General features: G+C 47.0%; 1 long non-coding RNA gene across 2 annotated transcripts; it reads left to right on the forward strand.

Moving 5' to 3' along the window:
• Positions 1–15,982: 15,982 nt before the first annotated feature.
• LOC116376483 (uncharacterized) lies at positions 15,983–36,480 on the forward strand. 2 transcript variants are annotated; one of them, XR_004211830.1, is made up of 4 exons: positions 15,983–16,386; positions 31,405–31,461; positions 31,569–31,784; positions 34,948–36,480. It is a non-coding gene; the product is annotated as an uncharacterized LOC116376483 (long non-coding RNA). The 2 variants fall into 2 exon arrangements; XR_004211829.1 differs by lacking the exon at positions 34,948–36,480 and having other exon boundaries at positions 31,569–32,146.
• Positions 36,481–72,089: the final 35,609 nt, after the last annotated feature.

Below are 72,089 nucleotides of genomic sequence, written 5' to 3' on the forward strand. Positions count from 1 at the left end.
TACACCGCTACATGGTAAAACAGTAGTGTGTAGTTCCAGTAGTTAGCTACACCGCTACATGGTAAAACAGTAGTGTGTAGTTCCAGTAGTTAGCTACACCTCTACATGGTTAAACAGTAGTGTGTAGTTCCAGTAGTTAGCTACACCGCTACATGGTAAAACAGTAGTGTGTAGTTCCAGTAGTTAGCTACACCTCTACATGGTAAAACAGTAGTGTGTAGTTCCAGTAGTTAGCTACATGGTAAAACAGTAGTGTGTAGTTCCAGTAGTTAGGTACATGGTAAAACAGTAGTGTGTAGTTCTAGTAGTTAACTACACCGCTACATGGTAAAACAGTAGTGTGTAGTTCCAGTAGTTAGCTACATGGTAAAACAGTAGTGTATAGTTCCAGTAGTTAGTTAGCTACACCGCTACATGGTAAAACAGTAGTGTATAGTTCCAGTAGTTAGCTACATGGTAAAACAGTAGTGTGTAGTTCCAGTAGTTAGCTACATGGTAAAACAGTAGTGTGTAGTTCCAGTAGTTAGCTACATGGTAAAACAGTAGTGTGTAGTTCCAGTAGTTAGTTAGCTACACCGATACATGGTAAAACAGTAGTGTGTAGTTCCAGTAGTTATTTACATGGTAAAACAGTAGTGTGTAGTTCCAGTAGTTAGCTACACCGCTACATGGTAAAACAGTAGTGTGTAGTTCCAGTAGTTAGCTACATGGTAAAACAGTAGTGTGTAGTTCCAGTAGTTAGCTACATGATAAAACAGTAGTGTATAGTTCCAGTAGTTAGTTAGCTACACCGCTACATGGTAAAACAGTAGTGTATAGTTCCAGTAGTTAGCTACATGGTAAAACAGTAGTGTGTAGTTCCAGTAGTTAGCTACATGGTAAAACAGTAGTGTGTAGTTCCAGTAGTTAGCTACATGGTAAAACAGTAGTGTGTAGTTCCAGTAGTTAGCTACATGGTAAAACAGTAGTGTGTAGTTCCAGTAGTTAGCTACACCGCTACATGGTAAAACAGTAGTGTGTAGTTCCAGTAGTTAGCTACATGGTAAAACAGTAGTGTGTAGTTCCAGTAGTTAGCTACATGATAAAACAGTAGTGTGTAGTTCCAGTAGTTAGCTACACCGCTACATGGTAAAACAGTAGTGTGTAGTTCCAGTAGTTAGCTACAACTCTACATGTTAAAACAGTAGTGTGTAGTTCCAGTAGTTAGCTACACCGCTACATGGTAAAACAGTAGTGTATAGTTCCAGTAGTTAGCTACATGGTAAAACAGTAGTGTGCAGTTCCAGTAGTTAGCTACATGGTAAAACAGTAGTGTGTAGTTCCAGTAGTTAGCTACATGGTAAAACAGTAGTGTGTAGTTCCAGTAGTTAGCTACACCGCTACATGGTAAAACAGTAGTGTGTAGTTCCAGTAGTTAGCTACACCTCTACATGGTAAAACAGTAGTGTGTAGTTCCAGTAGTTAGCTACATGGTAAAACAGTAGTGTGTAGTTCCAGTAGTTAGGTACATGGTAAAACAGTAGTGTGTAGTTCTAGTAGTTAACTACACCGCTACATGGTAAAAGAGTAGTGTGTAGTTCCAGTAGTTAGCTACACCGCTACATGGTAAAACAGTAGTGTGTAGTTCCAGTAGTTAGCTACACCGCTACATGGTAAAACAGTAGTGTGTAGTTCCAGTAGTTAGCTACACCTCTACATGGTTAAACAGTAGTGTGTAGTTCCAGTAGTTAGCTACACCGCTACATGGTAAAACAGTAGTGTGTAGTTCCAGTAGTTAGCTACACCTCTACATGGTAAAACAGTAGTGTGTAGTTCCAGTAGTTAGCTACACCGCTACATGGTAAAACAGTAGTGTATAGTTCCAGTAGTTAGCTACATGGTAAAACAGTAGTGTGTAGTTCCAGTAGTTAGCTACATGATAAAACAGTAGTGTATAGTTCCAGTAGTTAGTTAGCTACACCGCTACATGGTAAAACAGTAGTGTATAGTTCCAGTAGTTAGCTACATGGTAAAACAGTAGTGTGTAGTTCCAGTAGTTAGCTACACCGCTACATGGTAAAACAGTAGTGTGTAGTTCCAGTAGTTAGCTACACCTCTACATGGTAAAACAGTAGTGTGTAGTTCCAGTAGTTAGCTACATGGTAAAACAGTAGTGTGTAGTTCCAGTAGTTAGGTACATGGTAAAACAGTAGTGTGTAGTTCTAGTAGTTAACTACACCGCTACATGGTAAAAGAGTAGTGTGTAGTTCCGGTAGTTAGCTACACCGCTACATGGTAAAACTGTAGTGTGTAGTTCCAGTAGTTAGCTACACCGCTACATGGTAAAACAGTAGTGTGTAGTTCCAGTAGTTAGCTACACCGCTACATGGTAAAACAGTAGTGTGTAGTTCCAGTAGTTAGCTACACCTCTACATGGTTAAACAGTAGTGTGTAGTTCCAGTAGTTAGCTACACCGCTACATGGTAAAACAGTAGTGTGTAGTTCCAGTAGTTAGCTACACCTCTACATGGTAAAACAGTAGTGTGTAGTTCCAGTAGTTAGCTACATGGTAAAACAGTAGTGTGTAGTTCCAGTAGTTAGGTACATGGTAAAACAGTAGTGTATAGTTCCAGTAGTTAGTTAGCTACACCGCTACATGGTAAAACAGTAGTGTATAGTTCCAGTAGTTAGCTACATGGTAAAACAGTAGTGTATAGTTCCAGTAGTTAGTTAGCTACACCGCTACATGGTAAAACAGTAGTGTATAGTTCCAGTAGTTAGCTACATGGTAAAACAGTAGTGTGTAGTTCCAGTAGTTAGCTACATGGTAAAACAGTAGTGTATAGTTCCAGTAGTTAGTTAGCTACACCGCTACATGGTAAAACAGTAGTGTATAGTTCCAGTAGTTAGCTACATGGTAAAACAGTAGTGTGTAGTTCCAGTAGTTAGCTACATGGTAAAACAGTAGTGTGTAGTTCCAGTAGTTAGCTACATGGTAAAACAGTAGTGTGTAGTTCCAGTAGTTACTTAGCTACACCGATACATGGTAAAACAGTAGTGTGTAGTTCCAGTAGTTATTTACATGGTAAAACAGTAGTGTGTAGTTCCAGTAGTTAGCTACACCGCTACATGGTAAAACAGTAGTGTGTAGTTCCAGTAGTTAGCTACATGGTAAAACAGTAGTGTGTAGTTCCAGTAGTTAGCTACATGATAAAACAGTAGTGTGTAGTTCCAGTAGTTAGCTACACCGCTACATGGTAAAACAGTAGTGTGTAGTTCCAGTAGTTAGCTACACCTCTACATGGTAAAACAGTAGTGTGTAGTTCCAGTCGTTAGCTACACCGCTACATGGTAAAACAGTAGTGTATTGTTCCAGTAGTTAGCTACATGGTAAAACAGTAGTGTGTAGTTCCAGTAGTTAGCTACATGGTAAAACAGTAGTGTGTAGTTCCAGTAGTTAGCTACATGGTAAAACAGTAGTGTGTAGTTCCAGTAGTTACTTAGCTACACCGCTACATGGTAAAACAGTAGTGTGTAGTTCCAGTAGTTAGCTACATGATAAAACAGTAGTGTGTAGTTCCAGTAGTTAGCTACACCTCTACATGGTTAAACAGTAGTGTGTAGTTCCAGTAGTTAGCTACATGATAAAACAGTAGTGTGTAGTTCCAGTAGTTAGCTACACCTCTACATGGTTAAACAGTAGTGTGTAGTTCCAGTAGTTAGCTACACCTCTACATGGTTAAACAGTAGTGTGTAGTTCCAGTAGTTAGCTACACCGCTACATGGTTAAACAGTAGTGTGTAGTTCCAGTAGTTAGCTACACCGCTACATGGTTAAACAGTAGTGTGTAGTTCCAGTAGTTATCTACACCAGTACTACACAGCAAAAAAAAATAAACATCAGAACAGAATTACATTGGGTCTATAACAGGACAAACCTGTATGAGCTTTCTCTCTCTGACTGCCGCCCCAAGTGTGCAAACAAACACGCACACACACACACACATTCACACAGATATACACACACACACATTCACACAGATATACACACACAACACACACACACTCCGCAGGCCCATTCAGACCCTGTGGTCTGAGTCTGCTTCTTCCTAAGGGAGAGTAGGGAATGGTTTCCGCGGATTCTTCTGACCCAGCTTGTCCTGTCCAACACATATACACACACACACTTTTTCACACACGTTGCTTTTTCTGTCGTCTTTGCTGCCCTCTTGTGGACGTTTTTAGCCTGTGACTAAATCTGCTATGACATCCGCCATTTTGTTTACCTCAGTGCACAAAAACGATAGCAAAAAAAATATATATATACACTGTCTCCTAAAAAATCTCTTATTTCTAGTGACTAGGCAAAACGAACGTAGCACACTGTTGTGTTAGCTTGGCGGCTAACAGGCCTCAATGGTAGATCATAGTATCATTATCTTTGTTATTCCCTTTTGCTAGTAATCCTTCACAGAACTGTTCTATCTTTCTTCGTTTCTATAACAACAACCATCACTATATATTTTTTCTCTTACCAATCACATTTTTATTATTTTTTTATTTTGTATTTTATTAACAATACTGAAACGTACACATACAAACATCAACTACATCACACCTGTCCAGATACACCTGTCCAGACACACCTGTCCAGAGACACACCTGTCCAGAGATACACCTGTCCAGAGACACACCTGTCCAGAGACACACCTGTCCAGACACACCTGTCCAGATACACCTGTCCAGATACACCTGTCCAGACACACCTGTCCAGACACACCTGTCCAGACACACCTGTCCAGAGAAACACCTGTCCAGATACACCTGTCCAGATACACCTGTCCAGAGACACACCTGTCCAGATACACCTGTCCAGAGATACACCTGTCCAGATACACCTGTCCAGACACACCTGTCCAGACACACCTGTCCAGAGACACCTGTCCAGATACACCTGTCCAGACACACCTGTCCAGATACACCTGTCCAGATACACCTGTCCAGAGACACACCTGTCCAGATACACCTGTCCAGACACACCTGTCCAGACACACCTGTCCAGACACACCTGTCCAGAGATACACCTGTCCAGTCACACCTGTCCAGATACACCTGTCCAGATACACCTGTCCAGACACACCTGTCCAGATACACCTGTCCAGAGATACACCTGTCCAGATACACCTGTCCAGACACACCTGTCCAGACACACCTGTCCAGAGACACCTGTCCAGATACACCTGTCCAGACACACCTGTCCAGATACACCTGTCCAGATACACCTGTCCAGAGACACACCTGTCCAGATACACCTGTCCAGACACACCTGTCCAGACACACCTGTCCAGACACACCTGTCCAGAGATACACCTGTCCAGTCACACCTGTCCAGATACACCTGTCCAGATACACCTGTCCAGACACACCTGTCCAGATACACCTGTCCAGAGATACACCTGTCCAGACACACCTGTCCAGAGACACCTGTCCAGATACACCTGTCCAGACACACCTGTCCAGACACACCTGTCCAGAGACACACCTGTCCAGACACACCTGTCCAGAGACACCTGTCCAGATACACCTGTCCAGACACACCTGTCCAGATACACCTGTCCAGAGACACACCTGTCCAGATACACCTGTCCAGACACACCTGTCCAGACACACCTGTCCAGACACACCTGTCCTGACACACCTGTCCAGAGACACACCTGTCCAGTCACACCTGTCCAGAGACACACCTGTCCAGACACACCTGTCCAGAGACACACCTGTCCAGACACACCTGTCCAGAGATACACCTGTCCAGACATACCTGTCCAGAGACACACCTGTCCAGACACACCTGTCCAGACACACCTGTCCAGAGACACACCTGTCCAGACACACCTGTCCAGAGACACACCTGTCCAGACACACCTGTCCAGAGACACACCTGTCCAGACACACCTGTCCAGACACACCTGCTGAACACGCCCATCTCCAGCGCCTGCATCACTCTCCACCACATGGCCTCAAACGGCGCCATTTTGTTTCTCTCCGTCATCCAAGCACTTTCAACATTTAGATAATAAAGCATTTGACCTTTTTAACGACGGAGGATTGGTTGATTTCCACTTTTTAAGTTGTTTTTTAAAAGATGATTTATGAGGAGAATCACCTATCTGGCATCTCACTACACCCTCATATGTCTTGAAATATGCAAACAGATGAAAAGTTATAGACTCTCTGCTACCGCACGGCAAGCGGTACCGGAGCACCAAGTCTAGGACCAAAAGGCTCCTCAACAGCTTCTACCCCCAAGCCATTAGACTGCTGAACAATTCATAAAAATTGCCACCGGACAATTTACATTTTACCCCCCCCCCCCCCCCCCCCCGTTGTACACTGCTGCTACTCGCTGTTTGTTTGTTACCTAGTCACTTCACCCACACCTACATGTACAGATTACCTCAACTAGCCTGTACCCCTGCACATTGACTCTGTACCGGTGCCCCCTGTATATGGCCTCCACATTGACTCTGTACCGGTACCCCCTGTATATAGCCTCCACATTGACTCTGTACCGGTACCCCCTGTATATAGCCTCCACATTGACTCTGTACCGGTACCCCCTGTATATAGCCTCCACATTGATTCTGTACCGGTACCCCCTGTATATAGCCTCCACATTGACTCTGTACCGGTACCCCCTGTATATAGCCTCCACATTGACTCTGTACCGGTACCCCCTGTATATAGCCTCCACATTGATTCTGTACCGGTACCCCCTGTATATAGCCTCCACATTGACTCTGTACCGGTACCCCCTGTATATAGCCTCCACACTGACTCTGTACCGGTACCCCCTGTATATAGCCTCCACATTGACTCTGTACCAGTACCCCCTGTATATAGCCTCCACATTGACTCTGTACCGTAATACCCTGTATATAGCCTCCACATTGACTCTGTACCGTAATACCCTGTATATAGCCTCCACATTGACTCTGTACCGTAATACCCTGTATATAGCCTCCACATTTACTCTGTACCGTAATACCCTGTATATAGCCTCCACATTGACTCTGTACCGTAATACCCTGTATATAGCCTCCACATTGACTCTGTACCGTAATACCCTGTATATAGCCTCCACATTGACTCTGTACCGTAATACCCTGTATATAGCCTCCACATTTCATGATGCTCCCGACGAACAGTTCTTATTATATTATACTAACTCTGCACATAAGGCATGTAAGGATTATAGAGTCATTACTAGTTTTACACTTCAGGCATGGTACTACATTAGTATTATGGTACTACATTAGTCTTATGGTACTACATTAGTATTATGGTACTACATTAGTATTATGGTACTACATTAGTATTATGGTACTACATTAGTGTTATGGTACTACATTAGTCTTATGGTACTACATTAGTATTATGGTACTACATTAGTCTTATGGTACTACATTAGTATTATGGTACTACATTAGTCTTATGGTACTACATTAGTATTATGGTACTACATTAGTATTATGGTACTACATTAGTGTTATGGTACTACATTAGTATTATGGTACTACATTAGTCTTATGGTACTACATTAGTGTTATGGTACTACATTAGTATTATGTACTACATTAGTGTTATGGTACTACATTAGTGTTATGTACTACATTAGTATTATGGTACTACATTAGTATTATGTACTACATTAGTGTTATGGTACTACATTAGTATTATGGTACTACATTAGTATTATGGTACTACATTAGTATTATGGTACTACATTAGTATTATGTACTACATGAGTATTATATCTACTATTGTTGTCGCTGTTGTTTTGATATTTGTTATGTGTATCACTTGGCAACATTGTCCTTGCCCTTCATGCCACTACAGAATAATGAATTTGAGAGAGGAGAGGGAGGGGAGAGGGCGACTGGGGTGGTGTTTACTCCAACGCTGCAAGTGGCTTGCGGCTATCAAGAATGATGCTAGTTAAATAAATAAAATATGAAAATCCTATTCTGTCTGAAATAAGAGACCCTCCAGATTGCTCTAATGTCCTAATTATTTCAAATGGAAATGTTGTGATATATAAAACTACCCAAAATGGCTTTTTAATTCTGTCAAGGAAATAAATGTTTTTCCTATTACCAAGTCATTTCTGGTTTCTATACCTTTAGTTTTCCATGAATTCTTAAAAGCCATGATAGTTTGTTGGTGATGTGGACACCAAGGAACTTGAAACTCTCGACCCGCTCCACTACAGGCTCATCCATGTAATGGGGGCCTGTTCGGTCCTCCTTTTCCTGTCGTCCATGATCATCTCCTTTGTCTTGCCCACGTTGAAGTTGTTGTCCTGGCACCACACGGCCAGGTCTCTGACCTCCCCCCTATAGTCTGTCTTATCGTTGTCGTGATCAGGCCTACCACTGTATCGTCAACAAACTTAATGATGGTTTTGGAGTTGTACTTGGCCAAGCAGTTGTGGGTGAACAGGGAGTACAGGAGGGGACTAAGCACGCACCCCTGAGGGGCCCCTGTGTTGAGGATCAGCGTGGCAGGTGTGTTGTTACCTACCCTCACCACCTGGGGGCGACCTGTCAGGAAGTCCAGGATCCAGTTGCAGAGGGGTGTGTTTAGTCCCAGGATCCTTAGCTTAGCAATGAGCTTTGAGGGCACTATGGTGTTGAACGCTGAGCTGTAGTCATCCCGGCCGTGACCAGGAAACCCATGGGGCGGCGCACAATCGGTTGTCCCGGTTAGGGGAGGGTTTGGCCGGATGGGATGTCCTTGTCCAAACGCGCTCTAGAAACTCCTGTGGTGGGCCGGACGCTGACCCGGTTCGCCAGCAGGACAGTGTTTCCTCTCATTGGCTACCGGGTTAAGTGAGTGGTGTGTTAAGAAACGTGGCAGGGTCGTGTTTCGGAGGACGCGTGGTTCTCAACCTTCGCCTCTCCCAAGTCCGTACTGGAGTTGCAGCGATGGGACAAGACTATAACTACCAATTGGATATCAAGAAATTAGGGGAAAAAAAGTGGTACCAGACGGCACCATTTTCTTAGATGTTTTTATTTACTGATAGCCAGGGACTCCAACACTCAGACATAATTTACACGCAAAGCATGTGTATTTAGAAAGTAGAGTATTAGCATTGACATTTTCCCTATTTTGATTTATTCTGTCTTAAAGGGAAAGGAAATTCAGCACATGATATAATACGCCTATCACAAAGCTCTGCTGTTATACGGCTGTTGTTGGCCTTCCTATCAGACTGCAGACAGGTGTAAACACATTCAAACCAGTACAACGTGAAAGAGCAGACGTGATCTGATGCAACATGTTGTTGATATTACTGCTGCACCAGAACAGAACGGAATCCCATCCATGACCCCAGGTGAACCCAGGGAGGATATTTATCTAGTCCCTGATTGGCTGGACCTCTCTCCCGGATCCATTCTGATTGGTGAGCTGGCTGGTGTAATAACATCACTGACGTGTGGTTGATGTTCAATGTCTGTGTGTGTGACGCTCTCTCCGACAAACAACTTGACACATGGGATTATTGTGTGTGTGTGTGTGTCTGTGTGTGTGACGCTCTCTCAGACAAACAACTTGACACATGGGATATTGTGTGTGTGTGATGCTGATGGATCAACTTGATGAATCGTATTGAATCTCCGATAATACATCATGACTTGTTGAGCTGGTCAGCCCAACATGTCGCCTGTGTTGATCATTATCTGGCTAAAAATGAGGGCCTGGAGGAGAATAATGGGCCTCGTGATGGAAACACCAGTCCCGGATTTTGGTCCTCACCCCTACCTGGTCCTCCTCATCCCTACCTGGTCCTCCTCACCCCTACCTGGTCCTCCTCACCCCCTACCTGGTCATCCTCATCCCTACCTGGTCCTCCTCCTCACCCCTACCTGGTCCTCCTCACCCCTACCTGGTCCTCCTCACCTCATACCTGGTCCTCCTCCTCACCTCCTACCTGGTCCTCCTCCTCCACCCCTACCTGGTCCTCCTCACCCCCTACCTGGTCCTCCTCACCCCTACCTGGTCCTCCTCCTCACCCCTACCTGGTCCTCCTCACCCCTACCTGGTCCTCCTCCTCACCCCTACCTGGTCCTCCTCACCCCTACCTGGTCCTCTTCACCCCTACCTGGTCCTCTTCACCCCTACCTGGTCCTCTTCACCTCTACCTGGTCCCCCTCACCCCTACCTGGTCCTCCTCACCCCTACCTGGTCCCCTTCACCCCTACCTGGTCCCCTTTACCCCTACCTGGTCCCCCTCACCCCTACCTGGTCCCCCTCACCCCTACCTGGTCCTCCTCACCCCTACCTGGTCCTCTTCACCCCTACCTGGTCCTCCTCCTCACCCCTACCTGGTCCTCTTCACCCCTACCTGGTCCCCCTCACCCCTACCTGGTCCCCCTCACCCCTACCTTGTCCTCCTCATCCCTACCTGGTCCTCTTCACCCCTACCTGGTCCTCCTCATCACCCCTTACCATGCCCTCCTCCTCCTCATGTTTTGAGCCCTTGGAGAATGTCAGCACATGTTATATCTTTGTCATAGATCAAACCAAACAGGTAGTAACAGTATTGATTTTTAGATAATCATTTAATCATCTGTTGACTTGGTTGGCCACAGAATGTCACATAATATTGACGTTCTTCAGGGACTCAAAAACTGAACCAGAGAGGGTGTGTGTGGTCCAACCCAGGATGGAGCCAGTGTGTGTAAACAGAGTTCAGGAAAAAGAGCGTGTCACAACGTCACCTCAGATAGTGTACGTCAGAGATCCAGAGCGTCAGAGAGTCAGAGGTTCAGATAGTCAGAGCGTCAGAGAGTCAGAGAGTCAGAGCGTCAGAGAGTCAGAGCGTCAGAGAGTCAGAGCGTCAGAGAGTCAGAGCGTCAGAGGTTAAGAGAGTCAGAGAGTCAGAGAGTCAGAGCGTCAGAGAGTCAGAGCGTCAGAGCACAGTTACGTAGTTATCCCATAGAGAGATAAAGAAACACAACTCTCCGTGTCATACTAGACAAAACAGAGAATGGACAGTTTTTCTTGCCAATTTGTGATTAATTTGTGAACCATGTTATGAATCATGTCTAAAACCACTGTAGAAAACCTTCTGATGTTTATATTCTCTAGGACAGGGTTGAGACAGGGTTTAACTATCAGCTCGGTAACCCTGTCTGGATGGCTCTTCAAATGGCACCCTATTCACTCGGGCCCGGGTCTAAAGTAGTGCACTATATAGGGAATAGGGTGGTTATGGACTCTGGTCTAAAGTAGTGCACTACATAGGGAATTATGTACCATACACTAAAGTAGTGTACTATATAGGGAATAGGGCTCTGGTCTAAAGTAGTGCACTATATAGGGAATTGCCATGCTGACTGGAAGCCATTATTTATCATGATATCAACGTGTCCCAAAACATTCTCTGGAATAAGGAAGAGAGAGGTCAGACTTTTCCAGGTTGGGAATGATTGGAGCGCAGATTACTTTGAATACCGATGACTAAGGAAGAGAGAGTGATGTAGGGATTCGACAGGAAGAGAGGGGAGGGAGGGAGGGAGGGGGGGGGGGAGGGAGGGAGAGAGGGAGAGAGGGAGAGAGAGAGAGAGACATCACCTCTTCAATGTCTGATAGAGATGTAACAGTCCATTTAAAGACCAGGGTCAACCATGTGTGTTCTAGTAGGGCAAAGGTGACGTTCTGTCTATTGTCTAGTGTTTTAACAGAGCTGTTTCCTGTTTCAGTGCCCTGACACACACACACACACGCTTCCTACCCCATCGATGTCCTTCCCTGGATGGCTCTGACCAGCACATTGTGTGAGTGTGTGCCTTCCTCAGACTGCTGTCTCCATGGCCAGGGCTGTTTCCTGTCGTCGGAAGGACAACTTCCTGTGCTGAGGAAGCTGATTGGAGAGACAGGGCTATTTCAGAGAGAGGTGTGTGTGTATATATATGTGTGTGTTCCTCAGTGTCTGTCTGTTTGCCTGCCTGCCTGCCTGTCTGTCTGTCTGTCTGTCTGTCTGTCTGTCTGTCTGTCTGTCTGCCTGCCTTGCCTGTCTTGAAGATCCTACTATCCATCATTCCATTGTCGGCATGGCGACAGGACCAGAGCAAGGTGTCCATGTTTGGCCAGCAGAGCCAAGAAGTCACTTTCACCAAGATGACATCCCATAATAGACCTAGGAACGAGACCAACCCATGACAGTCTGGCTCCAGTGAGAATGAGATGGGCGTTGTACAGCTGTGTTTCTGAAAGAGACAGTCTTAGTTTAGATATTGTATTGTCTGTTTCCCTCCCCTGTCTGTCCTGCCCTTCCTCACACCCCTTCCTCACATCGTAGGTTAACAGAACAGAGACAAAAGGGCAGGCAGATGGACGGATGAAGGGGCAGGCAGGCAGACGGACAGATGAAGGGGCAGGCAGGCAGATGGACGGATGAAGGGGCAGGCAGGCAGACGGACAGATGAAGGGGCAGGCAGACGGACGGACGGATGAAGGGGCAGGCAGACGGACGGATGAAGGGGCAGGCAGATGGATGGATGAAGGGGCAGGCAGGCAGACGGATGAAGGGGCAGGCAGGCAGACGGATGAAGGGGCAGGCAGGCAGACGGATGAAGGGGCAGGCAGACAGACGGATGAAGGGGCAGGCAGGCAGACGGATGAAGGGGCAGGCAGGCAGACGGACAGATGAAGGGGCAGGCAGACGGATGGATGAAGGGGCAGGCAGGCAGACGGACGGATGAAGGGGCAGGCAGACAGACGGATAAAGGGGCAGGCAGACGGACGGATAAAGGGGCAGGCAGACAGACGGATGAAGGGGCAGGCAGACAGACAGACGGATAAAGGGGCAGGCAGACGGATAAAGGGGCAGGCAGACAGACGGATAAAGGGGCAGGCAGACAGACGGATGAAGGGGCAGGCAGACAGACAGACGGATAAAGGGGCAGGCAGACAGACAGACGGATAAAGGGGCAGGCAGATGGATAAAGGGGCAGGCAGGCAGACGGATGAAGGGGCAGGCAGACAGATAAAAGGGCAGGCAGGCAGACGGATGAAGGGGCTGGCAGACAGACAGGCAGATAAAGGGGCAGGCAGACGGATAAAGGGGCAGGCAGACAGACGGATAAAGGGGCAGGCAGACGGATGAAGGGGCAGGCAGACAGACAGGCAGATAAAGGGGCAGGCAGATAAAGGGGCAGGCAGACAGACAGGCAGATGAAGGGGCAGGCAGACAGACAGATGAAGGGCCAGGCAGACAGACGGATGAAGGGGCAGGCAGACAGACGGATGAAGGGGCAGGCAGAAAGACGGATGAAGGGGCAGGCAGACAGACGGATGAAGGGGCAGGCAGACAGACGGATGAAGGGGCAGGCAGACAGACGGATGAAGGGGCAGGCAGAAACCACAGTAGATGTATGCTGTTATGTAATCAGTTAATACACGGTGCTCACGCCTCTGCGTCGCTGAATCCTAATAGATCTGGGCTCAATTCCGCTGCCAGTCCCGCCTCTCGCATCTCCTTATTGGTTTTCACAAACCCACATGGATGCTTGAAAGAGGGACTAACAGAGTTCCCCCTTTTATCTGTGGATCATCGGAGGAGAGAAACATGTGATTCTACGAACATTCAGATAGACACAGACAGAGAGTCTGATTCAGCTAGACACTGAGAGCAGACAGACAGATAGTGTAGATTCAGTTAGACACTGAGAGCAGACAGACAGATAGTCTGATTCAGTTAGACACAGAGCAGACAGACAGATAGTCTGATTCAGTTAGACACTGAGAGCAGACAGACAGATAGTCTGATTCAGCTAGACACTGAGAGCAGACAGACAGATAGTGTAGATTCAGTTAGACACTGAGAGCAGACAGAAAGATAGTCTGATTCAGTTAGACACTGAGAGCAGACAGACAGATGGTCTGATTCAGTTAGACACTGAGAGCAGACAGACAGATAGTGTAGATTCAGCTAGACACTGAGAGCAGACAGACAGATAGTGTAGATTCAGGACAGGGTCTGTATACAAGGAAGGAATGTATACTCAGTGACACACACACACACACACACGCACACGCACACACACACACACACACACACACACACACACACACACACACACACACACACACACACACACACACACACACACACACACACACACACACACACACACACACACACAGACACACACACACACACACACGTGTCTTATGGGTACATTTACTCAGAGTCACAGAAAGGTCTTACGTAAGAAGGTGTGTGTGTGTTTGTTCTCTCTCAACCCTACAGGAAAGCCATTAATGCATTTCAGCAAAGACTGACTGTGACAATCAGTGCCGATATGTTGGGTCCAACACACATCTTTTCACCCAGTACAATGTTATTCACAGCAGGGGTTGGAACCAAGATTATTGTCTAATCGTTCCGTTCCGAGCAGAACCCCTGTTTTTTCATTCCGTTCTGTTGTTCCCGAGCAGAACCCCTGTTTTTTCATTCCGTTCTGGTGTTCCCGAGCAGAACCCCTGTTTTTTCATTCCGTTCTGTTGTTCCCGAGCAGAACCCCTGTTTTTTCATTCCGTTCTGGTGTTCCGACCAGAAGATAAAGTTCTGAACCGGTTCGAACAAAGAAAACAAAATATATATACACACCATGTGATGTTTTGGTCCCATCTTTCATGAGCTGAAGAAAAAAAATCCCCAACATTTTTCCTCAAAAAGCTTATTTCACTCAACTTTTGTGCAAACATTTGTTTTACATCCCTGAGTATTTCTCCTTTGCCAAGATAATCCATCCACCTGACAGTTGTGTCAAATCACGAAGCTTATTAAACAGTATGACCATTACACAGGTGCACCTTGTGCTGGGGACAATAAAAATCCACTTTAAAATATACAGTTTTGTCACACAACACAATGCCACAGATGTCTTTAGGTTTGAGGGAGTGTGCAATTGCCATGCCGACTGCAGGAATGTCCAACCAGAGCTGTAAGTTGCCAATAAGTTGCCTCCAACGTCGTTTTAGAGAATTTGACAGGATTCATCCAATGGCATTGAGGAGTATACCAGCTCAGTCATTGGCTTCATCAATAGGTGCATCAATGACGTCGTCCCCACAGTGACTGTACGTACAGTGGGGCAAAAAAGTATTTAGTCAGTCACCAATTGTGCAAGTTCTCCCACTTAAAAAGATGAGAGAGGCCTGTAATTTTCATCATAGGTACATTTCAACTATGACAGACAAAATCCAGAAAATCACATTGTAGGATTTTTTATGAATTTATTTGCAAATTATTATGGAAAATAAGTATTTGGTCACCTACAAACAAGCAAGATTTCTGGCTCTCACAGACCTGTAACTTCTTCTTTAAGAGGCTCCTCTGTCCTCCACTCGTTACCTGTATTAATGGCACCTGTTTGAACTTGTTATCAGTATAAAAGACACCTGTCCACAACCTCAAACAGTCACACTCCAAACTCCACTATGGCCAAGACAAAAGAGCTGTCAAAGGACACCAGAAACTAAAATTGTAGACCTGCACCAGGCTGGGAAGACTGAATCTGCAATAGGTAAGCAGCTTCGTTTGAAGAAATCAACTGTGGGATCAATTATTAGGAAATGGAAGACATACGATGAGCTAAATGCCTTTTATGATGTCTTCACTATTATTCTACAATGTAGAAAATAGTAAAAAAATAAAAAAATAAACCCTTGAATGAGTAGGTGTGTCCAAACTGTTGACTGGTAGTGTAAATATTACCTCAATAACCACGACTAACCTGTACCCCTGATTTCAGCTCTCATCCATCATCCTTAACTGAGTATAAGACATCAACGTCATCCGGTATCCCACTTCACTCCTCATTCAGAGAGAGAGAGAGAGAGACGGAGAGCGAGAGAGAGAGAGAGACGGAGAGCGAGAGAGAGAGAGACGGAGAGTGAGAGAGAGAGAGAGAGAAGGAGAGAGAGAAGGAGAGAGAGAAGGAGAGAGAGAGACGGGGGAGAGAGAGATAGAAAGAGGCAGAGATGGAAAGAGAGAGAGAGACGGAGAGAGAAAGAGCGAGCTTTTATTGATAAAGTAACGTTAGCCTGCTGGAGTGGATGGACCAAAAACACACACGGTGTGTGCAGACCAACACAACACACACACTCTCTCCCTTTCTCACACACTCCGTCTCTCTTCCCTACAGAGTTAAGTCTGCTTAGCAACAACAGAACCACGGCTAGCAGACACAGGGAATGTAACAGGAGATCTGGGATCAGAGATTACGGCCAGTGGAACAGGAACATCACCTATTACGACTGGTTTCAGATACACAATAACAAAAACCAGGACTGGGACAACAACTGTACTGAGATCAGGAGACAACAGGCTCGGGTAAGACACACACACAAACAATGACACTCAGTGTGTCAGAGTGAGCAATGAGCTGTCGCCCACTCGTAGCTATGATGTGGGCGTGCCCCAAGGGTCAATACTGGAGCCCCTCCTGTTCAGCCTGTACATTAATGATCTGCCTTCTGTCTGTACTGGGTCTGAAGTTCAAATGTATGCAGATGATACAGTGATATATGTGCATGCAAAGAGCAAACAACAAGCTGCACAAGAACTCACTACTGTAATGGTCCAGGTTACAAAGTGGCTCAGTGACTCGTGTTTGCATCTCAATGTGAAAAAAACTGTTTGCATGTTCTTCACAAAGAGGGCAACAGATGCTACTGAGCCAGATGTCTATGTGTCAGGGGAGAATCTCCAGGTGGTATCCGATTTTAAGTACCTTGGCATCATACTTGATTCCAACCTCTCTTTTAAAAAGCATGTGAAAAAGGTCATTCAAATAACCAAATTCGACCTAGCTAATTTCCGATTTATACGAAATTGTTTGACTACAGAGGTAGCAAAACTGTACTTCAAATCTATGATACTCCCCCACTTAACATACTGCTTGACTAGTTGGGCCCAAGCTTGCAGTACAACATTAAAACCTATTCAGTCTGTCTACAAACAGGCTCTCAAAGTGCTTGATAGGAAGCCCAATAGCCATCATCATTGTCACATCCTTAGAAAGCATGAGCTCTTGAGTTGGGAAAATCTTGTGCAATACACCGACGCATGTCTTGTATTCAAGATCCTTAATGGCCTGGCTCCCCCTCCACTCAAGGTCTGCCATGAGAGGTGACTGTATAGTTCCCCTAAGGAAAAGCACCTTTAGTAAATCTGCATTCTCTGTGAGAGCTTCCCATGTCTGGAATACACTGCCATCAGACACACATAACTGCACCACATATCACACTTTCACAAAATGCTTGAAGACATGGCTAAAGGTCAATCAGATTTGTGAACATGGTCCCTAGCTGTGTGTTGCCGCTCTCCATGTTGTCTGTTGTCTGTAGCTTGTGAGGTGTGGAAACACTTTGTTGCTTTTATGAATTTTGACTTGCTGCTTTTTGTTCTATGCTGCTCTGTCTGTATGCTACGTCTTGCTTGTCCTACGTTGCTCTGTCTGTATGCTACGTCTTGCTTGTCCTACGTTGCTCTGTCTGTATGCTACGTCTTGCTTGTCCTACGTTGCTCTGTCTGTATGCTACGTCTTGCTTGTCCTACGTTGCTCTGTCTGTATGCTACGTCTTGCTTGTCCTACGTTGCTATGTCTTGCTTGTCCTACGTTGCTATGTCTTGCTTGTCCTACGTTGCTATGTCTTGCTTGTCCTACGTTGCTATGTCTTGCTTGTCCTACGTTGCTATGTCTTGCTTGTCCTACGTGCTATGTCTTGCTTGTCCTACGTTGCTATGTCTTGCTTGTCCTACGTTGCTATGTCTTGCTTGTCCTACGTTGCTATGTCTTGCTTGTCCTACGTTGCTATGTCTTGCTTGTCCTACGTTGCTATGTCTTGCTTGTCCTACGTTGCTATGTCTTGCTTGTCCTACGTTGCTATGTCTTGCTTGTCCTACGTTGCTATGTCTTGCTTGTCCTACGTTGCTATGTCTTGCTTGTCCTACGTTGCTATGTCTTGCTTGTCCTACGTTGCTATGTCTTGCTTGTCCTACGTTGCTATGTCTTGCTTGTCCTACGTTGCTATGTCTTGCTTGTCCTACGTTGCTATGTCTTGCTTGTCCTACGTTGCTACGTCTTGCTTGTCCTACGTTGCTATGTCTTGCTTGTCCTACGTTGCTCTGTCTGTATGCTACGTCTTGCTTGTCCTACGTTGCTATGTCTGTATGCTACATCTTGCTTGTCCTACGTTGCTCTGTCTGTATGCTACGTCTTGCTTGTCCTACGTTGCTCTGTCTGTATGCTACGTCTTGCTTGTCCTACGTTGCTCTGTCTGTATGCTACGTCTTGCTTGTCCTACGTTGCTCTGTCTGTATGCTACGTCTTGCTTGTCCTACGTTGCTCTGTCTGTATGCTACGTCTTGCTTGTCCTACGTTGCTCTGTCTGTATGCTACGTCTTGCTTGTCCTACGTTGCTACGTCTTGCTTGTCCTACGTTGCTCTGTCTGTATGCTACGTCTTGCTTGTCCTACGTTGCTACGTCTTGCTTGTCCTACGTTGCTACGTCTTGCTTGTCCTACGTTGCTATGTCTTGCTTGTCCTACGTTGCTACGTCTTGCTTGTCCTACGTTGCTACGTCTTGCTTGTCCTACGTTGCTACGTCTTGCTTGTCCTACGTTGCTACGTCTTGCTTGTCCTACGTTGCTATGTCTTGCTTGTCCTACGTTGCTATGTCTTGCTTGTCCTACGTTGCTATGTCTTGCTTGTCCTACGTTGCTACGTCTTGCTTGTCCTACGTTGCTATGTCTTGCTTGTCCTACGTTGCTATGTCTTGCTTGTCCTACGTTGCTATGTCTTGCTTGTCCTACGTTGCTACGTCTTGCTTGTCCTACGTTGCTATGTCTTGCTTGTCCTACGTTGCTATGTCTTGCTTGTCCTACGTTGCTACGTTGCTTGTCCTACGTTGCTACGTCTTGCTTGTCCTACGTTGCTACGTCTTGCTTGTCCTACGTTGCTACGTCTTGCTTGTCCTACGTTGCTACGTCTTGCTTGTCCTACGTTGCTACGTCTTGCTTGTCCTACGTTGCTACGTCTTGCTTGTCCTACGTTGCTACGTCTTGCTTGTCCTACGTTGCTACGTCTTGCTTGTCCTACGTTGCTATGTCTTGCTTGTCCTACGTTGCTCTGTCTGTATGCTACATCTTGCTTGTCCTACGTTGCTCTGTCTGTATGCTACGTCTTGCTTGTCCTACGTTGCTCTGTCTGTATGCTACATCTTGCTTGTCCTACGTTGCTCTGTCTGTATGCTATGTCTTGCTTGTCCTACGTTGCTCTGTCTGTATGCTACATCTTGCTTGTCCTACGTTGCTCTGTCTGTATGCTATGTCTTGCTTGTCCTACGTTGCTATGTCTTGCTTGTCCTACGTTGCTACGTCTTGCTTGTCCTACGTTGCTACGTCTTGCTTGTCCTACGTTGCTATGTCTTGCTTGTCCTACGTTGCTCTGTCTGTATGCTACATCTTGCTTGTCCTACGTTGCTCTGTCTGTATGCTACGTCTTGCTTGTCCTACGTTGCTCTGTCTGTATGCTACATCTTGCTTGTCCTACGTTGCTCTGTCTGTATGCTACGTCTTGCTTGTCCTACGTTGCTCTGTCTGTATGCTACATCTTGCTTGTCCTACGTTGCTCTGTCTGTATGCTACGTCTTGCTTGTCCTACGTTGCTCTGTCTGTATGCTACGTCTTGCTTGTCCTACGTTGCTCTGTCTGTATGCTACGTCTTGCTTGTCCTACGTTGCTCTGTCTGTATGCTACGTCTTGCTTGTCCTACGTTGCTATGTCTGTATGCTACGTCTTGCTTGTCCTACGTTGCTCTGTCTGTATGCTACGTCTTGCTTGTCCTACGTTGCTCTGTCTGTATGCTACGTCTTGCTTGTCCTACGTTGCTATGTCTGTATGCTACGTCTTGCTTGTCCTACGTTGCTATGTCTGTATGCTACGTCTTGCTTGTCCTACGTTGCTATGTCTGTATGCTACGTCTTGCTTGTCCTACGTTGCTATGTCTGTATGCTACGTCTTGCTTGTCCTACGTTGCTCTGTCTGTATGCTACGTCTTGCTTGTCCTACGTTGCTATGTCTGTATGCTACGTCTTGCTTGTCCTACGTTGCTCTGTCTGTATGCTACGTCTTGCTTGTCCTACGTTGCTCTGTCTGTATGCTACATCTTGCTTGTCCTACGTTGCTCTGTCTGTATGCTACATCTTGCTTGTCCTACGTTGCTCTGTCTGTATGCTACATCTTGCTTGTCCTACGTTGCTCTGTCTGTATGCTACATCTTGCTTGTCCTACGTTGCTCTGTCTGTATGCTACATCTTGCTTGTCCTACGTTGCTATGTCTGTATGCTACGTCTTGCTTGTCCTACGTTGCTCTGTCTGTATGCTACGTCTTGCTTGTCCTACGTTGCTATGTCTGTATGCTACGTCTTGCTTGTCCTACGTTGCTCTGTCTGTATGCTACGTCTTGCTTGTCCTACGTTGCTCTGTCTGTAGGCTACATCTTGCTTGTCCTACGTTGCTCTGTCTGTATGCTACATCTTGCTTGTCCTACGTTGCTCTGTCTGTATGCTACATCTTGCTTGTCCTACGTTGCTCTGTCTGTATGCTACATCTTGCTTGTCCTACGTTGCTATGTCTGTATGCTACGTCTTGCTTGTCCTACGTTGCTCTGTCTGTATGCTACGTCTTGCTTGTCCTATGTTGCTATGTCTGTATGCTACGTCTTGCTTGTCCTACGTTGCTCTGTCTGTATGCTACGTCTTGCTTGTCCTACGTTGCTATGTCTGTATGCTACGTCTTGCTTGTCCTACGTTGCTCTGTCTGTATGCTACGTCTTGCTTGTCCTACGTTGCTCTGTCTGTATGCTACGTCTTGCTTGTCCTACGTTGCTCTGTCTGTATGCTACGTCTTGCTTGTCCTACGTTGCTATGTCTGTATGCTACGTCTTGCTTGTCCTACGTTGCTCTGTCTGTATGCTACGTCTTGCTTGTCCTACGTTGCTCTGTCTGTATGCTACGTCTTGCTTGTCCTACGTTGCTCTGTCTGTATGCTACGTCTTGCCTGTCCTACGTTGCTCTGTCTGTATGCTACGTCTTGCTTGTCCTACGTTGCTCTGTCTGTATGCTACGTCTTGCTTGTCCTACGTTGCTCTGTCTGTATGCTACGTCTTGCTTGTCCTACGTTGCTCTGTCTGTATGCTACGTCTTGCTTGTCCTACGTTGCTATGTCTGTATGCTACATCTTGCTTGTCCTACGTTGCTCTGTCTGTATGCTACGTCTTGCTTGTCCTACGTTGCTCTGTCTGTATGCTACGTCTTGCTTGTCCTACGTTGCTCTGTCTGTATGCTACGTCTTGCTTGTCCTACGTTGCTCTGTCTGTATGCTACGTCTTGCTTGTCCTACGTTGCTCTGTCTGTATGCTACGTCTTGCTTGTCCTACGTTGCTCTGTCTGTATGCTACGTCTTGCTTGTCCTACGTTGCTCTGTCTGTATGCTACGTCTTGCTTGTCCTACGTTGCTCTGTCTGTATGCTACGTCTTGCTTGTCCTACGTTGCTCTGTCTGTATGCTACGTCTTGCTTGTCCTACGTTGCTCTGTCTGTATGCTACATCTTGCTTGTCCTACGTTGCTCTGTCTGTATGCTACATCTTGCTTGTCCTACGTTGCTCTGTCTGTATGCTACATCTTGCTTGTCCTACGTTGCTCTGTCTGTATGCTACGTCTTGCTTGTCCTACGTTGCTCTGTCTGTATGCTACGTCTTGCTTGTCCTACGTTGCTCTGTCTGTATGCTACGTCTTGCTTGTCCTACGTTGCTCTGTCTGTATGCTACGTCTTGCTTGTCCTACGTTGCTCTGTCTGTATGCTATGTCTTGCTTGTCCTACGTTGCTATGTCTGTATGCTACGTCTTGCTTGTCCTACGTTGCTCTGTCTGTATGCTACGTCTTGCTTGTCCTACGTTGCTCTGTCTGTATGCTACGTCTTGCTTGTTCTACGTTGCTATGTCTGTATGCTACGTCTTGCTTGTCCTACGTTGCTCTGTCTGTATGCTACGTCTTGCTTGTCCTACGTTGCTCTGTCTGTATGCTACGTCTTGCTTGTTCTACGTTGCTATGTCTGTATGCTACGTCTTGCTTGTCCTACGTTGCTCTGTCTGTATGCTACGTCTTGCTTGTCCTACGTTGCTCTGTCTGTATGCTACGTCTTGCTTGTCCTACGTTGCTCTGTCTGTATGCTACGTCTTGCTTGTCCTACGTTGCTCTGTCTGTATGCTATGTCTTGCTTGTCCTACGTTGCTCTGTCTGTATGCTACGTCTTGCTTGTCCTACGTTGCTCTGTCTGTATGCTACGTCTTGCTTGTCCTACGTTGCTATGTCTGTATGCTACGTCTTGCTTGTCCTACGTTGCTATGTCTGTATGCTACGTCTTGCTTGTCCTACGTTGCTCTGTCTGTATGCTATGTCTTGCTTGTCCTACGTTGCTCTGTCTGTATGCTACGTCTTGCTTGTCCTACGTTGCTCTGTCTGTATGCTATGTCTTGCTTGTCCTACGTTGCTCTGTCTGTATGCTACGTCTTGCTTGTCCTACGTTGCTCTGTCTGTATGCTACGTCTTGCTTGTCCTACGTTGCTCTGTCTGTATGCTACGTCTTGCTTGTCCTACGTTGCTCTGTCTGTATGCTACGTCTTGCTTGTCCTACGTTGCTATGTCTTGCTTGTCCTATATTATTAAAGTGGCATTATTTCGATTGTCATTGTATAAAGTGACTAGTGATCCATTTATTAAAGTGACCAGTGATTGGGTCTCAATGTAGGCAGCAGCCTCTCTGAGTTAGTGATGGCTGTCTAACAGTCTGATGGCCTTGAGATAGAAGCTGTTCAACAGTCTGATGGCCTTGAGATAGAAGCTGTTTAACAGTCTGATGGCCTTGAGATAGAAGCTGTTTAACAGTCTGATGGCCTTGAGATAGAAGCTGTTCAACAGTCTGAGGGCCTGGAGATAGAAGCTGTTTAACAGTCTGATGGCCTTGAGATAGAAGCTGTTCAACAGTCTGAGGGCCTGGAGATAGAAGCTGTTTAACAGTCTGATGGCCTTGAGATAGAAGCTGTTCAACAGTCTGAGGGCCTGGAGATAGAAGCTGTTTAACAGTCTGAGGGCCTGGAGATAGAAGCTGTTTAACAGTCTGATGGCCTTGAGATAGAAGCTGTTTAACAGTCTGATGGCCTTGAGATAGAAGCTGTTTAACAGTCTGATGGCCTTGAGATAGAAGCTGTTCAACAGTCTGATGGCCTTGAGATAGAAGCTGTTTAACAGTCTGATGGCCTTGAGATAGAAGCTGTTTAACAGTCTGATGGCCTTGAGATAGAAGCTGTTTAACAGTCTGATGGCCTTGAGATAGAAGCTGTTTAACAGTCTGAGGGCCTGGAGATAGAAGCTGTTTAACAGTCTGATGGCCTTGAGATAGAAGCTGTTTAACAGTCTGAGGGCCTGGAGATAGAAGCTGTTTAACAGTCTGAGGGCCTGGAGATAGAAGCTGTTTAACAGTCTGAGGGCCTGGAGATAGAAGCTGTTTAACAGTCTGACGGCCTGGAGATAGAAGCTGTTTAACAGTCTGACGGCCTGGAGATAGAAGCTGTTTAACAGTCTGACGGCCTTGAGATAGAAGCTGTTTAACAGTCTGACGGCCTTGAGATAGAAGCTGTTTAACAGTCTGAGGGCCTTGAGATAGAAGCTGTTTAACAGTCTGAGGGCCTTGAGATAGAAGCTGTTTAACAGTCTGAGGGCCTTGAGATAGAAGCTGTTTAACAGTCTGAGGGCCTTGAGATAGAAGCTGTTTAACAGTCTGAGGGCCTTGAGATAGAAGCTGTTTAACAGTCTGAGGGCCTTGAGATAGAAGCTGTTTAACAGTCTGATGGCCTTGAGATAGAAGCTGTTTAACAGTCTGATGGCCTTGAGATAGAAGCTGTTTAACAGTCTGATGGCCTGAGGGCCTTGCGATAGAAGCTGTTTAACAGTCTGAGGGCCTTGAGATAGAAGCTGTTTAACAGTCTGATGGCCTTGAGATAGAAGCTGTTTAACAGTCTGATGGCCTGAGGGCCTTGAGATAGAAGCTGTTTACCAGTCTGATGGCCTCTAGATAGAAGCTGTTTAACAGTCTGATGACCTTGAGATAGAAGCTGTTTAACAGTCTGATGGCCTTGAGATAGAAGCTTTTTTCAGTCTGATGGAGATAGACGCTGTTTTTCAGTCTCTCGGTCCCTGCTTTGATGCACCTGTACTGACCTCGCCTTCTGGATGATAGCGGGGTGAACAGGCAGTGGCTCGGGTGGTTGATGTCCTTGATGATCTTTTTGGCCTTCCTGTGACATCGGTGGTGTAGGTGTCCTGGAGGGCAGGTAGTTTAAAATCAAAAAATCTAATCAGTGGTGATATAGTTTTAATGGTGATATAGTTTTAATGGTGATATAGTTTATAGTTTTAATGGTGATATAGTTTATAGTTTTAATGGTGATATAGTTTTAATGGTGATATAGTTTATAGTTTTAATGGTGATATAGTTTATAGTTTTAATGGTGATATAGTTGATAGTTTTAATGGTGATATAGTTGATAGTTTTAATGGTGATATAGTTGATAGTTTTAATGGTGATATAGTTTTAATGGTGATATAGTTTTAATGGTGATATAGTTGATAGTTTTAATGGTGATATAGTTTATAGTTTTAATGGTGATATAGTTGATAGTTTTAATGGTGATATAGTTTTAATGGTGATATAGTTTTAATGGTGATATAGTTGATAGTTTTAATGGTGATATAGTTTATAGTTTTAATGGTGATATAGTTTATAGTTTTAATGGTGATATAGTTTATAGTTTTAATGGTGATATAGTTTATAGTTTTAATGGTGATATAGTTTATAGTTTTAATGGTGATATAGTTGATAGTTTTAATGGTGATATAGTTTATAGTTTTAATGGTGATATAGTTGATAGTTTTAATGGTGATATAGTTTTAATGGTGATATAGTTTCGCGCGTGTGTATGTGTGTGTGCGCGTGTGTGTGTGCGCATGCGCGCGTGTGTGTTTGTGTGTGTGTGTGTGTGTGTGTGTGTGTGTGTGCGCATGCCCGTGCGCGCGTGTGTGTTTGTGTGTGTGAGAGTGTGTATATATATAAATAATGATTGACTAAGACATGTTCCTTGGCTGTTTTCTTCTTAGTCAGACATGTTCCTTGGCTGTTTTCCAGGCCCTCAGATCTGAAAGGTTATCCATGTATTACTTGGCCTAACTGTACTTTAGCCATTGTCATTGTGTAATGTGTAATGTATATCAGATCCTTCAAACATCTCAGAACGGACTAGAGAACATTGAGACAGCATCAACAAGAGGATAACGTCACACTAAGAAGACTGTGGCCTTATGAAGAGACGGACATTATGTGACGGACTGTGTCCGTGCTGAGTTTACCTTTGTTTTCAAAGTGTTGCCAACAAAATAAACATGACCTGTAAAAAAACTAAAACAATTTAGTGGTCAGCTCCACCTCTACTGTCTCATTTACTTAGACTCACACAAAACAACATTTGTCTACAGCCTTGTCTCAAGGTATCCCTCACCTCAAACACTCATTGTCATCCAAGATGGCGTAGCAGTAAGTCGTCCTGTCGTGTCGTGTCCCTGTATATTTTGTTTATATTTTGTTTATTTTTCGTTTTTTTTACATATTTTTCGTTTTTTACATAGCTATCCCTTTAAAAACATTTTGCTAAACCTAAGCTTCCAAATACGCTGGATCTTCACAACTAGCTATCTAGCTAAACCGCAACCCTGGACGATTACCCCTGGCTAGCGTTTCCACCCACTTAGCTTGAAGCTAGCCCGGCCTGCGCTACCACCGTAGCATACTCCTGAGCTACAATACCCGGGCCCACGACCGGTCTATCGATGTCACCGCATGAAGAGGAATAAACAGACTCACCCCATCGCGACGTCCCCCAAAGGCTAACTCTCTAGCCCTCGCTATCTCCCTGCTTGCTAATTCGGCCTGCTAACTGCTAGCTTGTCCAGCTCCGGTCCGCTAACTGCTACCTTGTCTAGCCCGGGCCTACAAACTGTTAGCTTGTTAGCACAGGCCTGCTAACCGCCTGAATCGCCGCGTCCCAAACGCCCACCGGACCCATATTTACTTTCTATCTCTTTTGACTTTTAATTTGTTTATACCTTCCGGAAACCTGCCTCACCCAATGTGATACGGAATCGCTATTATTTTTTATTTATTTTTAGAACACACTCAAGAACCTCCAGAAGCTAACCAGCTAACTAGCTACAAGCTATTTAGTCATTGTTCGTTTTTTTAACCTGGATAACACTCGCCAGTCCAGCTTCTCTTCCCCATCCACCGCTGCCCCCTGGACACTGATCTCTTGGCTACATAGCTGATGCACGCTGGACTGTCCATAAATCACGGTACTCCATTCTGCTTGTTTGTTTTATCTGTTGGCCCCGTTGCCTAGTCTACGCCATTTTACCTGCTGTTGTTGTGCTAGCTGATTAGCTGTTGTCTCACCTACTGTTTTAGCTAGCTTTCCCAATTCAACACCTGTGATTACTGTATGCCTCGCTATATGTCTCTCTCAAATGTCAATATGCCTTGTATACTGTTGTTCAGGTTAGTTATCATTGTTTTAGTTCACAATGGAGCCCCTAGTTCCACTCTTCATACCCCTGATAACTCCTTTGTCCCACCTCCCACACATGCGGTGACCTCACCCATTACTACCAGCATGTCCAGAGATACAACCTCTCTCATCATCACCCAGTGCCTGGGCTTACCTCCGCTGTACCCGCACCCCACCATACCCCTGTCTGCGCATTATGCCCTGAATATATTCTACCATGCCCAGAAACCTGCTCCTCTTATTCTCTGTCCCCAACGCTCTAGGCGACCAGTTTTGATAGCCTTTAGCCGCACCCTCATACTACTCCTTCTCTGTTCCGCGGGTGATGTGGAGGTAAACCCAGGCCCTGCATGTCCCCAGGCACCCTCATTTGTTGACTTCTGTGTTCGAAAAAGCCTTGGTTTCATGCATGTCAACATCAGAAGCCTCCTCCCTAAGTTTGTCTTACTCACTGCTTTAGCACACTCTGCTAACCCTGATGTCCTTGCTGTGTCTGAATCCTGGCTCAGGAAGGCCACCAAAAATTCAGAGATTTCCATACCCAACTATAACATCTTCCGTCAAGATAGAACTGCCAAAGGGGGAGGAGTTGCAGTTTACTGCAGAGATGGCCTGCAAAGTAATGTCATACTTTCCAGGTCCATACCCAAACAGTTCGAACTACTAATTTTGAAAATTACTCTCTCCAGAAATAAGTCTCTCACGGTTGCCGCCTGCTACCGACCCCCCTCAGCTCCCAGCTGTGCCCTGGACACCATTTGTGAATTGATCGCCCCCCATCTAGCTTCAGAGTTTGTTCTGTTAGGTGACCTAAACTGGGATATGCTTAACACCCCGCCAGTCCTACAATCTAAGCTAGATGCCCTCAATCTCACACAAATCATCAAGGAACCCACCAGGTACAACCCTAACTCTGTAAACAAGGGCACCCTCATAGACGTCATCCTGACCAACTGGCCCTCCAAATACACCTCCGCTGTCTTCAACCAGGATCTCAGCGATCACTGCCTCATTGCCTGTATCCGCTACGGAGCCGCAGTCAAACGACCACCCCTCATCACTGTCAAGCGCTCCCTAAAACACTTCTGTGAGCAGGCCTTTCTAATCGACCTGGCCCGGGTATCCTGGAAGGACATTGACCTCATCCCGTCAGTTGAGGATGCCTGGTCATTCTTTAAAAGTAACTTCCTCACCATTTTAGATAAGCATGCTCCGTTCAAAAAATGCAGAACTAAGAACAGATACAGCCCTTGGTTCACCCCAGACCTGACTGCCCTCGACCAGCACAAAAACATCCTGTGGCGGACTGCAATAGCATCGAATAGTCCCCGTGATATGCAACTGTTCAGGGAAGTCCGGAACCAATACACGCAGTCAGTCAGGAAAGCTAAGGCCAGCTTCTTCAGGCAGAAGTTTGCATCCTGTAGCTCCAACTCCAAAAAGTTCTGGGACACTGTGAAGTCCATGGAGAACAAGAGCACCTCCTCCCAGCTGCCCACTGCACTGAGGCTAGGTAACACGGTCACCACTGATAAATCCATGATTATCGAAAACTTCAATAAGCATTTCTCAACGGCTGGCCATGCCTTCCGCCTGGCTACTTCAACCTCGGCCAACAGCTCCGCCCCCCCCGCAGCTCCTCGCCCAAGCCTCTCCAGGTTCTCCTTTACCCAAATCCAGATAGCAGATGTTCTGAAAGAGCTGCAAAACCTGGACCCGTACAAATCAGCTGGGCTTGACAATCTGGACCCTCTATTTCTGAAACTATCTGCCACCATTGTCGCAACCCCTATTACCAGCCTGTTCAACCTCTCTTTCATCTCGTCTGAGATCCCCAAGGATTGGAAAGCTGCCGCAGTCATCCCCCTCTTCAAAGGGGGAGACACCCTGGACCCAAACTGTTACAGACCTATATCCATCCTGCCCTGCCTATCTAAGGTCTTCGAAAGCCAAGTCAACAAACAGGTCACTGACCATCTCGAATCCCACCGTACCTTCTCCGCTGTGCAATCTGGTTTCCGAGCCGGTCATGGGTGCACCTCAGCCACACTCAAGGTACTAAACGACATCATAACCGCCATCGATAAAAGACAGTACTGTGCAGCCGTCTTCATCGACCTCGCCAAGGCTTTCGACTCTGTCAATCACCATATTCTTATCGGCAGACTCAGTAGCCTCGGTTTTTCGGATGACTGCCTTGCCTGGTTCACCAATTACTTTGCAGACAGAGTTCAGTGTGTCAAATCGGAGGGCATGCTGTCCGGTCCTCTGGCAGTCTCTATGGGGGTGCCACAGGGTTCAATTCTCGGGCCGACTCTTTTCTCTGTGTATATCAATGATGTTGCTCTTGCTGCGGGCGATTCCCTGATCCACCTCTACGCAGACGACACCATTCTATATACTTTCGGCCCGTCTTTGGACACTGTGCTATCTAACCTCCAAACAAGCTTCAATGCCATACAACACTCCTTCCGTGGCCTCCAACTGCTCTTAAACGCTAGTAAGACCAAATGCATGCTTTTCAACCGGTCGCTGCCTGCACCTGCATGCCCGACTAGCATCACCACCCTGGATGGTTCCGACCTAGAATATGTGGACGTCTATAAGTACCTAGGTGTCTGGCTAGACTGCAAACTCTCCTTCCAGACTCATATCAAACATCTCCAATCGAAAATCAAATCAAGAGTCGGCTTTCTATTCCGCAACAAAGCCTCCTTCACTCAAGCCGCCAAGCTTACCCTAGTAAAACTGACTATCCTACCGATCCTCGACTTCGGCGATGTCATCTACAAAATGGCTTCCAACACTCTACTCAGCAAACTGGATGCAGTCTATCACAGTGCCATCCGTTTTGTCACTAAAGCACCTTATACTACCCACCACTGCGACTTGTATGCTCTAGTCGGCTGGCCCTCGCTACATATTCGTCGCCAGACCCACTGGCTCCAGGTCATCTACAAGTCTATGCTAGGTAAAGCTCCGCCTTATCTCAGCTCACTGGTCACGATGGCAACACCCATCCGTAGCACGCGCTCCAGCAGGTGTATCTCACTGATCATCCCTAAAGCCAACACCTCATTTGGCCGCCTTTCGTTCCAGTACTCTGCTGCCTGTGACTGGAACGAATTGCAAAAATCGCTGAAGTTGGAGACTTTTATCTCCCTCACCAACTTCAAACATCAGCTATCTGAGCAGCTAACCGATCGCTGCAGCTGTACATAGTCTATTGGTAAATAGCCCACCCTTTTCACCTACCTCATCCCCGTACTGTTTCTATTTATTTACTTTTCTGCTCTTCTGCACACCAATATCTCTACCTGTACATGACCATCTGATCTTTTATCACTCCAGTGTTAATCTGCAAAATTGTAATTATTTGCCTACCTCCTCATGCCTTTTGCACACATTGTATATAGACCCCCCCTTCGTTTTCTACTGTGTTATTGACTTGTTAATTGTTTACTCCATGTGTAACTCTTTGTTGTATGCTCACACTGCTATGCTTTATCTTGGCCAGGTCGCAGTTGCAAATGAGAACTTGTTCTCAACTAGCCTACCTGGTTAAATAAAGGTGTTCTCAACTAGCCTACCTGGTTAAATAAAGGTGTTCTCAACTAGCCTACCTGGTTAAATAAAGGTGTTCTCAACTAGCCTACCTGGTTAAATAAAGGTGTTCTCAACTAGCCTACCTGGTTAAATAAAGGTGAAAAAAAAAAAAAAAAAAAAAAAAATTCAATCCCATTGACTCCATCCATATGGGTCCTGGTCTAAAGTAGTGCACTATGTAGGGAATCGGGTGGTTAAGGGCCCTGGTCTAAAGTAGTGCACTAGGTAGGGAATAGGGTGGTTATTAATTTAATTAATTTAATTAATTTAATTAATTTAATTAATTTAATTTAATAATTTAATTTAAAATTAATTTAATTTCAGTAAAAGTCTAAAACTGTTTGGTTTTAAATATACATAAGTATCAACAGTAAACATAAATGCTAAAAATATACTAAAGTATCAAAAGTAAAAGTATAAATAATTTCAAATTCCTTATATTAAGAAAACTAGGAAGCATCATGTTCTTGTTTATTTTCATTTATGGATAGACAGGGGCACATTCAGACATTTACAAACAAAGTAAAACGTTAAGTTTGTTACAGGAGTCCGTCTGAGGAGTTTTAAACTGATTGGCATCCTATTCCCTTATTCCCTATATTCCCTATGGGGTGGCAGGGTAGCCTAGTGGTTAGAGTGGAGGGGCGGCAGGGTAGCCTAGTGGTTAGAGTGGAGGGGCGGCAGGTAGCCTAGTGGTTAGAGTGGAGGGGCGGCAGGGTAGCCTAGTGGTTATAGAGTGGAGGGGCGGCAGGGTAGCCTAGTGGTTAGAGTGGAGGGGCGGCAGGGTAGCCTAGTGGTTAGAGTGGAGGGGCGGCAGGGTAGCCTAGTGGTTAGAGTGTTGGACTAGTAACCGAAAGGTTGCAAGTTCAAATCCCTGAACTGACACGGTACAAATCTGTTGTTCTGCCCCTAAACAGGCAATTAACCCACTGTTCCTAGGCCGTCATTGAAAATAAGAATTTGTTCTTAACTGACTTGCCTAGTTAAATAAAAGTAAAATAAATACAAAAATTGAGTGCAATAATTTTAACCAGAGCCCTATGGGTTATCCTGGGGTGTTTCCAGTTCAGTGTCCAGAACTCCTTCATGCAGGGAAGAAGAGGAGGAGGAGGAGGAAGAGAGGTATGTGTTCTTGCATTAATTCTAGTGTTTCCGTGCGCGTGTGTTTCCGTGCGCGCGTGTGTGTGATACCCTTGTTCTTCTGTTACTCCTGTCTATTTGTCCACTAGCCCTCTGAGCCAAGTCCTCCCAGCCAGGTGCCAAGTCCTCCCAGCTAGGTGCCAAGTCATCCCAGCCAGATGCCAAGTCATCCCAGCTAGGTGCCAAGTCATCCCAGCCAGATGCCAAGTCATCCCAGCCAGGTGCCAAGTCCTCCCAGCCAGATGCCAAGTCATCCCAGCCAGATGCCAAGTCATCCCAGCCAGATGCCAAGTCATCCCAGCCAGGTTCATGGGTCTGAGTGACGCGTTGTATGGATTGCTTCCCAAATGCCACCATTCTCCCTATGCAGATCCCTATGGGCCCTAGTCAAAAGCAGTGCACTATATAGGGAATAGGGCACCATTTTTAGGAGACTCACACAGTAATGGGGATAATGTTTAACGATCAGTGTTACGCATTTTATGTGAATCATTTTACGGTCATCGTTTTATTGTCAAACCACCTGAGCTCCATGCCAGAGGGGCTCTGTACCATATCTCCCCTCTTCCGCCTAACCCTAACCCCTGCCCTGGATGTGTCTATATCTCCCCTCTTCCTCTTCCTCCTAACCCTAACCCCTGCCCTGGTTGTGTCCATATCTCCCCTCTTCCTCCTAACCCTAACCCCTGCCCTGGTTGTGTCCATATCTCCCCTCTTCCTCCTAACCCTAACCCCTGCCCTGGTTGTGTCCATATCTCCCCTCTTCCTCTTCCTCCTAACCCTAACCCCTGCCCTGGATGTGTCCATATCTCCCCTCTTCCTCCTAACCCTAACCCCTGCCCTGGTTGTGTCTATATCTCCCCTCTTCCTCCTAACCCTAACCCTAACCCCTGCCCTGGTTGTGTCCATATCTCCCCTCTTCCTCCTAACCCTAACCCTAACCCCTGCCCTGGTTGTGTCCATATCTCCCTCTTCCTCTTCCTCCTAACCCTAACCCTTGCCCTGGTTGTGTCCATATCTCCCCTCTTCCTCCTAACCCGGTTGTGTCCATATCTCCCCTCTATCTCTTCCTCCTAACCCTAACCCCTGCCCTGGTTGTGTCCATATCTCCCCTCTTCCTCCTAACCCTAACCCCTGCCCTGGTTGTGTCCATATCTCCCCTCTTCATCCTAACCCCTGCCCTGGTTGTGTCCATATCTCCCCTCTTCCTCTTCCTCCTAACCCTAACCCCTGCCCTGGTTGTGTCCATATCTCCCCTCTTCCTCCTAACCCTAACCCCTGCCCTGGTTGTGTCCATATCTCCCTCTTCCTCTTCCTCCTAACCCTAACCCTTGCCCTGGTTGTGTCCATATCTCCCCTCTTCCTCCTAACCCGGTTGTGTCCATATCTCCCCTCTATCTCTTCCTCCTAACCCTAACCCCTGCCCTGGTTGTGTCCATATCTCCCCTCTTCCTCCTAACCCTAACCCCTGCCCTGGTTGTGTCCATATCTCCCCTCTTCATCCTAACCCCTGCCCTGGTTGTGTCCATATCTCCCCTCTTCCTCTTCCTCCTAACCCTAACCCCTGCCCTGGTTGTGTCCATATCTCCCCTCTTCCTCCTAACCCTAACCCCTGCCCTGGTTGTGTCCATATCTCCCCTCTTCCTCCTAACCCTAACCCCTGCCCTGGTTGTGTCCATATCTCCCCTCTTCCTCCTAACCCCTGCCCTGGTTGTGTCCATATCTCCCCTCTTCCTCTTCCTCCTAACCCTAACCCCTGCCCTGGTTGTGTCCATATCTCCCCTCTTCCTCCTAACCCTAACCCCTGCCCTGGTTGTGTCCATATCTCCCCTCTTCCTCCTAACCCTAACCCCTGCCCTGGTTGTGTCCATATATCCCCTCTTCCTCCTAACCCTAACCCCTGCCCTGGTTGTGTCCATATCTCCCCTCTTCCTCCTAACCCCTGCCCTGGTTGTGTCCATATCTCCCCTCTTCCTCTTCCTCCTAATCCTAACCCCTGCCCTGGATGTGTCCATATCTCCCCTCTTCCTCCTAACCCTAACCCTTGCCCTGGTTGTGTCCATATCTCCCCTCTTCCTCCTAACCCTAACCCCTGGCCTGGTTGTGTCCATATCTCCCCTCTTCCTCTTCCTCCTAACCCTAACCCCTGCCCTGGATGTGTCCATATCTCCCCTCTTCCTCCTAACCCTAACCCCTGCCCTGGTTGTGTCCATATCTCCCCTCTTCCTCCTAACCCTAACCCCTGGCCTGGTTGTGTCCATATCTCCCCTCTTCCTCCTAACCCTAACCCCTGCCCTGGATGTGTCCATATCTCCCCTCTTCCTCCTAACCCTAACCCCTGCCCTGGTTGTGTCCATATCTCCCCTCTTCCTCTTCCTCCTAACCCTAACCCCTGCCCTGGTTGTGTCCATATCTCCCCTCTTCCTCCTAACCCTAACCCCTGCCCTGGTTGTGTCCATATCTCCCCTCTTCCTCCTAACCCCTGCCCTGGTTGTATCCATATCTCCCCTCTTCCTCTTCCTCCTAACCCTAACCCCTGCCCTGGATGTGTCCATATCTCCCCTCTTCCTCCTAACCCTAACCCCTGCCCTGGTTGTGTCCATATCTCCCCTCTTCCTCCTAACCCTAACCCCTGCCCTGGTTGTGTCCATATCTCCCCTCTTCCTCCTAACCCTAACCCCTGCCCTGGTTGTGTCCATATCTCCCCTCTTCCTCCTAACCCTAACCCCTGCCCTGGTTGTGTCCATATATCCCCTCTTCCTCCTAACCCTAACCCCTGCCCTGGTTGTGTCCATATCTCCCCTCTTCCTCCTAACCCCTGCCCTGGTTGTGTCCATATCTCCCCTCTTCCTCTTCCTCCTAACCCTAACCCCTGCCCTGGATGTGTCCATATCTCCCCTCTTCCTCCTAACCCTAACCCCTGCCCTGGTTGTGTCCATATCTCCCCTCTTCCTCCTAACCCTAACCCCTGGCCTGGTTGTGTCCATATCTCCCCTCTTCCTCTTCCTCCTAACCCTAACCCCTGCCCTGGATGTGTCCATATCTCCCCTCTTCCTCCTAACCCTAACCCCTGCCCTGGTTGTGTCCATGTCTCCCCTCTTCCTCCTAACCCTAACCCCTGCCCTGGATGTGTCCATATCTCCCCTCTTCCTCCTAACCCTAACCCCTGCCCTGGTTGTGTCCATATCTCCCCTCTTCCTCCTAACCCTAACCCCTGCCCTGGTTATGTCCATATCTCACCACCAGAGAACTATTGCTGTTACATAACTCACATTCCTTATCCATGAAGGAGTTAGCCACCCTCCCCCTTCCTCCTTCCTCCAGCACCCTGTCCCCTGATCTGGTGAGAAAAGAGAGGTGGCAGATGGAAGGGTGAGATAGCGTGTCTGTTCTACTGAATACACTTTATATGCTATATATACGAAAGTAAAAGTTGGATTTGTCTTGTGTTTTGGTTCAACCCCACAGGTCAGGAAGTGGAAGATGCTTAACCGTCACCACGGCGATACCAAGCAGAAGGAGTCGGAGTCAGAGGTGCACAGGGGGGAGGGCTAACCCTGTCATGATGGAGTGTTGTGTCTGCAATGGACCCTTCATTGGCTACAGTCTGGAAGAGGCCTGGCAGCCACGGCAACACACTCAGGTACTGGGCTAGCTGCTAACGGCTAAATGCTAACTTTACCTTAATAACACACAAAGGTGGGCTAGCCGCTAACCGCTAACCGCTAACTTTACCTTGATATTGCGCACAGGTGGGCTAGCCGCTAACTGCTAACTGTACATTAATAACGCACACAGGTGGGCTAGCCGTTAACCGCTAAATTTACCTTGATAACGTACACAGGTGGGCTAGCCGTAATTGCTAAACACTAACTTTATAACAGCTAACTATACCTTTAACGCGCACAGGTGGGTTAGCCGCTACATGCTACTGCCTATGTAAAATGGAGAGAGTGATTTAACACCTTACATAGACATACAACAGGAGAACACGTTCGCTCTTCAGATAAATCCATTATACATTAAAAAGTCCTAGTTTCGGCCTCGCCATTGTATACAGCAGATCCTGCTGTTCCCTCAGCTAACTCAGTCAACAAACACACTGCAGACAGATAGAGGAGAGGTGGGGAGAGAGACAGCGGCAGAGGGCATAGAGACTTGTGACGTGGTGAGGTTGGACCCAGGTGCAGAGAAGAGACCAGACGAGGAGTTAAGGACAAACATAACACGTCATTGAGAAAACGGTAGCCGCAGGATCACAGTACGTGAAAAACATTCATAACCATTACCTTAACCATTCATAACCCTTACCTTAACCATTCATAACCCAATGCCAAACATTAATCCTTAACTTCAAAATGTTGTCACAAAGGACCTATGAACCAATAAAATAAAGTACTAGTGCCCAGATTCATCTTCCTTGAACTTTGGTCAAACACACACACACACACACACACACACACACACACACACACACACACACACACACACACACACATGTACGTTTCCTAGGCGATGGATCTGTAACTACCATAGTGATTCAGAGTACTACTGATGTCCCAACAACTCTAGTAAGTACACCTTACCTCCCCCAACATAATAATGCTGTTCACATAAGTAATGACTGTTTGTAGCTTTGCAGAGAGCAGCTGCCTCGCCCTCCTGTGGTTAAAACACACACACACACACACACACACACACACACACACACACACACACACACACACACACACACACACACACACACACACACACACACACACACACACACACACCTGGACCATTGATTATACACCAACATACAACTCCTGCCATGCTTCTCCTTTTCACTTTCTCATGAGTCATCTCTTATGTGTTTGTGTCTATAAATGACTGAGAGATTGGGTTCAAACTCCAGTGTTACCATCAGATCAGATATATATGGGATATCAGCCTGTCCCCGTTAGACCAGGGCCCGTAGATCAGATATATATGGGATATCAGCCTGTCCCCATTAGACCAGGGCCCGTAGATCAGATATATATGGGATATCAGCCTGTCCCCGTTAGACCAGGGCCCGTAGATCAGATATATATAGGATATCAGCCTGTCCCCGTTAGACCAGGGCCCGTAGATCAGATATATATGCGTTATCGGCCTGTCCCCGTTAGACCAGGGCCCTTAGATCAGATATATATGGGATATCAGCCTGTCCCCATTAGACCAGGGGCAATAGATAAGATATATTTATTGTATATAAGCCTGTCCCTGTTAGACCAGGGCCCGTAGATAAGGTATAAAATGGGATATCAGCCTGTTCCCGTTAGACCAGGGCCCGTAGATCAGATATATATTGGACATCACCCTGTCCCTGATTGACCAGGGCCCGTAGATCAGATATATATGGTATATCAGCCTGTCCCTGTTAGACCAGGGCCCGTAGATCAGATATATATGGGATATCAGCCTGTCCCCGTCAGACCAGGGCCCGTAGATCAGATATATAGGGGATATCACCCTGTCCCTGTTAGACCAGGGCCCGTACATCAGATATATAGGGGATATCACCCTGTCTCCGTTAGACCAGGGCCCGTAGATCAGATATGGGATATTACCCTGTCCCTGTTAGACCAGGTCCCGTAGATCAGATATATATGGGATATCAGCCTGTCCACATTAGACCAGGGCCCATAGATCAGATAAATATGGGATATCACCCTGTCCCTGTTAGACCAGGGCCCGTAGATCAGAGATATATGCTATATCAGCCTGTCCCTGTTAGACCAGGGCCCTTAGGTCAGATATAGATGGGATATCAGCCTGTCCCTGATTGATCAGGGCCCGTAGATCAGATATATATGGGATATCAGCCTGTCCCTGTTAGACCAGAGCCCGTAGATCAGATATATATGGGATATCAGCATGTCCCCATTAGACCGGGGCCATAGATCAGATATATATGGGATATCAGCCTGTCCCTGTTAGACCAGGGCCCGTAGATCAGATATAAAATGGGATATCAGCCTGTCCCCGTTAGACCAGGGCCCGTAGATCAGATATATATTGGATATCACCCTGTCCCTGATTGACCAGGGCCCGTAGATCAGATATATATGGGATATCACCCTGTCCCTGTTAGACTAGGGCCCGTAGATCAGATATATATGGGAAATCACCCTGTCCCTGTTAGACCAGGGCCCGTAGATCAGATATATGGGATATCAGGCTGTCCCTGTTAGACCAGGGGCCTGTAGATCAGATATATATGGGAAATCAGCCTGTCCCTGTTAGACCTGGGCCCTTATATCAGATATATATGGGATATCAGCCTGTCCCTGTTAGACCAGGGCCCGTACATCAGATGTATACGGGATATCAGCCTGTCCCTGTTAGACCAGGGCCCGTAGATCAGATATATATGGGATATCAGCCTGTCCCTGTTAGACCAGGGCCCGTAAATTAGATATAAATGGGATATCAGCCTGTCCCTGTTAGACCAGGGCCCGTAGATCAGATATATATGGGATATCAGCTGTCCCTGTTAGACCAGTGCCCGTACATCAGATATATATGGGATATTACACTGTCCCTGTTAGACCAGGGCCCGTAGATCAGATATATATGCGATATCAGCCTGCCCCCATTAGACCAGGGGCCATAGATCAGATATATATGGGATATCAACCTGTCCCCGAAAGACCAGGGCCCGTAGATCAGATATATATGGGATATCAGCCTGTCCCCATTAGACCAGGGGCCATACATCAGATATATATCGGATATCACCCTGTCCCTGTTAGACCAGGGCCCGTAGATCAGATATATATGGGATATCAGTCTGTCCCTGTTAGACCAGGGCCCGTAGATCAGATATAATGGAATATCACCCTGTCCCCGTTAGACAAGGGCCCGTAGATCATATATATATAGGATATCAGCCTGTCCCCATTAGACCAGGGCCCGTAGATCAGATATATATGCTATATCAGCCTGTCCCTGTTAGACCAGGGCCCGTAAATCAGATATAAATGGGATATCAGCCTGTCCCTGTTAGACCAGGGCCCTTAGGTCAGATATATATGGGATATCAGCCTGTCCCTGTTAGACCAGGGCCCGTAGATCAGATATAAATGGGATATCACCCTGCCCTTGTTAGACCAGGGCCTGTAAATTAGATATATATGGGATATCAACCTGTCCCCATTAGACCAGTGCCCGTAGATCATATATATATAGGATATCAGCCTGTCCCCATTAGACCAGGGCCCGTGGATCAGATATATATGCTATATCAGCCTGTCCCTGTTAGACCAGGGCCCGTAAATCAGATATAAATGGGATATCAGTCTGTCCCTGTTACACCAGGGCCCGTAGATCAGCTATATATGCTAAATCAACCTGTCCCTGTTAGACCAGGGCCCTTAGGTCAGATATATATGGGATATCAGTCTGTCCCTGTTAGACCAGGGCCCGTAGATCAGATATATATGGGATATAAGCCTGTCCCTGTTAGACCAGGGCACGTAGATCAGATATATATGGGATATCAGCCTGTCCCCATTAGACCAAGGCCCGTAGATCAGATATATATTGGATATCACCCTGTCCCTGATTGACCAGGGCCTGTAGATCAGATATATATGGGATATAAGCCTGTCCCTGTTAGACCAGGGCACGTAGATCAGATATATATGGGATATCAGCCTGTCCCCATTAGACCAAGGCCCGTAGATCAGATATATATTGGATATCACCCTGTCCCCATTAGACCAGGGCCCGTAGATCAGATATATATGCTATATCAGCCTGTCCCTGTTAGACCAGGGCCCGTAGATCAGATATATATGGGATATCAGCATGTCCCTGTTAGACCAGGGCCCGTAAATTAGATATAAATGGGATATCAGCCTGTCCCTGTTAGACCAGGGCCCGTAGATCAGATATATATGCGATATCAGCCTGTCCCCATTAGACCAGGGGCCATAGATCAGATATATATGGGATATCAGCCTGTCCCTGTTAGACCAAGGCCTGTAGATCAGCTATATATGCTAAATCAGCCTGTCCCTGTTAGACCAGGGCCCTTAGGTCAGATATATATGGGATATCAGACTGTCCCTGTTAGACCAGGGCCCGTAGATCAGATATATATATGGGATATCAGCCTGTCCCCGTTAGACCAGGGCCCGTAGATCAGATATATATGGGATATCAGCATGGGATATCAGCCTTTCCCTGTTAGACCAGGGCCTGTAGATCAGATATATATGGGATATCAGCCTGTCCCTGTTAGACCAGGGCCTGTAGATCAGATATATATGGGATATCAGCCTGTCCCTGTTAGACCAGGGCCCGTACATCAGATATATATGGGATATCAGCCTGTCCCCGTTAGACCAGGGCCCGTAGATCAGATATGGGATATCACCCTGTCCCTGATTGATGAGGGCCATAGATCAGATATATATCGGGTATCACCCTGTCCCTGATTGACCAGGGCCCGTAGATCAGATATATATGGGATATCAGTCTGTCCCTGTTAGACCAGGGCCCGTAGATCAGATATAATGGAATATCACCCTGTCCCCGTTAGACAAGGGCCCGTAGATCATATATATATAGGATATCAGCCTGTCCCCATTAGACCAGGGCCCGTAGATCAGATATATATGCTATATCAGCCTGTCCCTGTTAGACCAGGGCCCTTAGGTCAGATATATATGGGATATCAGCCTGTCCCTGTTAGACCAGGGCCCGTAGATCAGATATAAATGGGATATCACCCTGCCCTTGTTAGACCAGGGCCTGTAAATTAGATATATATGGGATATCAACCTGTCCCCATTAGACCAGTGCCCGTAGATCATATATATATATAGGATATCAGCCTGTCCCCATTAGACCAGGGCCCGTGGATCAGATATATATGCTATATCAGCCTGTCCCTGTTAGACCAGGGCCCGTAAATCAGATATAAATGGGATATCAGCCTGTCCCTGTTAGACCAGGGCCCGTAGATCAGATATATATGGGATATCAGCTGTCCCTGTTAGACCAGTGCCCGTACATCAGATATATATGGGATATTACCCTGTCCCTGTTAGACCAGGGCCCGTAGATCAGATATATATGGGATATCAGTCTGTCCCTGTTACACCAGGGCCCGTAGATCAGCTATATATGCTAAATCAACCTGTCCCTGTTAGACCAGGGCCCTTAGGTCAGATATATATGGGATAGCAGTCTGTCCCTGTTAGACCAGGGCCCGTAGATCAGATATATATGGGATATAAGCCTGTCCCTGTTAGACCAGGGCACGTAGATCAGATATATATGGGATATCAGCCTGTCCCCATTAGACCAAGGCCCGTAGATCAGATATATATTGGATATCACCCTGTCCCTGATTGACCAGGGCCTGTAGATCAGATATATATGGGATATCACCCCGTCCCCGTTAGACCAGGGCCCGTAGATCATATATATATATAGGATATCAGCCTGTCCCCATTAGACCAGGGCCCGTAGATCAGATATATATGCTATATCAGCCTGTCCCTGTTAGACCAGGGCCCGTACATCAGATGTATATGGAATATCAGCCTGTCCCTGTTAGACCAGGGCCCGTAGATCAGATATATATGGGATATCAGCCTGTCCCTGTTAGACCACGGCCCGTAAATTAGCTATAAATGGGATATCAGCCTGTCCCTGTTAGACCAGGGCCCGTAGATTAGATATATATGGGATATCAGCTGTCCCTGTTAGACCAGTGCCCGTACATCAGATATATATGGGATATTACACTGTCCCTGTTAGATCAGGGCCCGTAGATCAGATATATATGCGATATCAGCCTGTCCCTGTTAGACCAGGGCCCGTACATCAGATATATATGGGATATCAGCCTGTTCCCGTTAAACCAGGGCCCGTAGATCATATATATATAGGATATCAGCCTGTCCCCATTAGACCAGGGCCCGTAGATCAGATATATATGCTATATCAGCCTGTCCCTGTTAGACCAGGGCCCGTACATCAGATGTATATGGGATATCAGCCTGTCCCTGTTAGACCAGGGCCCGTAGATCAGATATATATGGGATATCAGCTGTCCCTGTTAGACCAGTGCCCGTACATCAGATATATATGGGATATTACATTGTCCCTGTTAGAACAGGGCCCTAAGATCAGATATATATGGGATATCAGCCTGTCCCCATTAGACTAGGGGCCATAGATCAGATATATATGGGATATTCGCCTGTCCCCATTAGACCAGGGGCCGTAGATCAGATATATATCTGATATCACCGTGTCCCTGTTAGACCAGGGCCCGTAGATCAGCTATATATGCTAAATCAGCCTGTCCCTGTTAGACCAGGGCCCCTAGGTCAGATATATATGGGATATCAGTCTGTCCCTGTTAGACCAGGGCCCGTAGATCAGATATATATGGGATATCACCCCGTCCCTGTTAGACCAGGGCCCGTAGATCAGATATATATGCTATATCAGCCTGTCCCTGTTAGACCAGGGCCCGTACATCAGATGTATATGGAATATCAGCCTGTCCCTGTTAGACCAGGGCCCGTAGATCAGATATATATGGGATATCAGCCTGTCCCTGTTAGACCACGGCCCGTAAATTAGATATAAATGGGATATCAGCCTGTCCCTGTTAGACCAGGGCCCGTAGATTAGATATATATGGGATATCGGCTGTCCCTGTTAGACCAGTGCCCGTACATCAGATATATATGGGATATTACACTGTCCCTGTTAGATCAGGGCCCGTAGATCAGATATATATGCGATATCAGCCTGTCCCTGTTAGACCAGGGCCCGTACATCAGATATATATGGGATATCAGCCTGTTCCCGTTAAACCAGGGCCCGTAGATCATATATATATATAGGATATCAGCCTGTCCCCATTAGACCAGGGCCCGTAGATCAGATATATATGCTATATCAGCCTGTCCCTGTTAGACCAGGGCCCGTACATCAGATGTATATGGGATATCAGCCTGTCCCTGTTAGACCAGGGCCCGTAGATCAGATATATATGGGATATCAGCTGTCCCTGTTAGACCAGTGCCCGTACATCAGATATATATGGGATATTACATTGTCCCTGTTAGAACAGGGCCCTAAGATCAGATATATATGGGATATCAGCCTGTCCCCATTAGACCAGGGGCCATAGATCAGATATATATGGGATATTCGCCTGTCCCCATTAGACCAGGGGCCGTAGATCAGATATATATCTGATATCACCGTGTCCCTGTTAGACCAGGGCCCGTAGATCAGCTATATATGCTAAATCAGCCTGTCCCTGTTAGACCAGGGCCCCTAGGTCAGATATATATGGGATATCAGTCTGTCCCTGTTAGACCAGGGCCCGTAGATCAGATATAAAATGGGATATCAGCCTGTCCCTGTTAGACCAGGGCCCGTAGATTAGATATATATGGGATATCGGCTGTCCCTGTTAGACTAGTGCCCGTACATCAGATATATATGGGATATTACACTGTCCCTGTTAGATCAGGGCCCGTAGATCAGATATATATGCGATATCAGCCTGTCCCTGTTAGACCAGGGCCCGTACATCAGATATATATGGGATATCAGCCTGTTCCCGTTAAACCAGGGCCCGTAGATCATATATATATATAGGATATCAGCCTGTCCCCATTAGACCAGGGCCCGTAGATCAGATATATATGCTATATCAGCCTGTCCCTGTTAGACCAGGGCCCGTACATCAGATGTATATGGGATATCAGCCTGTCCCTGTTAGACCAGGGCCCGTAGATCAGATATATATGGGATATCAGCTGTCCCTGTTAGACCAGTGCCCGTACATCAGATATATATGGGATATTACATTGTCCCTGTTAGAACAGGGCCCTAAGATCAGATATATATGGGATATCAGCCTGTCCCCATTAGACCAGGGGCCATAGATCAGATATATATGGGATATTCGCCTGTCCCCATTAGACCAGGGGCCGTAGATCAGATATATATCTGATATCACCGTGTCCCTGTTAGACCAGGGCCCGTAGATCAGCTATATATGCTAAATCAGCCTGTCCCTGTTAGACCAGGGCCCCTAGGTCAGATATATATGGGATATCAGTCTGTCCCTGTTAGACCAGGGCCCGTAGATCAGATATATATGGGATATTACACTGTCCCTGTTAGACCAGGGCCCGTAGATCAGATATATATGCGATATCAGCATGTCCCCATTAGACCAGGGCCCGTAGATCATATATATATAGGATATCAGCCTGTCCCCTTTAGACCAGGGCCCGTAGATCAGATATATATGCTATATCATCCTGTCCCTGTTAGACCAGAGCCCATAGATCAGATATATATGCTAAATCAGCCTGTCCCTGTTAGACCAGGGCCCTTAGGTCAGATATATATGGGATATCAGCCTGTCCCTGATTGACCAGGGCCCGTAGATCAGATATATTTGGGATATCAGCCTGTCCCTGTTAGACCAGGGCCCGTAGATCAGATATATATGGGATATTGGCCTGTCCCTGTTAGACCAGGGCCCGTAGATCAGATATATATGGGATATCAGCCTGTCCTTGTTAGACCAGGGCCCGTAGATCAGATATATATGGGATATCACCCTGTCCCTGTTAGACCAAGGCCCGTAGATCAGATATATATGTAATATCGGCCTGTCCCCCTTAGACCAGGGCCCGTAGATCAGATATATATGCAATATCGGCCTGTCCCCGTTAGATCAGGGCCCATAGATCAGATATATATGGGACATCAGCCTGTCCCTGTTAGACCAGGGCCCGTAGATCAGATATAATTTGTATATCAGCTTGTCCCTGTTAGACCAGGGCCCGTAGATCAGATATAATTTGTATATCAGCTTGTCCCTGTTAGACCAGGGCCCGTAGATCAGATATATATGGGATATCAGCCTGTCCCCGTTAGACCAGGGCCCGTAGATCAGATATAAAATGGGATATCAGCCTGTCCCTAATTGACCAGGGCCCGTAGATCTGATATATATGGGATATCACCCTGTCCCTGTTAGACCAGTGCCCGTACATCAGATATATATGGGATATTACACTGTCCCTGTTAGACCAGGGCCCGTAGATCAGATATATATGCGATATCAGCATGTCCCCATTAGACCAGGGCCCGTAGATCATATATATATAGGATATCAGCCTGTCCCCTTTAGACCAGGGCCCGTAGATCAGATATATATGCTATATCAGCCTGTCCCTGTTAGACCAGAGCCCATAGATCAGATATATATGCTAAATCAGCCTGTCCCTGTTAGACCAGGGCCCTTAGGTCAGATATATATGGGATATCAGCCTGTCCCTGATTGACCAGGGCCCGTAGATCAGATATATTTGGGATATCAGCCTGTCCCTGTTAGACCAGGGCCCGTAGATCAGATATATATGGGATATTAGCCTGTCCCTGTTAGACCAGGGCCCGTAGATCAGATATATATGGGATATCAGCCTGTCCTTGTTAGACCAGGGCCCGTAGATCAGATATATATGGGATATCACCCTGTCCCTGTTAGACCAAGGCCCGTAGATCAGATATATATGTAATATCGGCCTGTCCCCCTTAGACCAGGGCCCGTAGATCAGATATATATGCAATATCGGCCTGTCCCCGTTAGATCAGGGCCCATAGATCAGATATATATGGGACATCAGCCTGTCCCTGTTAGACCAGGGCCCGTAGATCAGATATAATTTGTATATCAGCCTGGCCCCGTTAGACCAGGGCCCGTAGATCAGATATATATGGGATATCAGCCTGTCCCTGTTAGACAACGGCCCGTAAATTAGATATAAATGGGATATCAGCCTGTCCCTGTTAGACCAGGGCCCGTAGATTAGATATATATGGGATATCAGCTGTCCCTGTTAGACTAGTGCCCGTACATCAGATATATATGGGATATTACACTGTCCCTGTTAGATCAGGGCCCGTAGATCAGATATATATGCGATATCAGCCTGTCCCTGTTAGACCAGGGCCCGTACATCAGATATATATGGGATATCAGCCTGTTCCCGTTAAACCAGGGCCCGTAGATCATATATATATATAGGATATCAGCCTGTCCCCATTAGACCAGGGCCCGTAGATCAGATATATATGCTATATCAGCCTGTCCCTGTTAGACCAGGGCCCGTACATCAGATGTATATGGGATATCAGCCTGTCCCTGTTAGACCAGGGCCCGTAGATCAGATATATATGGGATATCAGCTGTCCCTGTTAGACCAGTGCCCGTACATCAGATATATATGGGATATTACATTGTCCCTGTTAGAACAGGGCCCTAAGATCAGATATATATGGGATATCAGCCTGTCCCCATTAGACCAGGGGCCATAGATCAGATATATATGGGATATTCGCCTGTCCCCATTAGACCAGGGGCCGTAGATCAGATATATATCTGATATCACCGTGTCCCTGTTAGACCAGGGCCCGTAGATCAGCTATATATGCTAAATCAGCCTGTCCCTGTTAGACCAGGGCCCCTAGGTCAGATATATATGGGATATCAGTCTGTCCCTGTTAGACCAGGGCCCGTAGATCAGATATATATGGGATATCACCCCGTCCCTGTTAGACCAGGGCCCGTAGATCAGATATAAAATGGGATATCAGCCTGTCCCTGATTGACCAGGGCCCGTAGATCTGATATATATGGGATATCACCCTGTCCCTGTTAGACCAGGGCCCGTAGATCAGATATATATGCTAAATCAGCCTGTCCCTGTTAGACCAGGGCCCTTAGATCAGATATATATGGGATATCAGCCTGTCCCCGTTAGACCAGGGCCCGTAGATCAGATATAAAATGGGATATCAGCCTGTCCCTAATTGACCAGGGCCCGTAGATCTGATATATATGGGATATCACCCTGTCCCTGTTAGACCAGTGCCCGTACATCAGATATATATGGGATATTACACTGTCCCTGTTAGACCAGGGCCCGTAGATCAGATATATATGCGATATCAGCATGTCCCCATTAGACCAGGGCCCGTAGATCATATATATATAGGATATCAGCCTGTCCCCTTTAGACCAGGGCCCGTAGATCAGATATATATGCTATATCAGCCTGTCCCTGTTAGACCAGAGCCCATAGATCAGATATATATGCTAAATCAGCCTGTCCCTGTTAGACCAGGGCCCTTAGGTCAGATATATATGGGATATCAGCCTGTCCCTGATTGACCAGGGCCCGTAGATCAGATATATTTGGGATATCAGCCTGTCCCTGTTAGACCAGGGCCCGTAGATCAGATATATATGGGATATTGGCCTGTCCCTGTTAGACCAGGGCCCGTAGATCAGATATATATGGGATATCAGCCTGTCCTTGTTAGACCAGGGCCCGTAGATCAGATATATATGGGATATCACCCTGTCCCTGTTAGACCAAGGCCCGTAGATCAGATATATATGTAATATCGGCCTGTCCCCCTTAGACCAGGGCCCGTAGATCAGATATATATGCAATATCGGCCTGTCCCCGTTAGATCAGGGCCCATAGATCAGATATATATGGGACATCAGCCTGTCCCTGTTAGACCAGGGCCCGTAGATCAGATATAATTTGTATATCAGCTTGTCCCTGTTAGACCAGGGCCCGTAGATCAGATATAATTTGTATATCAGCCTGGCCCCGTTAGACCAGGGCCCGTAGATCAGATATATAATCAATATCGGCCTTTCCCCGTTAGACCAGGGCCTGTAGATCAGATATATATGCGATATCAGCCTGTCCCTGTTAGACCAGGGCCCGTAGATCAGATATATATGCAATATCGGCCTGTCCCCGTTAGACCAGGGCCCGTAGATCAGATATATATGGGATATCAGCCTGTCCCTGTTAGACCAGGGCCTGTAGATCAGATATATATGCGATATCAGCCTGTCCCCGTTAGACCAGGGCCCGTAGATCAGATATATATGCAATATCGGCCAGTCCCCGTTAGACCAGGGCCCGTAGATCAGATATATATGGGATAACACCCTGTCCCTGCTAGACCAGGGCCCGTAGATCAGATATAATTTGTATATCAGCTTGTCCCTGTTAGACCAGGGCCCATAGATCAGATATGTATGGGATATCAGCCTGCCCCTGTTAGACCAGCGCCCGTAGATCAGATATATATGGGATATCAGCCTGTCCCCGTTAGACCAGGGCCCGTAGGTCAGACCTATATTGGATATCAGCCTGTCCCCGTTAGACCAGGGCCCGTAGATCAGATATGGGATCAAAGCCTGTCCCCGTTAGACCAGGGCCCGTAGATCAGATATAAATGGGATATCAGCCTGTCCCTATTTGACCAAGGCCCGTAGATCAGATATATATGGGATATCAGCCTGTTAGACCAGGGCCCGTAGATCAGCTATATATGGGATATCAGCCTGTCCCTGTTAGACCAGGGCTCGTAGATCAGATATATATGGGATATCAGCCTGTCCCTGATTGACCAGGGCCCATAGATCAGATATATATGGGATATCAGCCGGTCTCTGATTGACCAGGGCCCGTAGATCAGATATATATGGGATATCAGCCTGTCCCTGTTAGACCAGTGCCCGTACATCAGATATATATGGGATATTACATTGTCCCTGTTAGAACAGGGCCCTAAGATCAGATATATATGGGATATCAGCCTGTCCCCATTAGACCAGGGGCCATAGATCAGATATATATGGGATATTCGCCTGTCCCCATTAGACCAGGGGCCGTAGATCAGATATATATCTGATATCACCCTGTCCCTGTTAGACCAGGGCCCGTAGATCAGCTATATATGCTAAATCAGCCTGTCCCTGTTAGACCAGGGCCCCTAGGTCAGATATATATGGGATATCAGTCTGTCCCTGTTAGACCAGGGCCCGTAGATCAGATATATATGTGATATCACCCCGTCCCTGTTAGACCAGGGCCCGTAGATCAGATATAAAATGGGATATCAGCCTGTCCCTGATTGACCAGGGCCCGTAGATCTGATATATATGGGATATCACCCTGTCCCTGTTAGACCAGGGCCCGTAGATCAGATATATATGCTAAATCAGCCTGTCCCTGTTAGACCAGGGCCCTTAGATCAGATATATATGGGATATCAGCCTGTCCCCGTTAGACCAGGGCCCGTAGATCAGATATAAAATGGGATATCAGCCTGTCCCTAATTGACCAGGGCCCGTAGATCTGATATATATGGGATATCACCCTGTCCCTGTTAGACCAGGGCCCGTAGATCAGATATATATGCGATATCAGCATGTCCCCATTAGACCAGGGGCAATAGATCAGATATATATGGGATATCAGCCAGTCCCCATTAGACCAGGGGCCATAGATCAGATATATATCGGATATCACCCTGTCCCTGTTAGACCAGGGCCCGTAGATCATATATATATAGGATATCAGCCTGTCCCCTTTAGACCAGGGCCCGTAGATCAGATATATATGCTATATCAGCCTGTCCCTGTTAGACCAGAGCCCATAGATCAGATATATATGCTAAATCAGCCTGTCCCTGTTAGACCAGGGCCCTTAGGTCAGATATATATGGGATATCAGCCTGTCCCTGATTGACCAGGGCCCGTAGATCAGATATATTTGGGATATCAGCCTGTCCCTGTTAGACCAGGGCCCGTAGATCAGATATATATGGGATATTGGCCTGTCCCTGTTAGACCAGGGCACGTAGATCAGATATATATGGGATATCAGCCTGTCCTTGTTAGACCAGGGCCCGTAGATCAGATATATATGGGATATCACCCTGTCCCTGTTAGACCAAGGCCCTTAGATCAGATATATATGTAATATCGGCCTGTCCCCGTTAGACCAGGGCCCGTAGATCAGATATATATGCAATATCGCTCTGTCCCCGTTAGATCAGGGCCCATAGATCAGATATATATGGGACATCAGCCTGTCCCTGTTAGACCAGGGCCCGTAGATCAGATATAATTTGTATATCAGCTTGTCCCTGTTAGACCAGGGCCCGTAGATCAGATATAATTTGTATATCAGCCTGTCCCTGTTAGACCAGGGCCTGTAGATCAGATATATATGCGATATCAGCCGGTCCCCGTTAGACCAGGGCCCGTAGATCAGATATATATGCAATATCGGCCTGTCCCCGTTAGACCAGGGCCCGTAGATCAGATATAAATGGGATATCACCCTGTCCCTGCTAGACCAGGGCCCGTAGATCAGATATAATTTGTATATCAGCTTGTCCCTGTTAGACCAGGGCCCATAGATCAGATATGTATGGGATATCAGCCTGCCCCTGTTAGACCAGCGCCCGTAGATCAGATATATATGGGATATCAGCCTGTCCCCGTTAGACCAGGGCCCGTAGGTCAGATATGGGATCAAAGCCTGTCCCCATTAGACCAGGGCCCGTAGATCAGATTTATACGGGATATCAGCCTGTCCCCGTTAGACCAGGGCCCGTAGATCAGATATAAATGGGATATCAGCCTGTCCCTATTTGACCAAGGCCCGTAGATCAGATATATATGGGATATCAGCCTGTTAGACCAGGGCCCGTAGATCAGATATATATGGGATATCACCCCGTCCCTGTTAGACCAGGGCCCGTAGATCAGATATAAAATGGGATATCAGCCTGTCCCTGATTGACCAGGGCCCGTAGATCTGATATATATGGGATATCACCCTGTCCCTGTTAGACCAGGGCCCGTAGATCAGATATATATGCTAAATCAGCCTGTCCCTGTTAGACCAGGGCCCTTAGATCAGATATAAAATGGGATATCAGCCTGTCCCTGATTGACCAGGGCCCGTAGATCTGATATATATGGGATATCACCCTGTCCCTGTTAGACCAGGGCCCGTAGATCAGATATATATGCTAAATCAGCCTGTCCCTGTTAGACCAGGGCCCTTAGATCAGATATATATGGGATATCAGCCTGTCCCCGTTAGACCAGGGCCCGTAGATCAGATATAAAATGGGATATCAGCCTGTCCCTAATTGACCAGGGCCCGTAGATCTGATATATATGGGATATCACCCTGTCCCTGTTAGACCAGTGCCCGTACATCAGATATATATGGGATATTACACTGTCCCTGTTAGACCAGGGCCCGTAGATCAGATATATATGCGATATCAGCATGTCCCCATTAGACCAGGGGCAATAGATCAGATATATATGGGATATCAGCCAGTCCCCATTAGACCAGGGGCCATAGATCAGATATATATCGGATATCACCCTGTCCCTGTTAGACCAGGGCCCGTAGATCATATATATATAGGATATCAGCCTGTCCCCTTTAGACCAGGGCCCGTAGATCAGATATATATGCTATATCAGCCTGTCCCTGTTAGACCAGAGCCCATAGATCAGATATATATGCTAAATCAGCCTGTCCCTGTTAGACCAGGGCCCTTAGGTCAGATATATATGGGATATCAGCCTGTCCCTGATTGACCAGGGCCCGTAGATCAGATATATTTGGGATATCAGCCTGTCCCTGTTAGACCAGGGCCCGTAGATCAGATATATATGGGATATTGGCCTGTCCCTGTTAGACCAGGGCACGTAGATCAGATATATTTGGGATATCAGCCTGTCCTTGTTAGACCAGGGCCCGTAGATCAGATATATATGGGATATCACCCTGTCCCTGTTAGACCAAGGCCCGTAGATCAGATATATATGTAATATCGGCCTGTCCCCGTTAGACCAGGGCCCGTAGATCAGATATATATGCAATATCGGTCTGTCCCCGTTAGATCAGGGCCCATAGATCAGATATATATGGGACATCAGCCTGTCCCTGTTAGACCAGGGCCCGTAGATCAGATATAATTTGTATATCAGCTTGTCCCTGTTAGACCAGGGCCCGTAGATCAGATATAATTTGTATATCAGCCTGTCCCTGTTAGACCAGGGCCTGTAGATCAGATATATATGCGATATCAGCCTGTCCCCGTTAGACCAGGGCCCGTAGATCAGATATATATGCAATATCGGCCTGTCCCCGTTAGACCAGGGCCCGTAGATCAGATATAAATGGGATATCAGCCTGTCCCCGTTAGACCAGGGCCCGTAGGTCAGATATGGGATCAAAGCCTGTCCCCATTAGACCAGGGCCCGTAGATCAGATTTATATGGGATATCAGCCTGTCCCCGTTAGACCAGGGCCCGTAGATCAGATATAAATGGGATATCAGCCTGTCCCTATTTGACCAAGGCCCGTAGATCAGATATATATGGGATATCAGCCTGTTAGACCAGGGCCCGTAGATCAGATATATATGGGATATCACCCCGTCCCTGTTAGACCAGGGCCCGTAGATCAGATATAAAATGGGATATCAGCCTGTCCCTGATTGACCAGGGCCCGTAGATCTGATATATATGGGATATCACCCTGTCCCTGTTAGACCAGGGCCCGTAGATCAGATATATATGCTAAATCAGCCTGTCCCTGTTAGACCAGGGCCCTTAGATCAGATATAAAATGGGATATCAGCCTGTCCCTGATTGACCAGGGCCCGTAGATCTGATATATATGGGATATCACCCTGTCCCTGTTAGACCAGGGCCCGTAGATCAGATATATATGCTAAATCAGCCTGTCCCTGTTAGACCAGGGCCCTTAGATCAGATATATATGGGATATCAGCCTGTCCCCGTTAGACCAGGGCCCGTAGATCAGATATAAAATGGGATATCAGCCTGTCCCTAATTGACCAGGGCCCGTAGATCTGATATATATGGGATATCACCCTGTCCCTGTTAGACCAGTGCCCGTACATCAGATATATATGGGATATTACACTGTCCCTGTTAGACCAGGGCCCGTAGATCAGATATATATGCGATATCAGCCTGTCCCTGATTAGACCAGGGGCAATAGATCAGATATATATGGGATATCAGCCAGTCCCCATTAGACCAGGGGCCATAGATCAGATATATATCGGATATCACCCTGTCCCTGTTAGACCAGGGCCCGTAGATCATATATATATAGTATATCAGCCTGTCCCCTTTAGACCAGGGCCCGTAGATCAGATATATATGCTATATCAGCCTGTCCCTGTTAGACCAGAGCCCATAGATCAGATATATATGCTAAATCAGCCTGTCCCTGTTAGACCAGGGCCCTTAGGTCAGATATATATGGGATATCAGCCTGTCCCTGATTGACCAGGGCCCGTAGATCAGATATATTTGGGATATCAGCCTGTCCCTGTTAGACCAGGGCCCGTAGATCAGATATATATGGGATATTGGCCTGTCCCTGTTAGACCAGGGCACGTAGATCAGATATATATGGGATATCAGCCTGTCCTTGTTAGACCAGGGCCGTAGATCAGATATATATGGGATATCACCCTGTCCCTGTTAGACCAAGGCCCGTAGATCAGATATATATGTAATATCGGCCTGTCCCCGTTAGACCAGGGCCCGTAGATCAGATATATATGCAATATCGGTCTGTCCCCGTTAGATCAGGGCCCATAGATCAGATATATATGGGACATCAGCCTGTCCCTGTTAGACCAGGGCCCGTAGATCAGATATAATTTGTATATCAGCTTGTCCCTGTTAGACCAGGGCCCGTAGATCAGATATAATTTGTATATCAGCCTGTCCCTGTTAGACCAGGGCCTGTAGATCAGATATATATGCGATATCAGCCTGGCCCCGTTAGACCAGGGCCCGTAGATCAGATATATAATCAATATCGGCCTTTCCCCGTTAGACCAGGGCCTGTAGATCAGATATATATGCGATATCAGCCTGTCCCCGTTAGACCAGGGCCCGTAGATCAGATATATGCAATATCGGCCTGTCCCCGTTAGACCAGGGCCCGTAGATCAGATATAAATGGGATATCACCCTGTCCCTGCTAGACCAGGGCCCGTAGATCAGATATAATTTGTATATCAGCTTGTCCCTGTTAGACCAGGGCCCATAGATCAGATATGTATGGGATATCAGCCTGCCCCTGTTAGACCAGCGCCCGTAGATCAGATATATATGGGATATCAGCCTGTCCCCGTTAGACCAGGGCCCGTAGGTCAGACCTATATTGGATATCAGCCTGTCCCCGTTAGACCAGGGCCCGTAGATCAGATATGGGATCAAAGCCTGTCCCCATTAGACCAGGGCCCATAGATCAGATTTATACGGGATATCAGCCTGTCCCCGTTAGACCAGGGCCCGTAGATCAGATATAAATGGGATATCAGCCTGTCCCTATTTGACCAAGGCCCGTAGATCAGATATATATGGGATATCAGCCTGTTAGACCAGGGCCCGTAGATCAGATATATATGGGATATCACCCCGTCCCTGTTAGACCAGGGCCCGTAGATCAGATATAAAATGGGATATCAGCCTGTCCCTGATTGACCAGGGCCCGTAGATCTGATATATATGGGATATCACCCTGTCCCTGTTAGACCAGGGCCCGTAGATCAGATATATATGCTAAATCAGCCTGTCCCTGTTAGACCAGGGCCCTTAGATCAGATATATATGCTAAATCAGCCTGTCCCCGTTAGACCAGGGCCCGTAGATCAGATATAAAATGGGATATCAGCCTGTCCCTAATTGACCAGGGCCTTAGATCTGATATATATGGGATATCACCCTGTCCCTGTTAGACCAGTGCCCGTACATCAGATATATATGGGATATTACACTGTCCCTGTTAGACCAGGGCCCGTAGATCAGATATATATGCGATATCAGCATGTCCCCATTAGACCAGGGGCAATAGATCAGATATATATGGGATATCAGCCAGTCCCCATTAGACCAGGGGCCATAGATCAGATATATATCGGATATCACCCTGTCCCTGTTAGACCAGGGCCCGTAGATCATATATATATAGGATATCAGCCTGTCCCCTTTAGACCAGGGCCCGTAGATCAGATATATATGCTATATCAGCCTGTCCCTGTTAGACCAGAGCCCATAGATCAGATATATATGCTAAATCAGCCTGTCCCTGTTAGACCAGGGCCCTTAGGTCAGATATATATGGGATATCAGCCTGTCCCTGATTGACCAGGGCCCGTAGATCAGATATATTTGGGATATCAGCCTGTCCCTGTTAGACCAGGGCCCGTAGATCAGATATATATGGGATATTGGCCTGTCCCTGTTAGACCAGGGCCCGTAGATCAGATATATATGGGATATCAGCCTGTCCTTGTTAGACCAGGGCCCGTAGATCAGATATATATGGGATATCACCCTGTCCCTGTTAGACCAAGGCCCGTAGATCAGATATATATGTAATATCGGCCTGTCCCCGTTAGACCAGGGCCCGTAGATCAGATATATATGCAATATAGGCCTGTCCCCGTTAGATCAGGGCCCATAGATCAGATATATATGGGACATCAGCCTGTCCCTGTTAGACCAGGGCCCGTAGATCAGATATAATTTGTATATCAGCTTGTCCCTGTTAGACCAGGGCCCGTAGATCAGATATAATTTGTATATCAGCCTGTCCCTGTTAGACCAGGGCCTGTAGATCAGATATATATGCGATATCAGCCTGGCCCCGTTAGACCAGGGCCCGTAGATCAGATATATAATCAATATCGGCCTTTCCCCGTTAGACCAGGGCCTGTAGATCAGATATATATGCGATATCAGCCTGTCCCCGTTAGACCAGGCCCCGTAGATCAGATATATATGCAATATCGGCCTGTCCCCGTTAGACCAGGGCCCGTAGATCAGATATATATGGGATATCAGCCTGTCCCTGTTAGACCAGGGCCTGTAGATCAGATATATATGCGATATCAGCCTGTCCCCGTTAGACCAGGGCCTGTAGATCAGATATATGCAATATCGGCCTGTCCCCGTTAGACCAGGGCCCGTAGATCAGATATATATGGGATATCACCCTGTCCCTGCTAGACCAGGGCCCGTAGATCAGATATAATTTGTATATCAGCTTGTCCCTGTTAGACCAGGGCCCATAGATCAGATATAATTTGTATATCAGCCTGTCCCTGTTAGACCAGGGCCTGTAGATCAGATATATATGCGATATCAGCCTGGCCCCGTTAGACCAGGGCCCGTAGATCAGATATATAATCAATATCGGCCTTTCCCCGTTAGACCAGGGCCTGTAGATCAGATATATGCGATATCAGCCTGTCCCCGTTAGACCAGGGCCCGTAGATCAGATATATATGCAATATCGGCCTGTCCCCGTTAGACCAGGGCCCGTAGATCAGATATAAATGGGATATCACCCTGTCCCTGCTAGACCAGGGCCCGTAGATCAGATATAATTTGTATATCAGCTTGTCCCTGTTAGACCAGGGCCCATAGATCAGATATGTATGGGATATCAGCCTGCCCCTGTTAGACCAGCGCCCGTAGATCAGATATATATGGGATATCAGCCTGTCCCCGTTAGACCAGGGCCCGTAGGTCAGACCTATATTGGATATCAGCCTGTCCCCGTTAGACCAGGGCCCGTAGATCAGATATGGGATCAAAGCCTGTCCCCATTAGACCAGGGCCCGTAGATCAGATTTATACGGGATATCAGCCTGTCCCCGTTAGACCAGGGCCCGTAGATCAGATATAAATGGGATATCAGCCTGTCCCTATTTGACCAAGGCCCGTAGATCAGATATATATGGGATATCAGCCTGTTAGACCAGGGCCCGTAGATCAGATATATATGGGATATCACCCCGTCCCTGTTAGACCAGGGCCCGTAGATCAGATATAAAATGGGATATCAGCCTGTCCCTGATTGACCAGGGCCCGTAGATCTGATATATATGGGATATCACCCTGTCCCTGTTAGACCAGGGCCCGTAGATCAGATATATATGCTAAATCAGCCTGTCCCTGTTAGACCAGGGCCCTTAGATCAGATATATATGCTAAATCAGCCTGTCCCCGTTAGACCAGGGCCCGTAGATCAGATATAAAATGGGATATCAGCCTGTCCCTAATTGACCAGGGCCTTAGATCTGATATATATGGGATATCACCCTGTCCCTGTTAGACCAGTGCCCGTACATCAGATATATATGGGATATTACACTGTCCCTGTTAGACCAGGGCCCGTAGATCAGATATATATGCGATATCAGCATGTCCCCATTAGACCAGGGGCAATAGATCAGATATATATGGGATATCAGCCAGTCCCCATTAGACCAGGGGCCATAGATCAGATATATATCGGATATCACCCTGTCCCTGTTAGACCAGGGCCCGTAGATCATATATATATAGGATATCAGCCTGTCCCCTTTAGACCAGGGCCCGTAGATCAGATATATATGCTATATCAGCCTGTCCCTGTTAGACCAGAGCCCATAGATCAGATATATATGCTAAATCAGCCTGTCCCTGTTAGACCAGGGCCCTTAGGTCAGATATATATGGGATATCAGCCTGTCCCTGATTGACCAGGGCCCGTAGATCAGATATATTTGGGATATCAGCCTGTCCCTGTTAGACCAGGGCCCGTAGATCAGATATATATGGGATATTGGCCTGTCCCTGTTAGACCAGGGCCCGTAGATCAGATATATATGGGATATCAGCCTGTCCTTGTTAGACCAGGGCCCGTAGATCAGATATATATGGGATATCACCCTGTCCCTGTTAGACCAAGGCCCGTAGATCAGATATATATGTAATATCGGCCTGTCCCCGTTAGACCAGGGCCCGTAGATCAGATATATATGCAATATAGGCCTGTCCCCGTTAGATCAGGGCCCATAGATCAGATATATATGGGACATCAGCCTGTCCCTGTTAGACCAGGGCCCGTAGATCAGATATAATTTGTATATCAGCTTGTCCCTGTTAGACCAGGGCCCGTAGATCAGATATAATTTGTATATCAGCCTGTCCCTGTTAGACCAGGGCCTGTAGATCAGATATATATGCGATATCAGCCTGGCCCCGTTAGACCAGGGCCCGTAGATCAGATATATAATCAATATCGGCCTTTCCCCGTTAGACCAGGGCCTGTAGATCAGATATATATGCGATATCAGCCTGTCCCCGTTAGACCAGGGCCCGTAGATCAGATATATATGCAATATCGGCCTGTCCCCGTTAGACCAGGGCCCGTAGATCAGATATATATGGGATATCAGCCTGTCCCTGTTAGACCAGGGCCTGTAGATCAGATATATATGCGATATCAGCCTGTCCCCGTTAGACCAGGGCCCGTAGATCAGATATATATGCAATATCGGCCTGTCCCCGTTAGACCAGGGCCCGTAGATCAGATATAAATGGGATATCAGCCTGTCCCTATTTGACCAAGGCCCGTAGATCAGATATATATGGGATATCAGCCTGTTAGACCAGGGCCCGTAGATCAGATATATATGGGATATCACCCCGTCCCTGTTAGACCAGAGCCCGTAGATCAGATATAAAATGGGATATCAGCCTGTCCCTGATTGACCAGGGCCCGTAGATCTGATATATATGGGATATCACCCTGTCCCTGTTAGACCAGGGCCCGTAGATCAGATATATATGCTAAATCAGCCTGTCCCTGTTAGACCAGGGCCCTTAGATCAGATATATATGCTAAATCAGCCTGTCCCCGTTAGACCAGGGCCCGTAGATCAGATATAAAATGGGATATCAGCCTGTCCCTAATTGACCAGGGCCTTAGATCTGATATATATGGGATATCACCCTGTCCCTGTTAGACCAGTGCCCGTACATCAGATATATATGGGATATTACACTGTCCCTGTTAGACCAGGGCCCGTAGATCAGATATATATGCGATATCAGCATGTCCCCATTAGACCAGGGGCAATAGATCAGATATATATGGGATATCAGCCAGTCCCCATTAGACCAGGGGCCATAGATCAGATATATATCGGATATCACCCTGTCCCTGTTAGACCAGGGCCCGTAGATCATATATATATAGGATATCAGCCTGTCCCCTTTAGACCAGGGCCCGTAGATCAGATATATATGCTATATCAGCCTGTCCCTGTTAGACCAGAGCCCATAGATCAGATATATATGCTAAATCAGCCTGTCCCTGTTAGACCAGGGCCCTTAGGTCAGATATATATGGGATATCAGCCTGTCCCTGATTGACCAGGGCCCGTAGATCAGATATATTTGGGATATCAGCCTGTCCCTGTTAGACCAGGGCCCGTAGATCAGATATATATGGGATATTGGCCTGTCCCTGTTAGACCAGGGCCCGTAGATCAGATATATATGGGATATCAGCCTGTCCTTGTTAGACCAGGGCCCGTAGATCAGATATATATGGGATATCACCCTGTCCCTGTTAGACCAAGGCCCGTAGATCAGATATATATGTAATATCGGCCTGTCCCCGTTAGACCAGGGCCCGTAGATCAGATATATATGCAATATAGGCCTGTCCCCGTTAGATCAGGGCCCATAGATCAGATATATATGGGACATCAGCCTGTCCCTGTTAGACCAGGGCCCGTAGATCAGATATAATTTGTATATCAGCTTGTCCCTGTTAGACCAGGGCCCGTAGATCAGATATAATTTGTATATCAGCCTGTCCCTGTTAGACCAGGGCCTGTAGATCAGATATATATGCGATATCAGCCTGGCCCCGTTAGACCAGGGCCCGTAGATCAGATATATAATCAATATCGGCCTTTCCCCGTTAGACCAGGGCCTGTAGATCAGATATATATGCGATATCAGCCTGTCCCCGTTAGACCAGGGCCCGTAGATCAGATATATATGCAATATCGGCCTGTCCCCGTTAGACCAGGGCCCGTAGATCAGATATATATGGGATATCAGCCTGTCCCTGTTAGACCAGGGCCTGTAGATCAGATATATATGCGATATCAGCCTGTCCCCGTTAGACCAGGGCCCGTAGATCAGATATATATGCAATATCGGCCTGTCCCCGTTAGACCAGGGCCCGTAGATCAGATATATATGGGATATCACCCTGTCCCTGCTAGACCAGGGCCCGTAGATCAGATATAATTTGTATATCAGCTTGTCCCTGTTAGACCAGGGCCCATAGATCAGATATGTATGGGATATCAGCCTGCCCCTGTTAGACCAGCGCCCGTAGATCAGATACATATGGGATATCAGCCTGTCCCCGTTAGACCAGGGCCCGTAGGTCAGACCTATATTGGATATCAGCCTGTCCCCGTTAGACCAGGGCCCGTAGATCAGATATGGGATCAAAGCCTGTCCCCATTAGACCAGGGCCCGTAGATCAGATTTATACTGGATATCAGCCTGTCCCCGTTAGACCAGGGCCCGTAGATCAGATATAAATGGGATATCAGCCTGTCCCTATTTGACCAAGGCCCGTAGATCAGATATATATGGGATATCAGCCTGTTAGACCAGGGCCCGTAGATCAGCTATATATGGGATATCAGCCTGTCCCTGTTAGACCAGGGCTCGTAGATCAGATATATATGGGATATCAGCCTGTCCCTGATTGACCAGGGCCCGTAGATCAGATATATATGGGATATCAGCCGGTCTCTGATTGACCAGGGCCCGTAGATCAGATATATATGGGATATCAGCCTGTCCCTGTTAGACCAGGGCCCGTAGATCAGATATATATGGGATATCAGCCTGTCCCTGTTAGACCAAGGCCCGTAGATCATATATATATGGGATATCAGCCTGTCCCTATTAGACCAGGGCCCGTAGATCAGATATATATGGGATATCACCCTGTCCCTGTTAGACCAGGGCCTGTAGATCAGATATAATTTGTATATCAGCCTGCCCCTGTTAGACCAGCGCACGTAGATCAGATATATATGGGATATCAGCCTGTCCCCGTTAGACCAGGGCCCGTAGGTCAGACCTATATTGGATATCAGCCTGTCCCCATTAGACCAGGGCCCGTAGATCAGATATGGGATCAAAGCATGTCCCCGTTAGACAAGGGCCCGTAGATCAGATTTATATGGGATATCAGCCTGTCCCCGTTAGACCAGGGCCCGTAGATCAGCAATATATGGGATATCAGCCTGTCCCTGTTAGACCAGGGCTCGTAGATCAGATATATATGGGATATCAGCCTGTCCCTGATTGACCAGGGCCCGTAGATCAGATATATATGGGATATCATTCTGTCCCTGATTGACCAGGGCCCGTAGATCAGATATATTTGGGCTTTCAGCCTGTCCCTGTTAGACCAGGGCCCGTAGATCATATATATATGGGATATCAGCCTGTCCCTGTTAGACCAGGGCCCGTAGATCAGATATATATGGGATATCAGCCTGTCCCCGTTAGACCAGGGCCCGTATATCAGATATATATGGAATATTGGCCTGTCCCTGTTAGACCAGGGCCCGTAGATCAGATATATATGGTATATCAGCCTGTCCCTATTAGACCAGGGCCTGTAGATCAGATATATATGGTATATCAGCCTGTCCCTGTTAGACCAGGGCCCGTAAATCAGATATATATGGGATATCAGCCTGTCCCCGTTAGACCAGCGCCCGTAGATCAGATATATATGTAATCTCGGCCTGTCCCCGTTAGATCAGGGCCCATAGATCAGATATATATGGGATATCAGCCTGTCCCTGTTAGACCAGGGCCCGTAGATCAGATATATATGGGATATCAGCCTGCCCCTGTTAGGCCAGGGCCCGTATATCAGATATATATGGGATCAAAGCCTGTCCCCGTTAGACCAGGGCCCATAGATCAGATATATATGGGATATCAGCCTGTCCCTGTTAGACCAAGGCCCGTAGATCAGATATATATGGGATATCAGCCTGTCCCTGTTAGACCAGGGCCCGTAGATCAGATATATATGGGATATCACCCTGTCCCTGTTAGACCAGGGCCCGTAGATCAGATATAATTTGTATATCAGCTTGTCCCTGTTAGACCAGGGCCCGTAGATCAGATATATATGGGATATCAGCCTGTCCCTGTTAGACCAGGGCCCGTAGATCAGATATATATGGGATATCAGCCTGTCCCTGTTAGACCAAGGCCCGTAGATCATATATATATGGGATATCAGCCTGTCCCTATTAGACCAGGGCCCGTAGATCAGATATATATGGGATATCACCCTGTCCCTGTTTGACCAGGGCCTGTAGATCAGATATAATTTGTATATCAGCCTGCCCCTGTTAGACCAGCGCACGTAGATCAGATATATATGGGATATCAGCCTGTCCCCGTTAGACAAGGGCCCGTAGATCAGATTTATATGGGATATCAGCCTGTCCCTGTTAGACCAGGGCCCGTAGATCAGCTATATATGGGATATCAGCCTGTCCCTGTTAGACCAGGGCTCGTAGATAAGATATATATGGGATATCAGCCTGTCCCTGATTGACCAGGGCCCGTAGATCAGATATATATGGGATATCAGCCTGTCCCTGATTGACCAGGGCCCGTAGATCAGATATATTTGGGATATCAGCCTGTCCCTGTTAGACCAGGGCCCGTAGATCAGATATATATGGGATATCAGGCTGTCCCTGTTAGATCAGGGCCCATAGATCAGATATATATGGGACATCAGCCTGTCCCTGTTAGACCAGGGCCCGTAGATCAGATATAATTTGTATATCAGCTTGTCCCTGTTAGACCAGGGCCCGTAGATCAGATATAATTTGTATATCAGCCTGTCCCTGTTAGACCAGGGCCTGTAGATCAGATATATATGCGATATCAGCCTGGCCCCGTTAGACCAGGGCCCGTAGATCAGATATATAATCAATATCGGCCTTTCCCCGTTAGACCAGGGCCCGTAGATCAGATATATATGGGATATCAGCCTGTCCCCTTTAGACCAGGGCCGATAGATCAGATATAATTTGTATATCAGCTTGCCCCTGTTAGACCAGCGCCTGTAGATCAGATATATAGGGTATATCAGCCTGTCCCCGTTAGACCAGTGCCCGTAGATCAAATATATATGGGATATCAGCCTGTCCCTGTTAGACCAAGGCCCGTAGATCAGATATATATGGGATATCAGCCTGTCCCTGTTAGACCAGGGCCCGTAGATCAGATATATAGGGTATATCAGCCTGTCCCTGTTAGACCAGGGCCCGTAGATCAGATATATATGGGATATCACCCTGTCCCTGTTAGACCAGGGCCCGTAGATCAGATATATATGGGATATCACCCTGTCCCTGTTAGACCAGGGCCCGTAGATCATATATATAGGATATCAGCCTGTCCCCTTTAGACCAGGGCCCGTAGATCAGATATATATGCTATATCAGCCTGTCCCTGTTAGACCAGAGCCCATAGATCAGATATATATGCTAAATCAGCCTGTCCCTGTTAGACCAGGGCCCTTAGGTCAGATATATATGGGATATCAGCCTGTCCCTGATTGACCAGGGCCCGTAGATCAGATATATTTGGGATATCAGCCTGTCCCTCTTAGACCAGGGCCCGTAGATCAGATATATATGGGATATTGGCCTGTCCCTGTTAGACCAGGGCCCGTAGATCAGATATATATGGGATATCAGCCTGTCCTTGTTAGACCAGGGCCCGTAGATCAGATATATATGGGATATCACCCTGTCCCTGTTAGACCAAGGCCAGTAGATCAGATATATATGTAATATCGGCCTGTCCCCGTTAGACCAGGGCCCGTAGATCAGATATATATGCAATATCGGCCTGTCCCCGTTAGATCAGGGCCCATAGATCAGATATATATGGGACATCAGCCTGTCCCTGTTAGACCAGGGCCCGTAGATCAGATATAATTTGTATATCAGCTTGTCCCTGTTAGACCAGGGCCCGTAGATCAGATATAATTTGTATATCAGCCTGTCCCTGTTAGACCAGGGCCTGTAGATCAGATATATATGCGATATCAGCCTGGCCCCGTTAGACCAGGGCCCGTAGATCAGATATATAATCAATATCGGCCTTTCCCCGTTAGACCAGGGCCTGTAGATCAGATATATATGCGATATCAGCCTGTCCCCGTTAGACCAGGGCCCGTAGATCAGATATATATGCAATATCGGCCTGTCCCCGTTAGACCAGGGCCCGTAGATCAGATATATATGGGATATCAGCCTGTCCCTGTTAGACCAGGGCCTGTAGATCAGATATATATGCGATATCAGCCTGTCCCCGTTAGACCAGGGCCCGTAGATCAGATATATATGCAATATCGGCCTGTCCCCGTTAGACCAGGGCCCGTAGATCAGATATATATGGGATATCACCCTGTCCCTGCTAGACCAGGGCCCGTAGATCAGATATAATTTGTATATCAGCTTGTCCCTGTTAGACCAGGGCCCATAGATCAGATATGTATGGGATATCAGCCTGCCCCTGTTAGACCAGCGCCCGTAGATCAGATACATATGGGATATCAGCCTGTCCCCGTTAGACCAGGGCCCGTAGGTCAGACCTATATTGGATATCAGCCTGTCCCCGTTAGACCAGGGCCCGTAGATCAGATATGGGATCAAAGCCTGTCCCCATTAGACCAGGGCCCGTAGATCAGATTTATACGGGATATCAGCCTGTCCCCGTTAGACCAGGGCCCGTAGATCAGATATAAATGGGATATCAGCCTGTCCCTATTTGACCAAGGCCCGTAGATCAGATATATATGGGATATCAGCCTGTTAGACCAGGTCCCGTAGATCAGCTATATATGGGATATCAGCCTGTCCCTGTTAGACCAGGGCTCGTAGATCAGATATATATGGGATATCAGCCTGTCCCTGATTGACCAGGGCCCGTAGATCAGATATATATGGGATATCAGCCGGTCTCTGATTGACCAGGGCCCGTAGATCAGATATATATGGGATATCAGCCTGTCCCTGTTAGACCAGGGCCCGTAGATCAGATATATATGGGATATCAGCCTGTCCCTGTTAGACCAAGGCCCGTAGATCATATATATATGGGATATCAGCCTGTCCCTATTAGACCAGGGCCCGTAGATCAGATATATATGGGATATCACCCTGTCCCTGTTAGACCAGGGCCTGTAGATCAGATATAATTTGTATATCAGCCTGCCCCTGTTAGACCAGCGCACGTAGATCAGATATATATGGGATATCAGCCTGTCCCCGTTAGACCAGGGCCCGTAGGTCAGACCTATATTGGATATCAGCCTGTCCCCATTAGACCAGGGCCCGTAGATCAGATATGGGATCAAAGCATGTCCCCGTTAGACAAGGGCCCGTAGATCAGATTTATATGGGATATCAGCCTGTCCCCGTTAGACCAGGGCCCGTAGATCAGCAATATATGGGATATCAGCCTGTCCCTGTTAGACCAGGGCTCGTAGATCAGATATATATGGGATATCAGCCTGTCCCTGATTGACCAGGGCCCGTAGATCAGATATATATGGGATATCAGCCTGTCCCTGTTAGACCAGGGCCCGTAGATCAGATATATATGGGATATCAGGCTGTCCCTGTTAGATCAGGGCCCATAGATCAGATATATATGGGACATCAGCCTGTCCCTGTTAGACCAGGGCCCGTAGATCAGATATAATTTGTATATCAGCTTGTCCCTGTTAGACCAGGGCCCGTAGATCAGATATAATTTGTATATCAGCCTGTCCCTGTTAGACCAGGGCCTGTAGATCAGATATATATGCGATATCAGCCTGGCCCCGTTAGACCAGGGCCCGTAGATCAGATATATAATCAATATCGGCCTTTCCCCGTTAGACCAGGGCCCGTAGATCAGATATATATGGGATATCAGCCTGTCCCCTTTAGACCAGGGCCGATAGATCAGATATAATTTGTATATCAGCTTGCCCCTGTTAGACCAGCGCCTGTAGATCAGATATATAGGGTATATCAGCCTGTCCCCGTTAGACCAGTGCCCGTAGATCAAATATATATGGGATATCAGCCTGTCCCTGTTAGACCAAGGCCCGTAGATCAGATATATATGGGATATCAGCCTGTCCCTGTTAGACCAGGGCCCGTAGATCAGATATATAGGGTATATCAGCCTGTCCCTGTTAGACCAGGGCCCGTAGATCAGATATATATGGGATATCACCCTGTCCCTGTTAGACCAGGGCCCGTAGATCAGATATATATGGGATATCACCCTGTCCCTGTTAGACCAGGGCCCGTAGATCATATATATATAGGATATCAGCCTGTCCCCTTTAGACCAGGGCCCGTAGATCAGATATATATGCTATATCAGCCTGTCCCTGTTAGACCAGAGCCCATAGATCAGATATATATGCTAAATCAGCCTGTCCCTGTTAGACCAGGGCCCTTAGGTCAGATATATATGGGATATCAGCCTGTCCCTGATTGACCAGGGCCCGTAGATCAGATATATTTGGGATATCAGCCTGTCCCTCTTAGACCAGGGCCCGTAGATCAGATATATATGGGATATTGGCCTGTCCCTGTTAGACCAGCGCCCGTAGATCAGATATATATGGGATATCAGCCTGTCCCCGTTAGACCAGGGCCCGTAGGTCAGATATGGGATCAAAGCCTGTCCCCATTAGACCAGGGCCCGTAGATCAGATATATATGGGATATCACCCTGTCCCTGTTAGACCAAGGCCAGTAGATCAGATATATATGTAATATCGGCCTGTCCCCGTTAGACCAGGGCCCGTAGATCAGATATATATGCAATATCGGCCTGTCCCCGTTAGATCAGGGCCCATAGATCAGATATATATGGGACATCAGCCTGTCCCTGTTAGACCAGGGCCCGTAGATCAGATATAATTTGTATATCAGCTTGTCCCTGTTAGACCAGGGCCCGTAGATCAGATATATATGCAATATCGGCCTGTCCCCGTTAGACCAGGGCCTGTAGATCAGATATATATGCGATATCAGCCTGGCCCCGTTAGACCAGGGCCCGTAGATCAGATATATAATCAATATCGGCCTTTCCCCGTTAGACCAGGGCCTGTAGATCAGATATATATGCGATATCAGCCTGTCCCCGTTAGACCAGGGCCCGTAGATCAGATATATATGCAATATCGGCCTGTCCCCGTTAGACCAGGGCCCGTAGATCAGATATATATGGGATATCAGCCTGTCCCTGTTAGACCAGGGCCTGTAGATCAGATATATATGCGATATCAGCCTGTCCCCGTTAGACCAGGGCCCGTAGATCAGATATATATGCAATATCGGCCTGTCCCCGTTAGACCAGGGCCCGTAGATCAGATATATATGGGATATCACCCTGTCCCTGCTAGACCAGGGCCCGTAGATCAGATATAATTTGTATATCAGCTTGTCCCTGTTAGACCAGGGCCCATAGATCAGATATGTATGGGATATCAGCCTGCCCCTGTTAGACCAGCGCCCGTAGATCAGATACATATGGGATATCAGCCTGTCCCCGTTAGACCAGGGCCCGTAGGTCAGACCTATATTGGATATCAGCCTGTCCCCGTTAGACCAGGGCCCGTAGATCAGATATGGGATCAAAGCCTGTCCCCATTAGACCAGGGCCCGTAGATCAGATTTATACGGGATATCAGCCTGTCCCCGTTAGACCAGGGCCCGTAGATCAGATATAAATGGGATATCAGCCTGTCCCTATTTGACCAAGGCCCGTAGATCAGATATATATGGGATATCAGCCTGTTAGACCAGGTCCCGTAGATCAGCTATATATGGGATATCAGCCTGTCCCTGTTAGACCAGGGCTCGTAGATCAGATATATATGGGATATCAGCCTGTCCCTGATTGACCAGGGCCCGTAGATCAGATATATATGGGATATCAGCCGGTCTCTGATTGACCAGGGCCCGTAGATCAGATATATATGGGATATCAGCCTGTCCCTGTTAGACCAGGGCCCGTAGATCAGATATATATGGGATATCAGCCTGTCCCTGTTAGACCAAGGCCCGTAGATCATATATATATGGGATATCAGCCTGTCCCTATTAGACCAGGGCCCGTAGATCAGATATATGGGATATCACCCTGTCCCTGTTAGACCAGGGCCTGTAGATCAGATATAATTTGTATATCAGCCTGCCCCTGTTAGACCAGCGCACGTAGATCAGATATATATGGGATATCAGCCTGTCCCCGTTAGACCAGGGCCCGTAGGTCAGACCTATATTGGATATCAGCCTGTCCCCATTAGACCAGGGCCCGTAGATCAGATATGGGATCAAAGCATGTCCCCGTTAGACAAGGGCCCGTAGATCAGATTTATATGGGATATCAGCCTGTCCCCGTTAGACCAGGGCCCGTAGATCAGCAATATATGGGATATCAGCCTGTCCCTGTTAGACCAGGGCTCGTAGATCAGATATATATGGGATATCAGCCTGTCCCTGATTGACCAGGGCCCGTAGATCAGATATATATGGGATATCAGCCTGTCCCTGATTGACCAGGGCCCGTAGATCAGATATATTTGGGCTTTCAGCCTGTCCCTGTTAGACCAGGGCCCGTAGATCATATATATATGGGATATCAGCCTGTCCCTGTTAGACCAGGGCCCGTATATCAGATATATATGGAATATTGGCCTTTCCCTGTTAGACCAGGGCCCGTAGATCAGATATATATGGTATATCAGCCTGTCCCTATTAGACCAGGGCCTGTAGATCAGATATATATGGTATATCAGCCTGTCCCTGTTAGACCAGGGCCCGTAAATCAGATATATATGGGATATCAGCCTGTCCCCGTTAGACCAGGGCCCGTAGATCAGATATATATGTAATCTCGGCCTGTCCCCGTTAGACCAGGGCCCGTAGATCAGATATATATGCAATATCGGCCTGTCCCCGTTAGATCAGGGCCCATAGATCAGATATATATGGGATATCAGCCTGTCCCTGTTAGACCAGGGCCCGTAGATCAGATATAATTTGTATATCAGCCTGTCCCTGTTAGACCAGGGCCCGTAGATCAGATATAATTTGTATATCAGCCTGTCCCTGTTAGACCAGGGCCCGTAGATCAGATATATATGGGATATCAGCCTGCCCCTGTTAGGCCAGGGCCCGTATATCAGATATATATGGGATCAAAGCCTGTCCCCGTTAGACCAGGGCCCATAGATCAGATATATATGGGATATCAGCCTGTCCCTGTTAGACCAAGGCCCGTAGATCAGATATATATGGGATATCACCCTGTCCCTGTTAGACCAGGGCCCGTAGATCAGATATAATTTGTATATCAGCTTGTCCCTGTTAGACCAGGGCCCGTAGATCAGATATATATGGGATATCAGCCTGTCCCTGTTAGACCAGGGCCCGTAGATCAGATATATATGGGATATCAGCCTGTCCCTGTTAGACCAAGGCCCGTAGATCATATATATATGGGATATCAGCCTGTCCCTATTAGACCAGGGCCCGTAGATCAGATATATATGGGATATCACCCTGTCCCTGTTTGACCAGGGCCTGTAGATCAGATATAATTTGTATATCAGCCTGCCCCTGTTAGACCAGCGCACGTAGATCAGATATATATGGGATATCAGCCTGTCCCCGTTAGACAAGGGCCCGTAGATCAGATTTATATGGGATATCAGCCTGTCCCTGTTAGACCAGGGCCCGTAGATCAGCTATATATGGGATATCAGCCTGTCCCTGTTAGACCAGGGCTCGTAGATAAGATATATATGGGATATCAGCCTGTCCCTGATTGACCAGGGCCCGTAGATCAGATATATATGGGATATCAGCCTGTCCCTGATTGACCAGGGCCCGTAGATCAGATATATTTGGGATATCAGCCTGTCCCTATTAGACCAGGGCCCGTAGATCAGATATATATGGGATATCAGGCTGTCCCTGTTAGATCAGGGCCCATAGATCAGATATATATGGGACATCAGCCTGTCCCTGTTAGACCAGGGCCCGTAGATCAGATATAATTTGTATATCAGCTTGTCCCTGTTAGACCAGGGCCCGTAGATCAGATATAATTTGTATATCAGCCTGTCCCTGTTAGACCAGGGCCTGTAGATCAGATATATATGCGATATCAGCCTGGCCCCGTTAGACCAGGGCCCGTAGATCAGATATATAATCAATATCGGCCTTTCCCCGTTAGACCAGGGCCCGTAGATCAGATATATATGGGATATCAGCCTGTCCCCTTTAGACCAGGGCCGATAGATCAGATATAATTTGTATATCAGATTGCCCCTGTTAGACCAGCGCCTGTAGATCAGATATATAGGGTATATCAGCCTGTCCCCGTTAGACCAGTGCCCGTAGATCAAATATATATGGGATATCAGCCTGTCCCTGTTAGACCAAGGCCCGTAGATCAGATATATATGGGATATCAGCCTGTCCCTGTTAGACCAGGGCCCGTAGATCAGATATATAGGGTATATCAGCCTGTCCCTGTTAGACCAGGGCCCGTAGATCAGATATATATGGGATATCACCCTGTCCCTGTTAGACCAGGGCCCGTAGATCAGATATATATGGGATATCACCCTGTCCCTGTTAGACCAGGGCCCGTAGATCAGATATATAGGGTATATCAGCCTGTCCCTGTTAGACCAGGGCCCATATTGAATGACAGCCCAGGTTGCTGCTAAACGATATGTCTCGTCACACTCCTTCATGTACAATCAATAAAACTCATCATCCTGGCCACAGGCCAAATGGAGCGTGTGTGTGTGTGTGTGTGTGTGTGTGTGTGTGTGTGTGTGTGTGTGTGTGTGTGTGTGTGTGTGTGTGTGTGTGTGTGTGTGTGTGTGTGAGTCCGCCGGGAACATAGCTGTTCTCACACCAGCCAGGAGCTACTGACTGAGCTGTGCCTGGAGAGAGAAGTGTTGTTGTCTGTGGTGATGTTTCTGTTCGGTGGGCTATCAGGGTTCTGACCAATTAGTGGCTTTCTATCACCAAAACACTGATTAAACGTGTGAAATATAGAGCCAGACATGATTCATGTCATTCTAAATATACTACATGATGTTTTAATGATGATTGAACCTTTATTTAAGCGGGGAGTCATCTAGATGTTGTACTGTAGATAATGGCGTAACATTGTGTCCCAAATGGTACCTTGTTCTCTATGGGCCCTGGTAGTACCAGAAGTGCACTACAAATAGGGAACAGGGTACCATTCGGTACCACCCTAGGATGAGAACATGTGCATATGTCCTTCCTTCATACAAAAAGTCAGCCATAGAGGTGATATGAAATATAGCCTCTACCTTCTACCCTCTACCCTCTACCTTCCAACCTATACCCTCTAACCTCTACCTTCTAACCTCTACCTTCTAACCTCTACTCTCTACTTTCTAACCTCTACCCTCTACCTTCTAATCTCTACCTTCTAACCTCTACCTTCTAACCTCTAACCTCTACCTTCTAACCTCTAACCTCTACCTTCTAACCTATACCCTCTACCTTCTACCCTCTACCTTTAACCTCTACCTTCTACCCTCTACCCTCTATCTTCTAACATCCACCTTCTAACCTCTACTCTCTACCTTCTAACCTCCACCTTCTAAACCTCTACTCTCTACCTTCTAACCTATACCTTCTAACCTCTACCCTCTATCTTCTAACCTCCACCTTCTAACCTCTACCTTCCACCTACTACCCTCTTACCTACTACCCTCTACCTTTTAACCTCTATCTTCTAACCTTCTAACCTCTACTTTCAACCTTACACCCTCTACCTTCTACCCTCTACCTTCTAACCTCTACCTTCAACCTTATACCTTCTACCCTCTACCTTCTACCTTCTAACCTCTACCCTCTACCTTCTGAACTCTACATTCTAACCTCTACCTTCAACCTTACACCCTCTACCCTCTACCTTCTACCCTCCACCTTCTAACCTCTATCTTCTACCTTCTAACCTCTACCTTCTAACCTCTACCTTCAACCTTATACCCTCTACCTTCTACTTTCTACCCTCTACCTTCTACCCCTACCTTCTACTCTCTACCTTCTACCCTCTACCTTCTACCTTCCACCCTCTACCTTCTACCTTCTACCTTCCACCCTCAATCTTCCACCCTCTACCTTCTACATTTTTAACCGACCTTACTAACCTTCTACCCTCTCACCTAATCTACCCTCTTACCCCCTACCCCCTACCCCCCTACCCCCTACCTTCTACTCTCTACCTTCTACCTTCTACCTTCTACCTTCAACCTTCCACCCTCAACCTTCCACCCTCTACCTTCTACATTTTAACCTCTACCCTCTACTTTCTACCCTTTACCTTCTACTCTCTACCTTCTACCTTCCACCTTCAACCTTCCACCCTCTACCTTCTACTCTCTGCTTTCTACCATCTACCTTCTAACCTCTACCTTCTACCTTCAACCTTCCACCCTCTACCTTCTAACCTCTACCTTCTACCTTCTAACCTCTACCTTCTACCTTCTAACCTTTAACCTCCCACCCTCTACCTTCTAACCTCTACCTTCTACCTTCTAACCTCTACCTTCTACCTTCTAACATTTAAACCTCCCACCCTCTACCTTCTATCCTCTACCTTCTACCCTCTACCTTCCACCCTTTACCGTCAC

This window comes from Oncorhynchus kisutch, linkage group LG12 (assembly GCF_002021735.2).
Source record: "Oncorhynchus kisutch isolate 150728-3 linkage group LG12, Okis_V2, whole genome shotgun sequence".
Classification (NCBI taxonomy): Eukaryota; Metazoa; Chordata; class Actinopteri; order Salmoniformes; family Salmonidae; genus Oncorhynchus; species Oncorhynchus kisutch.